The 60,948-nt window shown below is 47.5% G+C and overlaps 2 protein-coding genes across 4 annotated transcripts; one reads left to right on the top strand and one right to left on the bottom strand.

Annotated features, from left to right (window-relative positions):
- Positions 1-4,965: 4,965 nt before the first annotated feature.
- Positions 4,966-9,587, bottom strand: PPP1R11 (protein phosphatase 1 regulatory inhibitor subunit 11). The gene is made up of 3 exons (XM_066581361.1): positions 9,235-9,587; positions 8,914-9,022; positions 4,966-7,224 (listed from the first exon to the last, which is right to left on the bottom strand). Exons 1-3 carry the CDS (start codon positions 9,310-9,312, stop codon positions 7,049-7,051), a joined length of 363 nt encoding a protein of 120 aa, XP_066437458.1. The 5' UTR covers positions 9,313-9,587; the 3' UTR covers positions 4,966-7,048.
- A 381-nt stretch (positions 9,588-9,968) lies between these two features.
- Positions 9,969-45,024, top strand: MGAT1 (alpha-1,3-mannosyl-glycoprotein 2-beta-N-acetylglucosaminyltransferase). Of its 3 annotated transcripts, none has more exons than XM_066581359.1 (4): positions 9,969-10,109; positions 27,867-27,931; positions 38,456-39,339; positions 43,684-45,024. In XM_066581359.1, exons 3-4 carry the CDS (start codon positions 38,746-38,748, stop codon positions 44,434-44,436), a joined length of 1,347 nt encoding a protein of 448 aa, XP_066437456.1. In that variant the 5' UTR covers positions 9,969-10,109; positions 27,867-27,931; positions 38,456-38,745; the 3' UTR covers positions 44,437-45,024. The 3 variants fall into 3 exon arrangements, with proteins under 3 accessions (XP_066437456.1, XP_066437457.1, XP_066437455.1); XM_066581360.1 differs by having other exon boundaries at positions 27,867-27,935; XM_066581358.1 differs by lacking the exons at positions 9,969-10,109; positions 27,867-27,931 and adding an exon at positions 31,997-32,158.
- Positions 45,025-60,948: the final 15,924 nt, after the last annotated feature.

Here is a 60,948-nt window from a genome sequence, read left to right as displayed (position 1 = left end):
TAAAGTGGATATTGTCTGTGTACAAGAGACCCATTTTGCCCACGACAAGATCCCTAAATTTTCTCAAGCTAGATACCCCAAGGTATACCTAGCTAATGCTACAAAAAAGATAGCGGGAGTAATGGTGGCTATTAAAGAGCCAGTAGACGTCCAACTAATAGAAGAAATAGTGGATACTGAAGGAAGATATCTCATACTAGTCTGCAAAATCGAAGGTCTCCTCATAACCTTAGTTAATCTGCATGCTCCAAATATGAAGCAAATTACATTTTTGAATAAAGTGGCGAGGATAATTAAAAAGGTCCAACAAGGAGACCTCCTCATAACGCTAGATCAGACACTACCCTGGATTCCAGCTCATCAAGTAGAGAAAAAGGCCTGACTTTATCCGCTTGGATGCATGGAGCTGATTTGTTTGAGTCATTTAGATGTTTAAATGTAAATTCTAGAGAATATACCTTTCATTCATTTCGCCACAAATCCTTTTCTAGAATCGACATGTTTCTGGTAGACTTTCCGATCCTCAAAAGAGTGCAAGAAGCCAAAATAGGAACGACTTCATGGTTAGACCATGCTCAAATTGACGATGGGCCCTCAGATCTCGACTTGTGGAACCTGGAGGAATAACATATTCTTAATGAAGGAGCCAAATTTCCAAAAGAAAATCGCAGAAGCTATGAAAGAATATTTTAACGTTAATGATTCTCCAGAAACGTGTCGATTCACCCTCTTGAACGCACACAAATCTGTGATCAGGGGAGTAATGATTCAGCAGGGCTCCATTCACAAACAAAATAAAGATAAACTACTTAAGACTACTTTAATACGTCTGGCAGATATAGAAAAAGAATTACAGGCTAAACCAACTATCCCATTACAAAACACACTTACAGAAAATAAGAATGAAAGCGCGAAACATATACTTATAGAGAACCACGAGAAAAACCTAAAAAGCCTGAAATTCTTGCTTTACACAAGCAACAATAAGTTCAGTTGGTTGATGGCGAACAGGGTAAAACAAAAAAGGAAAAATCAAAAAACCCCATATATAGTTGACCCAGTTTCCCACAGGAAAACTTCCAACCTATTAGAAATCGCTGAAACATTAGGGAATTTCAATGAAACCCTATAAAACAAGGGCACCTCTATTCCGCAGCCTACAGAGACAGAGATGAATAACTTTTTGTCCTCAATTCAGCTCCCCAAACTAAACAAAATTCAGTTAAACAAATTGAACGTCCAAATCTCCCTACAAGAAACCCTAAAAGTTATCAATAAAACTTTAAAAGAGACAAGGCTCCAGGTTTCAGACGGATTCACTAATGAATATTATAAAACCTTTAAATCTCATTTAGCACTTCACATGACAGCAGTATTTAATCAAGCTAGAGCAATAGGCCGTCTCCCTCCAGAAATGTTACAAGCAAATATCGTCACATTGCCTAAACCAGGAAAGGACACCTCCCCCGGCCAACTTCAGACCGATATCATTATTTAACAATGATACTAAATATTACGGCACTCCCCCTTTTTAGAGATAACATCTGATCTCATACATAGTGATCAGGCGGGCTTCGTCAAAGGGAGACAGACGGCCGACGCTACTAGAAGGCTGCTGATCGCATTGGAGAAGATGGAGTTCTCTCGGGCCCCTTCTCTGGTCCTAACTTTGGACGCGGAGAAGGCGTTCGATAGGATTCATTGGGGTTACGCCTTTGCAGTTCTGAGAAAGATGGGCTTTGAGGGGGCAATCCAGGCGCTGTATGGTTCTCCTTCCGCAAAAATTTTAATAAATGGAGTGGCCTCCTCTCCCTTTGAAATTACAAATGGGACTAGGCAGGGCTGCCCCTTTACTCCCACACTATTCATCTTAACCATGGAGCCCCTAGCTGAGACTATTCGAATGAATACCGAGGTTAGGGGAGTGCCTTTATGATCCAGACAACACAAAATTGGTCTTTTTGCGGGCGGTGTAATTTTAATGTTAACCTCCCCCCTGGGTTCTCTTTGAGTGGCATCTGAAATCATATCCAATCTTAGCAGGATATCATATTATAAAATTAACCAAGCAAAATCAAAAAATTTAGCGATAAACATCACAGATAAGCATCAATCCCAAATCAAAAAAAGAATTCCCATACAATTGGGAACCTTTGAAAATCCAATACTTGGTAATAACCATTACATTCTCCTCAGATAATACAATGATTCAAAATATGGAATCTCTGTTAGATAGAGAGAAATGTTTAGAAACTTACAATAAAGTCGAGTTTTCATGGCTTGGAAGAATAGTCATATATAAGAGGATGATCCTACCTAAAATATTATACAGATTTCGCAATATCGCAAGTCTATGCCAAACTAAAATAATCAGAAGATTACAAAAACAACTGATGTCATTTATCTGGAGGAATATGAAGCCACGAGTAGCCACATCCATAATGTACAGCTCGAGAGGTTCAGGAGGCATGGGAGTCCCCAACATAGAAGCTTACTACAGAGCTAACATACCATATATACTCGAGTACAAGCCTAGTTTTTCAGCACATTTTTTTCCCCGGAGGTGCGGCAAGCTGCTTGAGAATTCTCCCCGCTGTCATCTCCCTGTTCAGCTTTGAATTCCCCCGCCGCCAGCGCTGTGTAGGATCGAGCGCCAGCCAATCACAGCCGCGCTCGATCATTCACAGCCATTCAGTGGATGATATCACTGAATGGCTGGGATTGGTTTATCGAGCGCCGGATGTGATTGGCTGGCGTTAGATCTAATTACAGCATTTACTTACACAGCGCTGGCAGCGGGAGAATTCAAACCTGAGCAGGGAAATTACAGCGGGGAGAATTCTCAAGCAGCTTGTCGCACCGTCGGGAAGATCATCGCGCCGGGGACACAGCCCCCGGCTGGGAGGGGAGTATTTTTTCTTTACCTAGTAAAAATTCGAGTATAGCTCGGCTAATACTCGAGTCAATAAAGTTTTACCAGTTTTTTGTTGTAAAAGTTATTGACTCGGCTTATACTCGGGTCGGCTAATACGGTAATTAAACAGATTAGGGCATGGTGTGTCCCGCAAACGGGAATCAGTTGGCCCAACATGGAGCAAAGCTCCTCGGGCAAAAAAAAAAAAATTAAAAAAAAAAAAAAAAAATCACTAAGAAATTTACTTCTGGCATCCAGCATAGACTCTAAAGTTGAGCTCCCAAGGAACTAATAATAAAGGCAGCAATCACCATATGGAGACTTCTCCTCCAGATATCCAAACACCACCAACCTAGGAGATAGGTCTCCATTCCTATAGAAACTTTAGAACTCTGGACCACGAACCTAAATACGCATCACTGGATAGTTAAAGGTATAAAATTCTTCTCAGACCTAGCAATAGAAGAACTAAAATACTGTGAGCGTTTATGTTTAGAATACAACCTTTCGGACAGAGACTTCTTTAAATATAAACAAATCTCAAGTATTTGGGCCTCTCTCCAAATTTATACAAATCACCCCCCCCCCCCCCCCCTTCTACAATCAGTATGGAAAGAATTCTTCCTTCTCCTAGAAAACATAATTGGGCTACAAAATTCCTTTTTCATTGGATCTGACGATTTTCCTATTGGACATTGAGACAATCCCAATAATCCATAGAAGGTGGTTTTCTCACAGGCTTCTTGTTGTTAAATTGTTGATAGTAAGGAAATGGAGGACGAATCAAATTCCCACAGTATCGGATATAACATATCTACTCTCCGAACACTGCATATACGAAAAAATATTCGCTTCTAGGAATGATAAAATTACACAATTTTTGGAGACATGGGTGCCCTGGTAGAAGTATTCCCAACTTGACTATTAAAATATGGCCTAAGCAGGGTGTGTAGATCCAAGAATAAACACCTTTATTTTTAATTCCTTATCACTAGAGGTTCTCAACTGTGTCACTGGATGCAAATGAATGTACTATACTGGATCCTATAATTCTGTAGCAAACACCTCTTGCCCCCTTTTTACCTTTTCCCTTTCCCTCACCCCCCCCCTCTTTTCCCTCCCTCACCCCTCCAATTCTGTTACACTCTCAATAGGTTTGCTAGTTTATAACACAAGAAATGCGTGTAAGAACAATTTGCAGCATATTCTATTGTTGATGCACGTATTCAAGAATGAGGCATGTTGCGCCATTTCACCTGGAAACCGCCGGAGGGACCCCACTAGGTAATGGGGTCCATATGGTATTCCAGTTTTCTGCTCCCATGAGGCGCAGGAAAACGGAATGGTTAACGGTGATGTGAACTTGGCCTTTATAAACAACATTATGTGCAAAGTTGCTAAGCATGTGACAGGTCACTTTAAAGGGCCACTGGGGTGAAAACGCATTTTTCATCCCCCCCCCCCCCCCCCCTTGATTTCTCCCTGCTCACTTTCTCTATGCTCTGCTAACATTCCCATGATTCATCAGCACAGCATCACATGACCAGCTAGAGCTAGAACCATGTCTGCCTGCTGAGAGGATATTACCATTACATTCCGTATTCACCTAAATAAACTACAATCCATGAGTATACAGTCAGGAGGATGAGCTGTGATCTTCATTATAAGTGTGAGACCAGAACCTATATAATCAGCAGTAACTGTGATAGGAGTTTGTTTGACCCTATGAAGAGCTTGTATGGAGCTAGAGTCCATCCAATATCATAACACTGGAATTATGCGGACTAAAAAACTGACTCCTGGAAAGAACGTAAAGCCAAGTAATCCTCAGGTTGTCAGAAAGTGATCACATGACCCACCCGAAGATGACGACATCACGAAGTTATAGATAGAAAGAAATAACTCCCCAATGTAACATGCTGACATACATAATTGGGGCTAGTTACATAATGAATCAAAGGAAATTTCACCCGAATGGCCCTTTAAATTGCAATATAGCATAAAATAACAGGATACTTTGGGGGGTGAAACAAATAAACTCAGGACAAAGATACCAAACAAAAATCATTTAATTCCAAGAAGAAAAAAAAAAAGTGAAAAAGAAAGTTTCCACAATATACAGATTTCTATAAAGAGAAAGCAGAACAATAATATCGAGGGGACCCATGCTAACGGGGTCACTAAGGTCATCGAAGCCCAACTTCATAGCTGTGTGCATCTCAATAAACCCGACCAATCAGAAATGTGCGGTGAGAAGAGAGAGAAGCGGTCGTATCATGAAGGTAATGACGCAGGAGGAAGGACGATGACGGCCAGAAGCCGGTTGTTGTCACCCCGCGTGCGGTAAGGCGGAAGCACTACGTGGGCGGAAGCAGTCTAGGGCTGACTTATGATTGGCTGCAGTGGGGGTCTTGGCACAAACCCTTGTTTATCGCATCACTAAAAGGGCATTTTCCCCTTAGAATCAATAAGGAAGGGAAAGTCTCCAAGTCGTCTCTTTTGATCATAAAATAAGAGAATATTTCAAGATGAGGCTGTATTTACGGGCGAGTTTCCCGTGTTGTGAGACGCACGGAGATGGGCCTCGTTGTCAATGCAGTGATTTTTGCTATTCAAAAAATATGCTATTTCCCCCAAGTGAGAATCACATGTTTAGTGCAAGTCGAGCCGGAAGCAGATCAAGACTCGGAACAAAAATCATTTGTTGACTGCAGTTTGGAGAGGGAATTTCCGCTTACAACGAATAAGAAAATAGAAGTCTGCCTGGGAATCGGTTATGTCTCCTCAGAGGGTCCGACAGAGTCGGGTGATCGCGGTTCAGGAATCTGGGGAAAGCGTGTGACAACTAATATCGTCACCATTAAAGAGTTCCCATTTGGACAACCCCCTTCTTAAGAATGAAGTCCTGCTGGTGATTAGCTGATCCGCTGTGATCGCAGGGAGAAGCTGAAGGAGGTCACTCATCTCTCCTGCAGTGGCCTCTGCAGGACAAATCTGGCATTACAAGCTCACAGTGCGGATCTCTTGGAATAGGACAACCCTGTTAAAGTCGCCTTTAAAGTGGCTGTGCCAAGACTGACATATCGTCCTTCAACTGCCCCCCCCCCCCCCCACACACACACACTGATCCTGAGAACAAGGGTCCTGTGTCCCACTTACTGCACCACAAGCAGTGAGAAGATTGGAGCAGCAGTCACATATGTGCAGTGCTGCTCCATTCATCTTCAATGGCACTGCCGGAGATAGCCGAGGGCTTGTAATGTCATTTTCTGTCAACGTCATTGAAGTGAATGGAGTGGTGCTGTGCAGGAATGACCCCTGCTCCATTTAATCACTACAGGTGGATGCAGTGAGCCTGGAAAGATGAGAAGGGGATACGGAACCCCCATTCTCAGGATCGTGGGGGTTTCAGCAGTGAGACCCCCATCTACCAGACATATACCACCTACCCTGTGGATAGGTTGGCACAACCTCTTTAAGAGACTAGTGGAGGGCAAACCTACGTACTTAGTTCTATATAGCCATATGACTGCATAACTAAGCAGTTCTATGACTCAGGAGTTGAGAAACGGCTGATGACCCTTTCATGGTGGCGCTAGCGGCCATATTGGTTGTCAGCCAGCTCTCCTAGAGACCAATATAATTGGCAGAAAAGAACTAATAGACTAAAGAACTTTGACAGGAATTTAAGGGGTAGATGTTCTTTACTAACACTTTCCTCTTTATAATAAGTTATTTGGTTACATTTCATGTAGTTTCTCTGGGTAGAATTTAGAGAAGGCCGATCCATCTCAATAAATACATTCAGCAGGATATATTATGGTATACTGGCCTAAGCTGCATCGGAGGAAGGGGAGGAGCCATGCATGTACATTCAATGACTTAGAGGCGGGCAAATGAGCCATGATGTTAACAGGGACAAGAATGACAGAGCACATGCGAGAACGGCCCCTGACCTGCTAAATAACGGGGTCTTGTCAATGAGCCCCCCCCCCAGCCGAGCTGTCAACCAGCCGCTGCATCTCTATACAAAGACACTAATAGACTGCGCTCTCTGCCCTGGTGACTGTCCGAGTCGTGGGAACAGCCATGTTTATGATGCCCCCGTCACTCTCCCCCCCCCCCCCCGAGGTCTCAGTGCTGCATGCTGCTGGCACTGTCGTGGCTGGCCGGAGGGGTTTCTTGGCCCCCAGGTGTTCTCTTTTTGTGTCCCCGAATACAGTGAGCACTTTCGCAGCAGTCGTCGTCGTCATCTTCGCTCTCGGTTGAGCTTTCTCCGAATGCCCTCGGCTTCTCGTAGATGCAGCAGCCTGAAAAAGAAAGAATTTATCACGAGGCGGTAAGAGACATGTAGTTCTGTGCAAGAACATTTCCTGGGGACACCGGCTTATTCCTGCGGGCTCAACACATACCCAATGGGCACACCACTAACTGGTAAAGGCAGCACCACCTCTACTTATCCCGTGTCCGTCCCAGGGACAGACACAGAGGTGGTATCGTCCGTCCTGGCATCACTCCCGGGGAGAGACATCGAGGCGGTACTGTCCGTCCTGGTAATAATCTTTATTTATATAGCGCCAACATATTCCGCAGCGCTTGCAAAAACATGGGGAATACAGAAAGGCAAAAGTACAAAAATTTAAGACAAAAGTACAAATTTAACAGGACTCTAGCATGAAAATGAAATTTCCAACCATGTGTAACCCCTGCGGTGCCCTCCACACCCCCAGGGTCACGCGCTGTGCGCTGGTCTGGACAGATTTGGTCTTCGGCCTGGGACCTCTTACACGGAATGGTTATCTTCCAGATCCTTTCTGAATCGTGTGAGTCTAAGCCATATCCGTTGATGAGAGCGCGTCTGGCGACTGAACGACAAACGGTGATCTGTTCGCTTATCCTCAGTCTCTGCAGACGATCGTCCGTGTAAACAGGCCATTATTCTTCTACAAACGGCGGCCTGTTTACTGTGACTGGAGGCGGTGGCCGGATGGGATCTGTGGCGCGCTCCGTCACAGTGATCATGTGTTCCCAGCACTGGGTGAGAACGCCATGTGGGTGAAGGTTGTCACTCCCATCAGTGGGCGGAGCTAGCGCACGACTACGGCTTCAACTTTCACGAAAAATAATTTGGCGGTCGAGACCAACGCTGGTTACAGATTGTGGGATGATGGGGGAGGGGAGCCTCTCAGGACAGGAAGAGACTCACGTCACTTGGCACCTGAGAGTCATCGCTCTTCTCCGTAGTGTCGCAGACAAATCAGCCGTTACCATGGTAACTTGACGAAGACTTTCCACAAACGCCCACCGTCAGATGTCACCGAGCGCCATGAAAACGCTGACGTTCCTAAATTAGCCAGCAAAATGAGTCATGGAGATGCGGGAGGCGGATGTGAGGAGTGAGCCGGCATGCTAACAGCTCTGGATGTATATAGGGGGATGTGTTGTCATGGTAACTAAAGACCCCGCGCTTCCAGAAGTCAACCGAGATGAGAGAAAATGCACAGATAAGTGACATCCATGAAAAAAAAGCAGCGTTGAAACCTCAAAACGGCGGCTGTAACATATTAACATCCGGGGCGACCAGCTGCCACCCGTATCTTGTGCGCGACCTCCAGCCGGCGGGGACTATAACCCCCAACATACCATGTCAGTATGGTGGGTGTTGGAGAGCCGCGGGCCAACGCCCTACACAAGGAGGAGCTGACCAACTAGATGACTGTCCCCAACGGTCGAGGGGTGAGGCTGGACCGGCACAGTCGTCCCTAATATCCCCACCTGCTCGTACTCAGGAGGCGCCAAGTAACACGGCGGGTGAGGAGGGGCAGCTGCGGCCGCACCATTGTGTTAGCGTCCGTTATGGTGTAGGACTACCTCTAGCGGGCCCATGATCCGTGGTTATCGGCAGGGGGGGGCGGGGTCATCTGATTAAGGGGAACCTTAAGCAGCAGACCTCCCGCAGCTCCCAGCTTTCTTTGGCTGCAGGCACGGCGCTGACTCACATTTGGAGGAGCGCCTCCCCAGGTTCTCGTTGTCCACCGTGTCGCAGGTCCACTCCACCTTCTTGTCCGGCTTCCTCTTCCTCAGCTTTATAGTCAGCGAGCGCGGCTCCTGTGGAAAGATGGCGACAGTCAGTCATTACCTAGTGCAACCCGCGGCAACCGTCTCTACAGGGCCTGCTATGGCAGTTGTGATGGCTATGATGCTGCCATGACTGCAGGCAGTGCCCCCGTCTAATGGCGATGCCTCCTCTGTCAGCCGCTCTCTACATCACCCTGTCATGATGTCACTATCTATCATGGAGCCTTATTGACGTCACTCACCGGCTGCGCCTCGTTCTCGGTGGTCACAGTGCTGGACGCGGCTCCTCCCCCCACCGCCGTCCCAGAAGACTCCGCCATGTCACTATAAAGCAGCGTCGCCCAAGGCGCCAATAACAGGAGGAAGATTCAGCCTGTCGCCCGCAGGTGGACAGAACGTCTAACTTCTCCCACTTCCGGCGCTTTCTCCGCCCACTTCCGCTCTTCTTGTTGGTACTGGGAGCCGCTTCCAGTCCTGGTTGATGTTTCTACGGTTATACGAGGGACGTTCCGCGCGGTTGGGGTTGTCGATCATCTAGTGGACCGCGCGCACCGCATGCCGTCATCATTCCCGATCATATTCGCCATTAGTCGTTATCGGTAAACGCATTTCCGCCCGATACCAAAATGGCCGACACGTTTGTTTACTATTTCGTCTCCTATATTCTGCGGGCAGTTGATGTCTGGACGCCATTTTCTCGGAGACAAAATCAACTTCAACAATGTTACATGTCGTCAGGAAAATGTCTGGCTGTTCGAGCAGATTGCACGTCATTCATTCCTACAACCAATAGCAGTTTCTGATTCTGCACACGTGACTCCTGCCGTCGTAAACTGACCAATAGCAAATCTCTCCCTTTTCGGTATACCATTTTAAGATACATCCGCGCTTAGCCGACTAGCTCACCCCATATCCCTCCTCCGAACCCCTCGCACTCAGCCCCTGGTCGCCGTCTTGTGAGAGGGACGCGAAGCGCCTGTTGCCATAGTGATAGCGTCCTAGTAGCAGCTTCCGGCGGAAGTGGAAACGACAAGGGGGAGGAGGAGGTGGGGTAGAAAGAAGGCAGCAGAGAGGCACAAGGAACCTGAGGCGAAGGAAGACACCACATGACCCCGGGGTAGGTGATGCTGTCGTCATACTATAATGACGCCATCCCCGACTTTGTGGTGTGCTCGTTGACGTCATCAGCCTCATCTGTGTTTATGTCGGTGTTTGCTCAGTGTCTCTTGTGTGTGCTGCACCCCAAACACATCAGCTGTGACTCCTACCCCCAGCTACACTCCGTTGTACTACTAGTCCCAGCTGTCCATGTAGTACAAGGAGGCTGGGTCCTTCAGTTCCAGCACAGCAGGGAAGATGCCCCCTGCGTTTATGTATAAGTGTATCCGGGATGGGGGGGCATGTAGAAGTGCCCCCCACAACACTGCCCCCTGGAGGACCAGCAAGCGTGTTGTTTGTTTTGAAGCGATTCAGCCCCTGTGCCAGCGGATGCAGTGGCGGTCTCGTTTGCTTTCAGGCCCCTCATGCATTGGCTGATACTGCCTGCAGCTCTGCAGTGGCGGTCCTGCTTGCTTCTAGACCCCTTCATGTGTTGGCTGTTACTGCCTGCAGCTCTATAGCGGAGGTCCAGCTTGCTTCTAGACACCTTCACGTGTTGGCTGATACTGCTAGCAGCGCAGTCCCGCTTACTTCTAGCACCCTTGAGTGTTGGCTGATACTGCCAGCAGCTCTGTAGTGGTGGTCCCACTCCCTTGTACACCCCGTTGTGCGTTGTAAAGCACACCCCATTGTGTGCTGCTAGCAGCTCTGTATCGGTGGTTCTACTCACTTCTAGAGCCCTCACCTGTTGGCTGATACATTCTGCAGCGGCAGTCCTGCTCGCTTCTAGACCCCTTGCATATTGGCTGATACTGTCCACAGCTCTGTAGCAGCGGGCACACTTGCTTCCAGGTCCCTTGTGTGTTGGCTAAAACTGCCTGCAGTTCTGCAGCGGCAGTTCCGCTCGCATCTAGACCCCTTTGTGTGTTGCCTGATCCCACCAGCAGCTCTGCAGTGTGTGTTGGCTTATGCTTCTTTACAGCTCTGCAGCGGCTGTCCCACTCACTTTTAGACCCCTTGCTTGTTGGCTGATACTGTCCGAAGCACTGCAGTGGCGGTCCCGCACACTTCCAGGTCCCTCGTGTGTTGGCTGATACTGGCAGCAGCTCTGTAGTGGCGTTCTGCTCACTTCTACATCCCTTCGTGTGTTGGCTGATACTGCTAGCAGCTCTGTAGTGGTGGTCTTACTCCCTTGTACACCCTGTTGTGTGTTGTAAAGCACACCCCATTGTGTGCTGCTAGCAGCTCTGTATCGGTGGTCCCACTCACTTCTAGACCCCTTGCTTGTTGGCTGATACTGTCCGAAGCTCTGCAGCAGCAGTCCCGCACGCTTCCAGGCCCCTCGTGTGTTGGCTGATACTGCAAGCAGCTCTGTAGTGGCGTTCCGCTCACTTCTACATCCCTTCGTGTGTTGGCTGATACTGCTAGCAGCTCTGCAGTCCCTCTCACTTTTAGACCCCTCGCGTGTTGGCTTATACTGTCTGCAACAGTCCCGCTTGTGTGTTTGATATTGTCCGAAGCTCTGCAGTGACGGTCCTGCTCGCTTCTAGACCTCTTCATGTGTTTGATAATGCTCTGCAGCTACGGTCCCATTCACTTCTAGACCTCTTACGTGTTGGCTGATACTGCCCGCAGCTCTGCAGCGGCAGTTCCGCTTGCTTCCAGACCCCTTTGTGCGTTGTCTGATCCTGCCAGCACCTCTGTAGCGGCAGTCACGCTTGTTTTTAGCCTTCTTGTGTGTTGGTTTATACTGCTGGCAGCTTTGCAGCGGCGGTCCCACTTGCTTCTAAACCCCTCACGTGTTGGCTGATACTGTCTGCTCGCTTCTAGATCCCTTGCGTGTTGGCTGATACTGCCCACAGCCCTGCAGCGCTGATCTTGCGGATGATGTTCGTGAGGAGCTCTGTGAGGTCAGCCAGGGTTTGCAGATGATTGCCGCGCACCTTATACTTTCAATTTTCCCCATAGATAAGTTCTCATGTGGACACGTGTGCAGAACGTGGTGGCTGTAACCCCTTGCTCACTCGCCCTTACATCGTTTGTGACACACTGACTTGCTACTAAGCGGCGCCGCTGCCGGGCGGTTGATGTGAAAGTGAGTGTATCACTTGTCCGGCAGCCACAGCGATCGGTAGTAGTTGCTGTGTGAGGGGCGCTGCAGAGCGGGTGGCTGACTGCGAGGTCAGAGGAGCGGCAGGACAAAATCTACTGCGGATCTGCAGCTGATTTCGAGTCAAAATGTGGATTTTGACTCTGTTTTTGATGCAGAGATGCAGCAGAAAGTCTATAGGATTTCCACTACCGTCAAACGCCTCCGTTTGCCGCTATCATAAGAGTCTGCTCCAGGGATATTTCATGCTCCTCTGTATATTGTATCCAAATACCATCGGTAAAAAAAGCGGGATCTCTGCATTGTCTCCAGAACCCGTCCCAGTAACCTGGGGGCGCCTGCCGCCCGCAAGCCGTTACCTCCTGAACATCTCATCCCAGAAGCCCCGAAAGGCTGTTACACACGATGATTTGTTTCATTTTCATTGTTTCTTGCTTAAAGATACTTTTCTGTCACTTTTTGCTGTCTTGTGATCCCTCTTAATGCTGCTAGAAGCAAAATCAGTCTCCCTTCCCCTCTGGCAGCTGACAATATAGGCTGAGATTTATTAGGACACACGTTCCTACGCAGAAGAGGTTTCAGAGACTCGGATATCATTTCCAGCCTCTGCATAGGACTACAGTATCAGATTGGTGGGATGTGACTGCCCGCTGATCAGCTGTATGAGGGGCTGCAGTGCTTCTGTAGTGCTGCAGCCTCTATAGCCTATAGCAGCGGCGCCCCTTGTGTAGTGGAGAAGCCCGGTAGTGCAGCTCAATCCCTTTTACTTGAACGTGACCTTATAACTCAAAGAAGAAGCTGCAGTGCTTCCCTGTGCGCCACAATGGGAGGTCCAACGTCCACCGATCCAAAGCCTGGAATACCACTGTAATTGGGTGGTGACAGAACATGCAAACCAGCCATACTCCCCTCACCTGGTCCCCGGCTGCCGTCCCTGCACGGCCGCTGCTGTCCCGCTACCACCAGTTATGTTACCCATTCGCCCCTGCACCACTGCTGCTGGTCCCCCGTCACTCTCTGTTTCCTGCAGCAGTGATGACATCACTGACAGCAGAGACATGTGCAGCCAATCACAGGACTTGCTTTGTATAATGAAAATTTTTCTACATTTCTAATATACATTGTAACAAATCCTCCGCATTTTCAATAACCCTGCTTACTGTCAGTAAATGGAAACATTGTTTACGTTCCGGGGTCCTGACCTCATATTTCTCACAGCTGAGGGTTTGTTACATCTGCATTTGGTGTAGATAATTCTCAATGATGTAAACTTTCTGCAGTCTGGATTGATACAATTTACCTGCACTGATACATTGTAGCAGAATATCAGGGCCGCGATGAGTAAAGGACACACATGGCGGCCATGAATATGTGTTAGGGCTCTCTGGAGCAGAGAGATGGAATTAATGGCGCAGAATAAACATATGGACACATATGGTTTTTTTCCCCCAATTATTTCATTGGGTTTAAAAAAAGCAGAAGTGAAAGCTTTCAGCGCTTCTGTTCTGGTTTCTGTTTTCTTAACGTATAAAGCACTGAGGCAGAGGGATACAGAAGAGTATCGCAATTTATTCACTGTGTGGATCCCTTAAAATATAACTTTTATTAAATAATTTCTAAAAATGTAATGCCTCACAGACACAACAAGGAACAAAAGGACAAAAAAGAGGACAAGATTAAATGAAGACAAAAAACTAAAGCCCACTAAGTGGCAGCCCCTAGCCCGACTGGGGGAGCGAAACAAGGGGTATTGAGTTACAGAATTCTCCTGACCACCAAAATCTTTAAGGTCACCGTAATGGATGTATGTTACACTTTTGGAGACCGAGTGGGGGGAGAAATTGCAATATATACCCTTAAAGGAGATGTCCCGCGCCGAAACGGGGTTTTTTTTTTTTAAACCCCCCCCCCGTTCGGCGCGAGACAACCCCGATGCAGGGGTTAAAAAAACCACCCGCACAGCGCTTACCTGAATCCCGGCGGTCCGGCGTCTTCATACTCACCTGCTGAAGATGGCCGCCGGGATCCTCTGTCTTCATGGACCGCAGGGCTTCTGTGCGGTCCATTGCCGATTCCAGCCTCCTGATTGGCTGGAATCGGCACGTGACGGGGCGGAGCTACACGGAGCTACACGGAGCCCCATAGAGAAGAGGAGAAGACCCGGACTGCGCAAGCGCGGCTTATTTGGCCATCGGAGGGCGAAAATTAGTCGGCACCATGGAGACGAGGACGCTAGCAACGGAGCAGGTAAGTATAAAACTTTTTATAACTTCTGTATGGCTCATAATTAATGCACAATGTACATTACAAAGTGCATTATTATGGCCATACAGAAGTGTATAGACCCACTTGCTGCCTCGGGACATCTCCTTTAATTATGCGGTTCAGGGTTTGTGACCCAATAATGGTCACCTAAAGGGGCTAATTCACAACAATGACTGACTTGTAGTTAGTCGGTTGGGGCTTTAGTGTTAAGTTCAATTACAGTTAGTACCCAGACCGTAAAAATATGAATGGTTCGCTGACTAGTATGCTGTTGGTCAGTAAGAACTGATCAACAACCTGACTGTTCAATCAAAGTAGGTTCAGTTGGTTCATCGCGTTTCTCAAATATTGACTCATCAGGAACCCAGATACAAAGTGACTGTCCTCTAATAAATTCGGTAAAAACACCGTAGATAGGCATGTGGCTGTTACACGTCAGCTTAAAGGGGTTGTCCCGCGCCGAAACGGGTTTTTTTTTTTTTCAACCCCCCCCCCGTTCGGCGCGAGACAACCCCGATGCAGGGAGGTAAAGAAAGCTCACCGGAGCGCTTACCTTAATCCCCGCGCTCCGGTGACTTCTCTACTCACCGCTGAAGATGGCCTCTTCCTCCGTGGACCGCAGCTCTTCTGTGCGGTCCACTGCCGATTCCAGCCTCCTGATTGGCTGGAATCGGCACGTGACGGGGCGGAGCTACACGGAGCTACACGGAGCCCCATAGAAGACTGCAGAAGACCCGGACTGCGCAAGCGCGGCTAATTTGGCCATCGGAGGCCAAAAATTAGTCGGCTCCATGGAGACGAGGACGCCAGCAACGGAGCAGGTAAGTATAAAACTTTTTATAACTTCTGTATGGCTCATAATTAATGCACAATGTACATTACAAAGTGCATTATTATGGCCATACAGAAGTGTATAGACCCACTTGCTGCCTCGGGACATCTCCTTTAAAGGTGCCCTTCAGTATCGATATAGATGCGTCCCAGACAACAGATATTTATGAGTTGGTCGCCTATAACTGAGACCCCTTATAAGCAACTTAAAGGTCCCCTTTAATATCGGTATAAAAGCGCCCCAAATAACCAATGTTTTGAATTGATCGCCTTTAACTAAGAAACCTCATATATGACCTCCAAGGTGCGATTCTAGCCTCAAGATACAAACTTGCTGGCTATAGAAATAGTATCAGACCTGGAAGGGTCCCAAGCTACACTAAGGCAATACCCAGATAGAGCCAATGGTAAATGCTAGGCTAACTAATAGGGATGAGCCCCGGTTAGACCCTAACTCATTCTAGCTTGTTGGGAGAGAGAAGATGAGACAGCCTCTCCAGTCTGGATGGTAGACTGGAGACTAAACTAAAATATGGTCTCTGATTTGTCAGCTGACCACTGCAGCCAGACATACCAGTAGCTGCTCAGCTCTTCCGTGGAGGCTGATAACGAGCGAGTAGTGTCCATTTTCTTTAGTTTATGCCAGGCACCACCGCAAAAATCCTTTTTACAGTAAAAACCCTGTTATATGGCTCAGGTTTTTCCCCCAATGATTTCATTGGGTTTAAAAAAAGCAGAAGTGAAAGCTTTCAGCGCTTCTGTTCTGTTTGGTTTCTGTTTTCTTAACGCAACACTTAGAGCTTCAGACCGCACTACTCGGTCTGTATAAAAAAAAATGGAAATCAATGGAAAGCTTTCACTTCCAATTTTTTTTAAACCCAATAAAATCCATGGGACAAATGGAAATGTTTAATTCCGTTTGTCTAATCTGGAGACTTTGTAAGGTGTCGTCTTACTGACAAGTGGCGTCGTCTTAGTGATCCTTTCACATCTTCAGGACTGCATGCGGATTCTGCGTCCTCCAAGCTGCTAACATTCTGCATCCGCTGCAAGTGAATGTAGGGGCGTCCTCTGACACCCATGGAAGATCCTCCTGGAAATGCTCTTTGGGTGACAGGTGCTGATGGTTTCCTGAGAGAACCGCCTGTTTAGTAATGTAGGGTGTAAGTGGCTCCTCCTCCTCATGTGGACAGCTTACAATGCTCCTGGGCTGCGGCCTGGCGGCTCCGTCCTGTGGATTGTTGCCCGCCACGGCCTGGCTAGTGAGGCTTGCTGTGGTCTGATCAGACGTGGGCGGTCTTCTGTCGGGTTTGGATGTCGCTATGTGGTCAGCAGACATTCCATGTGACAGACTGGCGCAGCACATACTCGCCAACCCCAGCAGTGGTCAGTTATCCTAGTAGGGCTCACATGACTGCGGTTAATAGACCTTTCCTGGTCTACTCTTAAAGGGAACCTGGCAGGTCCTGAGGATAGTTCAGTAGTGGACAACCCCTTTAAGGGGTGCTGAGTCGTTGCGGATGTGATTTTTCTACTTCCCTTCCTCCCTGTTCCCTTCTTGAGCACCTGCAGAGCCGCCATTAGTTGCGTGTAGCAGAGTCCTTGGGGGTGTACATATAATGAGGAGGAGTGCGCCCAAGGACTCTGCTACACGCAATCAGTGGCGGCTCAGAGCCCCTTCATCCATCAGCCCATAATTATTTTATGGGGCTCAAGGGAACCAACGGGTTCCTTTTATGAGGACGGTCCAGGCAAGACAAGAGAAAGACTTGGGGTTTTCTCGGCAATTTCTATTGATGACCTCTCCTCCACAGGATAAGTCTGTAGTAGTTGATTGGCCGGGGTCCGCGCTCAGGATCAGCTGTTCCAGCGCCTGTTTTCACCAGCAAAACACAGGGAGACTGCTCCACGTCGTCGTGTAGTGGCTGGCTCTGGTAATTGCAGGTAAAGCTCCCATTAAAATCGATAGCTTGCAATTACCACTACACAGGAGTTGGAGCAGTTGTCTTCTGCTCCATACCCTGTGTGTTTTTCCACTCCTAAGCCGCAGACCCCAGCCAATCAACCATCGATGACCTATCCTGAGAGGAGATCTTCAATACAAATAACCTGGAAAACCCCTTCAAGCATCCGTCTCATTATGTACCAACCTCCTGTCCTGATCCCTTCACTAACCTTACATCCAAGAGACAATGCAGCGACACTGATTGGGGAGGACCTGTCGGTAGTAAGCTTGTAGAGGGTTAGAAACAGGTAGACAAATCGGCTGACCCCTTAGAGGGAGAGAGAAGTAGAAAAAGGGGTTGGCTGGGCCTTTTACTGTTTAATGACCTGTCCTGCTAAGGATAGGCCATCGATTTTGACAAGTGTTCAGCATATGATTGGCAGGGGTCCGCTACTTGGGATCACCATTGGTCAGCTGATTCCTGGTGCCTCTTATAATGGGCAGCACAGGAAGTAGAGTGAGGTTGGTATAATGTCCCTGCAGCACCCCCTACTTGAAGGTGGCTTTCCTATAAACCTTGTACTATCTGCCACTTGCGTACCAGATTTCCCCCGAGGGGAATTGCGTGGCTATATGTCTCCTTGTGCCTCCTTGGCGCTCTGCACTCACCGGGGGCTGTAAGCTTCAGGAACCTACCGCAGTGAGTCTGCCTGTGGGCCGGGCCTCGGGGATTGTGGTTCAGCTATTTTCCCGGTGGCAGTCGGCTGTAATGTGACTGTGAAGGGTGTGTTCAGTGGGTTTGCAGAGTTGGTACACTTCTGGCTGTCCCAGTGTGACCCCGCGAAGACGGCAGTAATGGGCAGCGGTGTCTCTGATCCTGGATGTGCTCTGATCAATCTTTCATGCCGCGGGCTGAATTCCACAGAGGAGAGCGTTCACGCCGCCTCCGTTCTGCTCTCGCTTTGAAGCAGACTATTAAATGTTTAATCTTTCCACGCTCTCCGTGTTCTGCAGCGCAAATCTTGTTAGCTCTGAGGAGCATTTTCACAACAGGATAGTAGCCGTCGACTTCACTGCCGGTGGGTGCCATGCTGTTTCATCTGGTACTCGTAGATTGGCGTTGTACCCCGCTGCTGCCTGGAAAACTGCTCTAACTTGACTGATAACTTTCTGTGCCAAATTACCTTAACCCTTTAGTGACAAGCCTATTTTTCTATTCCCTTGAGGGCCAAGTGATCTTCATGGTCGCATCACAAGAGCCACAACTGGTTGACGTCGCCGTATGAGGACTTGTGTTTTATGGGACCAGTTGTAGTTTTGGAATGGCCGCACTCTGGCGTCCATATAATATATAACATTAATTACACTTTTATTTTTTACAGTGTTCACCATTCAATAAAAATAATCTGATTCTGGATCCACACGATTACTGCAATACCAGGATCATGTTGGGTATTTTAATTTGTTTATTTATTTATTTTTACTGCTTTTGCGCAATGAAAAAGAAAACCCTCTTTGAAGCGAGAAAACTGATTGCGCCTGGCCGCGGTCTAACCTGTAGCGTATGTACTCTCCCGGCAGCGGAGCTCTGGGGGGCTTGTTGCTTGCAGGGAAAGGGGCCGCTCTGAGTCATGTGACTTCTGGACGGCTGTTTAGTTTCAGCAAGATTTTATTCAATATCACCACAGAATTAAATGGCATTTTAAGGTCTTAGACCCAATGTCCACGGGCGGATTTTAATTATAAAATCCGTGGCAGATCCGCAACACTAGGTGCCCATAGGGATGCATTAGCATCTGTAAAACAATTCAGATCATGCAGATGTAATATATATAATTTATTTTTTTTAATCACGTGTGGATCGCACGCACAAGAAAAAAATCGCATCATGCTCTATTTTCCTAGGGGACGGCTCTAGAGATGAGCGAGCGTACTCGTTAAGGCAAAATACTCGAGCGAGTATTGCCATTTTCGAATACATGCCCGCTCATGCCAAAAGACTCGGGGGCCGGTGGGTGAGAGTGGGGAGGAACGGGGGAGATCTCCCCCCGCCCCCCCCCCCCCCCACCATGCTTACTCCCACAACTCACCACTCACCCCTGCCGGCCCCCGAATCTTTTTTCACGAGCGGGCATGTACTCGAAAATGGCAATACTCGCTCGAGTATTTTGCCTTAACGAGCACGCTCGCTCATCTCTAGACGGCTCCGATTGAAGTCAGTGGAAGCTGTCTGATCCGCGGACCGCCCGCAGATGTCACTGTGATCGTGCCATGGATCTGCGGAAAAGCAAAAGTTAAAAAAAAAATGAAAATTGCACTGCGCATGCGTCTGACACATCACTGGGGCATCTGGGTGCATCCGCTGTGCTGAAAAAAGATCTGTCCGGCATGGAGGAGACCTGCGCTGGAGCTGGACAGGTAAGAAATGTATTGGCGGCCATGTGGATTCTTGCGGCCATACAAATATACGGTATAAGTTTACGGACTCTAACCCTAATACATAGCGGGCGATCTCCTAGTTGGAAGACCGAAGGACACTTTGATATTGGACCTACGAACATGTCGTTTAGTAAGCAACTGACCCGTGCCCACAGCCCATCCACTACTGGGCAGGACCAACGGGTGTGGAGCACGCTCCCACTTCTTGGCAACCACGTAAACATAGCTGTTAATGGGAACGTTCTATGTAGAATCTTAATGGAGGTTTCCATAAGGTAGACCTTTACATATCGTTGTGCAGCCATGTTGCCATCTTTCTGGCGTCATTTCTATCCCCAAGTCCTCCTCCCATTTTATCATGAAAGGAAATTTCTCTTCATTAGTGGGTTGGTTTAGCTTACTGTAAATATAAGAGAGTGCACCTCCCTGGGAGGGGTCATTGGCGCATAAATGTTCAAAAGAGGTAAGGAGGGCAGGGTGTACTGTTGTATCTTGATGCCACCGGAATTGGTGGGTGGAAAGAAGTGTTAGGCTGCTTGACAGCCAGGTGACTCTCCCAGTGCCTGATTGGCTGCACTCGCCCCTCCGGCTCCAGGGGACAGTGACCGGCTGCCCTGCCATGGAACTGCTTTATAGCTTAGTCACCCTGTCTCAGAAAAATAGGCGATCAAAAAGTCATATGTATTCCAAAATGGTACCGACGCAAACTACAGGTCATCCCGCAAAAAACGAGCCCTCGCACAACTATGTTGACAGAAAAATAAAAAAGTTATTGCGCGCAGAAGATGGCGGCAGAAAATAATTTTAAAAAAATTAAATATCTTTGAAAAAAAATACAAGTAGTACAGCAAAAAAAACTATACAAGTTTGGTATCGTAGTATTCGTACCAGCCCATAGAATGAAGTTATGTCATTTTTGTTGCAGTTTGTGTGCCATAGAAACAAGACGCATCGAAAGTTTGCGGAATTTAATTTTTTTTCAATTTCTCTCCACTTAGAATTTTTAAAAAGTTTTTCAATACGTTAAATAGTACCATTGAAAAATACAGTTCATTCTGCAAAGAACAATCCTCAGACAGCTACAGCAATGGAGTTTGGATTAGGCAACCTGCAGTCAGGCTGGGACACGTAAATGGTCCCGGAATACGCTTGTGTGTCACCGGCCTAACATGTAACATAGATGATGGTCCTACACTACTATCTTTCTCTACCCAGGTCCATGTTGGCCCCTGTCATTTGGGAATGAGCTGTAATTTTTCATGGCTATTGGTCACCAGTCTTTTGGAACGTGCACAGCCTCCTCTTTAATCGTTTGTAAACTTGTCTCGTGTTAACGCAACAGAATGCAGTCCTAAGCTCTCGCTCACGACCTGAAGGTTGTGGGTTCAATCCCCACAGGGTTCAGGTAGTTGACTTAAGGTTGATTCAGCTTTCCATCCTTCCGAGGTCGGTAAAATGAGTACCCAGCTTGCTAGGAGGTAAAAGATGAATGGGAAAGGCAATGGCAAACCGCCGGCAAAAACAGTCTGGTGAGAAAATGTCCCCGTGTGACGTCCCCCTAGGAGTCCGTTATGACTCGGTGCTTGTAGCAGGGGACGTTACCTTTACACAGGAATTAAAAAAAACATAGTTCCATGATTTGGGCCGCAAACTTTCCTATTCACTTCTTTATCGAGTCTCCGGTCCTGCTGCTCCTGTTGTCAGCGGCAGATACCACATCTTTTTTTGACCCAAGCAGTCTGTCGCTGCCACCCTTAATGCATGTAGGCACACAGCCTGCTTTGTCAATGGCCAACCAGCACACCCAGCTTAGTAGTCCACGGTCAATCCTGTTAGGTCCTGGGGTAGTTAGCCGCACCTCTCCTACTGGGGGGGCACCTGAGGTGCCCGTTCCACTCCACTTTCTCGTCATCTCCACTCCTGACAGCTTGTTTACAGGCATGCTTACTCTGTCTACTGCTTGCCTGTTTCTCTGTTACGCAAGTATTCTAGCTGTCCTGACCTTGGCTCTGGTCACCGGTCCCATCTCTGCCTACACCCTTTGGTACTGCGTTATGGTAAATCTGACCAGTTTATGTCAGTCCCAGTTAAGCTGCCTCTTAACTGGGACTGTTTCTGGGTTAGCTGCCCCCAGATCTAGTCCTAAGCCACACGGGTTTGTAGTAAACTGGATACACATCCACTGCCTTGACAAATGGCTGACATTCATGTAACCTGAGAACCCCATCCTGGAATGGAACGGTATTATTTGTCTTATTTCGCCACCGGAAGTTAGGTGTAGCGACGTAATACAGCACCGTAAAAAAAAGTTAACACCCCCAGCTAGTGATTGGCTATGAAACACATCCCCAGCCAAAGTGCTGTCCTCAGGACTGCGGCACCAGGAGTCTCGGCAGCAGCATATCGGCAGCAGGTGTGAGCAGGGTAGCCGGCGTCGGAGAGCACCGAGGCGGCGCCCACAATGGAGCAGACTGCGGCTGGGCAGCACGCAGCACTGAGGCGGCGGAGGGTTGAGCGGGCTACTGGGCGTCGGACAGCACTGAGGCAGCGACCGCATGACAACAAAGAGCCGGCGGATGGGACACAGCTGTGATCCGGCAGACTGCTAGGAGCCCTAACACAGAAGTGCCGCCAGGCGGAGCACAACAACGCGGCAAGGGGTGAGAAGCAGTGAGACGCTGGACTGGAGCTCCAGGGACAGTGAGAGCTGCAGCGTGCGCATTCATTGTTGCCGGAACAGGAAGCTAAGGGTGAGAGTTAGTTTTGTTCTTAGGCTTAGATTATTGCGTGTAAATGCTGGCATGCTACTGCTGGAACATGCCAGCATTTACATGGCATAATGTAAGCCTAAGAACAAAACTAATTCTCACTCTAAGCTTCCTGGTTTGGCAACAATGAATGCACACAACGCTGCTAGCACCTTGCAGCCTTGACCCTATCGGAAGCTAGGGATGTGACAGGGGCGTTCCTCCTGTCACTCCTTGCTTCCGGTGGGGACAAGAAACAATAATACCGAGTGGAACTAGGATGGGTTGAATACATTTGTAGAATGGAAGCAGTAGGGGGCGTAACGCCACACCATTGGGTTTCCTATTCGGCCTGGATGATGTTGGGTGTTAGGAAAATTGTAGATCAATGTATCAGTTAATTGTTTTTGCTATTAGATTGTAGACTAGAAAGATATAGCATCCTGCTAGTATAAGTAGTGAAGGGGTTAAACGAAACCTTTTCTATATACCAGTGAATGGTATGGAATAAAGACAGACAGAAGATTAGACAGTCTCCCAGACCCCCCCCCCCCCCCCTGCATACCTTCTCACTGAAATCATAAGGGTTTCTTTGTAAGTTATAGTTACACCTTAAAAGGTGTAACTTAAAAGGTATAACTTAGGCTGAAACTAAAATGTTTAACATATCTTGTATTCTTATTAATCTTGGAGGTATATACTTTTCTTGTGATGTCATTTATGGTATATAAACCACATACACCTTAGAATAAATTAGACATTTTTTGATACCACAACAAGGCTGGTGTGATTTGTATTTCTCCTAGGGGCCCAGACTGCTACACGAGATCTGGGATTGTCTTCTCCTTGGTAATCGCATAAATTCTCCTTACATTGGGCTCCTCTAATGTTTCTCGGAAAAATCTCTTGTGACTGACCAACAAAAACCTGCTGACGACGATGGATCCATCTGTTCTGATAGCGGTTTTCCATCAGGTCACTCTGAGTCGGGGAAGAGGTCCAGAAGGAAGCGCATCTGGAGAGACACGAGGCGTCCCGTTGTCTCAGAACATACGGTGTGCAAATTTAACAAAATCCGGACCTTCTTATTCCTGCCACAATCCTCAGTAATACTTGTGAGGGTCCACCAGGCGCCTTGTGGGAGGTCATCTAACCACTCTCCGTCTTGAGTCCTCTCTCACCTTAGGATGGTTTCACAAGGAGTCTTGGAGGCTTCATGAGTCTTACTGTAGAATGGTGGCAGCAGAATGTTTGTTGGGGCTACTTATATCATTGATGGGACGCAGCTCCACACTTCCCTGGGACAGCCAGACTTTTCAGGTCAAGTCAAAGCCGGCCCGCCGTGTATCGAGCTCGCTTTATATAGTGACACCCAACAGCTGGTGTAAATGTAGGCTGGATGTCAGGGGTTAATATACCTCTGTAGTGCAACATATTGGCTTAAGGCTTTAAATAAGTGAAATGTTGCACCATAGACATGAACCGGAGGTCCTGATGTCCAGTGGTGCCGTATCCGGACGATGTCATGGCCGGCAGTCAACCAGATTATCTGGTGCATTCTGGGCCTGCAGCCAACGAAGGCCTCATTCAGCCGGTTCTTTGCGAGTTGTGTCTGAGACTTGTCTGGACAGCATGCGGACACAGTTCGACCTTCAAGGACGGTGGACGTGGCACGTCCTGTTCTCTCCTCCGATATAGAGCAGGATAGGACGTGCAGCCATGGTTTTACCACACAGATCATCGGTGCTGATGTGGAGGGCTTCACGGGCTATGATGGGTCAGTGTGCTGTCTGTGAAATACCGGACAGCACATGAGCAAAATATTCTGTTCTCTGAACGAGGCCTACGGGATCTGGTGACGTTCAATAACGTGCCGCAATAATCCGGCTGTCAGGGGGACGCGGTTTAGCTTGTGGAATGTGGCGCACAATTCTGTGTCTACTTGACTCCAAGTGACATCTTCTGAAATCGCGTCGGTAATCGTCAACAATTGTTCCTTTCTCTTTTTCTCTTTTTTTTTGCTTTCATTTATACCGGTAGTTTTTTTTTTTTAAATGACTATTTTCTAAAATGGTGAAAATGGGCAATTCAGGCAACTTTAGTCTCTTTAGGCCGGGGTCACACAATCTTAAGCGTAAACCGCTGTTGGGGGGGAGATAATGCAGTGTTATACAGCTCAGGAGCCGAATGGTGACTATACGGGTCGCCGATACACAACGTAGTTCTGTCCGGGCCTGTGTATACACGCGCCCATAGAGAATAGTATATACCTGGCAAAAGAGAACATCCTGCGTTGTTTTTTTTTGCACTCCTGTATTACGCAATAATTCCGACGCGCTAATGTGATTGGAACTATGTAAGGCGATGTAATTAGATGTGTGTTATACAGGCGTAGAGCGCATGCGTAATATGTAATAATCATACACCCATGTGCGCCCGGCCTTAATCTTCTTTGTGGGAAGCTTCATAGAGTTGCATAGACTGTGCTGCCTGTAGCGGGGGCCGCCATGAGAACGTGGTGTCCTTTCTATTTTGTAACATTGCAGCCAATAGATGATGCACCCGTATACACATGGTCATTGGTTGAAGGTTTTGTCTGCAAATACGCCCAACGTACATGTGTGATGAAAGGTGCAGGTGGAGACGATCCGGTGCAAATCGCACAAGAATTCTTTTCAATAGCGAGACGGACGATAATAACAGTTTTTAGATGCTCAGGAAGCAAAATCCTTGCTTGCGCCGTATTCGCATCTACGGCGCAACAAATTATGAGTGATGCCGTCCTACGGCTAACTTCACGAGGGCGGTATGGGGCCATGAATCACGTTCGGCTATCGGCTTCGCCATCCATGGGAATTCCCCTGAGGATGAAAGGCGGTTTTGTGTGAAAACCACCTCGCGTCACTTCGGGGTTGCAGTGACCTCCCACCGCGGCTGAGGTTTGCGCACCGGCCCCTGAGGACACGCAGAAAGACATGACATGCTGCGATTTGAGTCCCGCTTCGCATCGCAGTGCCCTGCAGGACAACCTTGCTCATGTGTGACCCGTTCAGAAGAATGGGGGTTCATATCTGTCTCGCAATACACAATTCTTGCCCTGTGAAGCCGGCCCTACAGATTGTAAGGTCTTAAAAAATTAACCTCCATTTAAAAAATGATGCCAACATGGCGCTCCGTGGAATATATACGCCTTATGTAAATGAGGAGCGCGTGGTACATCAGATCTGTCATTTTGTGATTCGTAGAAGAATGCAGATTTTTCCAGGTTTTCTCTAAATGTTGGATTGTTTAAATAAATACAAAACATATTGATCAAAATGTGGCAGTAGCAGAAGTACAGCGCGTCACGAGAACCGGAGTCACTGGAGAAGTAAAGGACCTCTTAAGGGGAGGGATGGGCTGCGACTCCGAGCGGTTGAAGTATTTTGGCGCAGCAGCGGCACGCATGGAAGTCTTCACTGAAGAATCACCCAGAATGGAGAGTCGTCTCGCTCCCTAGAAGGCGCCGACCTGCGGTCCCCGCATCACCTCTTAGCGGTTTGGTCTTTGTACTCCCTACATTCGGGTTGGCTGCGGCCATGTCGCCCCTAACTCAGCTGAGTCGTACCGCCTCCATGCAGATGACTGAGGGTGACCCACAGACTAACAGCCCTAGCGCACGTCCAACAACTATCACTTTCCCCGCGCCCCATACATGTGAATGTGTCCTCTGCCCAACACTCGTGTGGAGGGAGATAAGCCGTCGTCGGACAGCTCTGGTGGCTGCTTATCCCCTGTGGAATAATAGGATCAGGTGATAAAATTCAACTTTTGCAATACATTCCCCCCAACATCTTCCGTCGGGGGTATTCTAACGCCCCCGTACACAACGGAGAGTCGCCAGCTAGTTAAGACTACTGAACACAAATGTGCAGCGGCACCTTAAAGGGGCGTTCAGGACTTTTACTATTCTCAGGATAGGTTCTCAGTAGTTGGACGGCGGGGGTCTGCTGTTCAGCTGATCCCCAGTATGGACAGCACTGGAAGCAGATAGCACCGTCTGTATTGCAGACGCAGCTCCCATTTAGTTTGATGTAGTAGCAAAGGGGGTCGCTGTAGTGTTGACGCATCTGACTGACGGCACGCGCGGTAATCAGCTGATCGGTGGACGCCTGCCGCTCTGCTACTGAGGATACGTCACCAGCTCCTGTAGCGTCACCCGGGGGCTCGCTGTGACATGAAATCATAAACATGATGTCCAGAAGAAAGTTCTGCCTGTCGCCAAGCTTCACTTGCAGAAGTCAAACTTGGTACAAGCATTTACTCCAGTCACATCCAAAGCTGCATTCAGACTCTTGCTGGCTGTAGGAGCGCAGGTCGTTCTTGCGCAGTAATGGCTGAGATGTTTGGGACATCTGACTGTTCCTGAATGCTGCTCTGGGTATGACTGGAGTAAGGACGAGCCCTTCTCCCTTCCGACAGTACTTGCTTGCGGTGTTGGCAGACAGCTGGGATCCGGCACGCTGCGTGCGTATGAAAGTGCCTGTAGCAGGCGGGACCTCCATCTTACACAGATGTACCAAGGATCTGGCCTGAAGCCGCTGGAGGAACTTTATGTCCTACTGACCTGAAGTCACACCCAGAGCAGCATTTACAATAGAGCACAGTCAGATGGGCTCCCATGATGCACTGTAAGTCTCTGGCTGCAGCTTCGGCTGTGATTGGAGTATTACTGGTGTAGTAATGTAGGATTATTACATGACGGGCTGCTGAACCTTGGCTGTAGCTTTCAGACACGGGCTCATTTAACCCGTTGCTCTCCGTTGATGTGGTGCAAGGTGATCATGACTGATGTGGTGCAAGAGTTGAACCCACGCCACATGCGGTGCAGCCCTACCAGCCTTCCTGCCACGCGGGCACAATCTACGTCTGAGATTTCCAGTGCACTTTCACACAAACTAACTTGTTACTTCACGCAGAAACGCGCCAGTTCTGCGCGTGCATTTTGCGCATTGACTGCATAAATCCGTTTGTGGCTCCGCGACAGAATAGCTGCAGATTCTGCTCCGTGTTTTCAGCCGGAATCTGTGCGGTTGAGCTCTGCCGCATGGATGCGCGCTGCAGCAAGTAACGCCAATCCGGGAGCTCTCCGCAGTAAGACGAAGGGCGCTTACTCTGCAATGCGATAGGCCCCCGGCTGCCATCTGCTAACGATGCGTTATATAGTGCCATTAACCCCTTAAGACCCGGCCATCCTTCCTTTTCACCTTTCAAGCACCATAGGGGTTTCAGTTTTCCTCGTCACAGCCGTACGGCGGCGTCTGCGATATCAGTCTGAACGGCTGACCGTTTTCTGTATTAATACAATCTTCCTGTGTTCGCTATATATGTTTTTTCGATTTAATATTTTTTTTTCATGCAAGTATTTCACTGATTTGCATTTTCTGGTTATGTCTTCAGGTGCAGCTATGACTGGAAGATGAAGACAAGCGGATGGAGACGCCGATGTGGAGATGGCGCTCTGGGCAAGTGAGGCATCCGGTCTTATACTGATTGTCAGATTCTGCAGATAGTCGGGGGCGGATGTACCACCCCTGTCTGGCAGCTGCTCTAGTCTCACTTTATACCACCTACTAGTTGGTTTGCCTTACACTAAAAAGTGGTGCACAATGTTACATTTAGAACACGCCTCCTTTTCCACAAGGGAACACCCCTTTGTCAGATGAGTTGTAAAATGTGTCTAAAAAAGTCTAAGTTAGTAAATCTGGCACAAAAACGATCGCCGCATTGCAGACCACTAGTGCTTATATTATGGCAATGTAATAACTAGTAGAAGGTTACCCTAAATGACAGTTTTTGTCCCCCTGTTGTCACGTGACGTCCCTACCTATGTGAGGGCGAGTGAATCGTTCAGATCCCCGCATGCAGCGACTAAGGTGTCATCCCGTGTGAGCAGGCGGTGTCACTTATGAAGGACAGCCAGCTGACTGTAGGGGGCGGTGACTAATCCCTGGACGCTCTGTCTCCATTCATTAGCGGTGTAATGCGCTGGGACAATTATCGACGGGCGAGTTGCGGGGCATCTGCGTCCGACAGTGGCCCCATGCAGAAGGGCCCTATGGGCTTCACTCAGGACAAGGATCAGATAAAAAGTCAATCAAAATAATCGCAAAAGCACAAAATCTGCTTGTTTCTGCATTTTTACACGTTGTTAAATTTCATGATTGCTGATCGAACGGCTGGGAGGATTAAAGCTCCATTAGACGTAACGATTATCGCTCACCTTCAACACTTTTAACTGATTTTAGGCGATAATCGTTGTGTCTAAATGGGCCTTAATTCGCACGAGATATCACTCGTCTGTCAGTCGCGGGGTGGGAGGCTCTCTGGTGGGCGTGTTCTTGTAATTGCCCCCAGTCCCAAACACACTGATTGTTTACGGAGTCCACTGAACGCACATAAGTACAAGCAGGCGGTCTCGGAATGAACCCCACGGGCCGCCAAACCAGCGGTGTCTGTGAGGGGCAGCGGGAGCTGTAGGGGCCGTGTTTGTGAGCGTTTGGCGGGGGCGCCAAATCAGCGGTGTACGTGAGGGGCAGCGGGGTCCGGAGGGGCCGTGTTTGTGAGCACTTGGGGGGGTGGGGGGGCGCCAAACCAGCGGTGTCCATGATAAGCAGCGGGGGCCGGAGGGGCCGTGTTTGTGAGCACTTGGCAGGGGGTGCACCTCCCTGCAAAGTCATTGAAAGGCAACCATTACCTGATTACACCTGGCGATGACTAGTCAGCCAGCGACTATTTTTCGGTAGGCTGAACCATAACGGCTGGTGAAGTTCTGGCTGGTGGCTGTGTTACCACAGAACTGTCAGTTCACTGCTCAGTGCCTATCGGTGTTAAGCTGCCTTCCCGGGTCCTACGGGGTCATCGCTGCACATTGCCTCTCCATACATAGGCTGACACCCCCCGCCCCCCCCAATAATCACATAGTCAGGTACATCCACCCTGTTGCGCACTAACCTCTGTGGAAAAGACTTATAGCTGGTTATCCTGAGCCTCCTGGTTCATGAATAGAATGCTAGGACTGCAGTGAGAACTGATACTTTCACTATTGCAGTCCAGCATTTTGGAGAGCCGAGTGCCCCCCTGACGGAAGGGTTATGCGCTGCCTTGGAACATGTCTGCCTCCAGTACCCCCGACGGCCTTACCTGTCCATCATCATCATCATCAGTGACATTGCTGAAAAGCTTCTGGATTGGGGCCAAGCCAGCCGTAGCAGACGGAGGGGGTCGCTGGGCACTCAGGATTTGCGCTCCCGGCGGGCTGAGCGGGCGCTGGGTAACTTTTTGTTTGGCTGGAGGGCACACGCTGTACTCTGCCCTTTTTCCAGGAAAGGCCGCAGGTACATAGGGGGAAGGGGGACATAAACTGTCCACAGGCCAAGTCCGGAGGAGGCCATCCTGGTGGCTGCTGGTCTGTCAGAACCACCTGCTGGAGTTCCTACATTCTCCCGCTCCTGCCCCCCGAACATTATACTGGGGACCTCGCAGGCAGCGCTGGGGCTCAGTGTTGCTTCCCCATAGTCGACCTGGACATCTGGATTTTCTTGACCCACCGCAAAAACCTGTTATTCCAGTTCGGTGACAAAATGTGGCGTCCCTTGTTCCTCCTGTCCGAGGCTGTGAGATTACGGTGTGACCCGTATGGGGGGTTTGAGGCTGTGAGGTTTCCCGTGTGACCCCTGTGGGGGGGGGGGGTCTGAGGCTGTGAGGTTACTGTGTGACACCTATGGGGGTCCGAGGCTGTGAGGTTACTGTGTGACCCCTGTGTGGGGGTACGAGGCTGTGAGGTTGCCGTGTGACACCTGTGGGGGGGGTCCGAGGCTGTGAGGTTACTGTGTGACCCCTGTGTGGGGGTACGAGGCTGTGAGGTTGCCGTGTGACACCTGTGGGGGGGGGGGGGGGGGTCCAAGGCTGTGAGCTTACTGTGTGACCCCTGTGTGGGGGTACGAGGCTGTGAGGTTGCCGTGTGACACCTGTGTGGGGGGGGGGGGGGGGGGGGGGGTCCGAGGCTGTGAGGTTACTGTGTGACCCCTGTGGGAGGGTCCGAGGCTGTCAGGTTACTGTGTAACCCCTGTGGGGGGGTCCAAGGCCTTGAGGTTACCATGTGACCCCCGTGGTTTCTTTCTCTGATGCTCTGCAGAGGCTTTAGTGTTTCTGTTGTGGAACTTCGAGTTCCAGTAGAAGTCGCTCGGATTCTGCAGCGGGGTCCCGTATTAACAGCGGTTCATGCCTCAGTGTAGGCCACACGGATTCTCCTGCCCACGGACTAGACATCCACATGTGGGGATGAAGCGAGTGACCTCTCACCTCTTCTAGGGGTTGTACCAGAACTAGAAGTTATTGCCAACCCAAAGGATGGAGGATACCTTGTTGATCTTGGGGGACCTCAGGTGTCCCTGCCGAGGGGGAGGAGATGGAATGGCGCGGCGGTCATGCAAGCGCGCTGACGCTTTTTTTTTTTTTTTTTTTTTATATCAAAAAGTCACATGTGCTCCAAAATGGTACCAATAGAATCGCGGGTCGTCCCGCAAACAACGGGTGTCACAGTTGCATCCGGGACCTTACTTAATCTCACATTGCGCCCAAGAAGCCGACCGGCGGAGCAGCGGAATATGCCGTAGACGTGGATCTGACCCCATGATTAATGCAGACGTGGCCTAAACCGGTTAGCTGACGGCTGGACAAGAGGGTGCGCTACATGCTGTGCAGCTGCTTGTGCCCCTTTAGAGGGCTTGTGTGCTTTTTGGACAACATTCCCCGATGGCACCCCCGTGCACTTACTCATGGTCCCGGCATGGCTGATGATGTAGCTGAGCGCTGCAGGGTCACCGTCTGTTCTCCCGACATTGGCGCCCACATCCTGGATGCAATGATGCCAGGGGTTTGGAACGGTGACCCTGCAGCCTTCGGGTGGTTCTCAGTGACTTCACCTGCACAACAGAGGAGCCCCCGCGGGGTGGTGACCCTGAGTCGTGGCGGCAAATGGGATTAAGTACGCTCGCTCCGAGCACAGAGGGCACTATAGGGGCAATGTTGTTTGGTAAACAGATGACTGCAGACAAGGATCACCGCACGGCGAAGTTACAAAGTAGTCGAACTCAATGCTTTCGTGTTGCAATTTATAATTTACTGCAATTAACAAAAAATTCCACAAGATTGGATTTCTTGCAGCAACTTGTCGCACTGTGATTGCATTAAGTTCCACTAGATCGGGGGATCTCGGGGGCCGCCTGTTCTGCGGCCAAAGTCGCCCTTCGGTCGTAAAGTTACGTTTGTATTCTTCTTGGAACCCACAGGTGTATTTCCTGGAGGATCTCAGGTATCTAATCCCATGGGTGCGCAGGGCCAGCTCTGCTATGTGCTACTTTATACATGGTGAGACGTTCTCAGCACCAAAATATAAGCCAGGTCGTGTAGTGGTGTTCTGCGTGTGACCGCTGCCTGTACGTGTCTGTCTTGGAGTGGGTGATAATGAGAGAACCGCCTTCTTGGGGCTGTCTCTTTCACGTGTGACTGTAATCTAATGCTTTTTCAGCTGACTTCCTGGAGAGAGCAGGAAGAAGCCAGACAGTCGCTGACAGAGCGACAGCAGTAGAGCTCAGGGAAGGAGGAGAGGGAGAAGGCGAGACGCAGAGGAGAAAAAGTTTGGAAAGTTGTGGAGAGTTTCCTCGGTGGAGCAGTCGCTAGATCTACAGGTCTGATTATGTTGTACACTTTATATTATATTCGTCTTTTGTAATTGCACGACAGTCTCTTCCTCTCGGTCACCGAAAGGCTCTGTCTCATAGTTAAACTTCTTGTAGTTGTGAGTTCCCTCTTTTTACTCGTTGGCACCATCTGTCAGTCCCGTCATGTATAATCCTCTACGGTGAGCTGGAAGTACAAGGATTTAAGTCTGTTGGGTGTGCTGCAACCTTTGGCAATACCCGGCTCTGCCCTTGGAGAAGGATAGCGCTGTTTTTGGGAGGATCACATATACTTAGTAGAATGGTGACCCCCCTTCCTATGCCACCACTCTCGTAGTTTGTTACAAAGTGCCCCCCCGTACTGCGGTTGTAAGTGGCCCCTCCTGTGCTGTGCGTGGGCACCCCCCACTGCGCGTGTAGTTACCCCCCCCCCCCCCCCTCGTACTGCAGAAACCTTCCCTGATGCTTACATGTGAACCTGCATCCTGTTTTTGCTGTAATGGGGGCTGTTTCACGTGATGACGTTCCATCGTGGACAAATCCACACCAGAATTCCCATGTCTTACATGCTAAGTATCCGCCGCGTCCTATAGAGGCACGGCGAAGTATCCGCCGCGTCCTATAGAGGCACGGCGAAGTATCCGCCGCGTCCTATAGAGGCACGGCGAAGTATCCGCCGCGTCCTATAGAGGCACGGCGAAGTATCCGCCGCGTCCTATAGAGGCACGGCGAAGTATCCGCCGCGTCCTATAGAGGCACGGCGAAGTATCCGCCGCGTCCTATAGAGGCACGGCGAAGTATCCGCCGCGTCCTATAGAGGCACGGCGAAGTATCCGCCGCGTCCTATAGAGGCACGGCGAAGTATCCGCCGCGTCCTATAGAGGCACGGCGAAGCATCCGCCGCGTCCTATAGAGGCACGGCGAAGCATCCGCCGCGTCCTATAGAGGCACGGCTAAGTAGGCAGCTGTCAAGCTCTGGGGTTTTCTATCAACTTAATGTCAAGAAACGTTTTATACTTTGAGAGGTCTCAAATAGGACTGTTATTCCCCATGTAATAGGACATACTGGGCATTGTAGTCGGTAAGTCCTTGTGGACAGTCACGCTCTTCAACGCTTTCCCAGCTGTTCTTCCCTTGCTGACTGCGCAGTTATTTGCTTCCTCTCCATCTCTACTGGTTTCACGTGTCCATTTGGTGGAGGTGCTTACTTATAGGTCACATGATTCCCAAGAACTATGTGCCCCCGCCCCCAGCTGTCAATTTACTCTTCTTATATTAATCTGGTTAACTGGCTATTTAAAACCCTTAATTCCTCATTAGAAGAGGTTAATCTGAGGTGGGGGAGGGGAGTAAGGAAATGGGTCCCTGAAAACAACAATGTCAGGAAGCCGCAGGTGGTGCGATAACGAATGTCGCGGGTCAGTTCACCCCGCAGGGCGAGCAAAGTTCAGTTTAGTTTCGTAAAACATGAGGATTTTTTGTATAACAAAGTAGAAAAACCAGCTTGCTTGGGCCGTGTCCGTAATTAGAGGGCGTTGTGTTGGGACTCATTGTCATGCTCTTCCTTTCCTATGCAATAAACCTCATCGTTGCCTTATGGGTGAGGTGCGTTCTACCAGTTTGTAGAGGACTCTGCTGAGTTTGGCGGTCTTCCAGACCGTTGATGCAGCATGGCAGTTTCTGGAAAGCACCTCATAGATCTCCTCAGTCTGATGATGTTCTGCATAGAGGGGAAGCAAAAAGGTGAATTAACTCCTCGCATGAATAGCATTGACCACCGAACCTTCTCTACATGGAGCCTCTTTCCTCTGGATCGTACTCGAAGATCCTTGAGTACTTTACCCCCTAGATGGAGGCCAATTAACGAAATCTACCTGGTCTGTCAGACCCACCTGCTGGAGTTCCTACTTGCACCCTGTTTACATTATCACTCGGAAAATCGTTCAAACAAACAATAATCATTCAGTTTAAACGATGAGTGAGAATCGTGATGCTCTCGTTCGTCATTTAGTTTGTCAGCACCAAAACCATTGTTGGCTTGGGTACTCATCGTGCCAATCCAACGCTTATCGTTCACATAGGTGGGTGAAAAACTGAACAATAAGTGAACGAGGACTGAGCGATGCTCAACGAGAATCGTGCAGTCTAGACAGGCTGCCCAAATGCGAACAAGCTAATGATGTCATCAGCTGGTTCCGTCAGGCACACAAGAATCATGCAGTGTAGGCAGGCTGCCCAAACGCAGACGAGCTGGTGATGACGTCATCAGCTGGTTCCATCGGGCGCACGAGGATCATGCAGTCTAGATGGGCTGCCCGAGGTTGTGATGACGTCATCAGCTGGTTCCGTCGGGCACACGAGGATCTGGAGATTCTCGGCCTGTGTAAAAGGACCATAACACAGCGGATTCAGACTCTTCCCAGGGAGCAAGCGATCTTTCCCCAGGGGCTGCACATCTCTGTGTACATAGGAATAACCAACAACTGAGCAGCGAGCATTATTATCCATGCGTAAATGAGCTAATAAAGGAGCCTTGACTCATTGGTTGAGTGCTCGTTTTCACTTTTACATAGCCCGTTGATCAGGCAGAGGAACGATCCGATGAGCGTTCTTGCCCAATTATAGGACCATGTAGAAGACCCTATTCCATCAATGATGAGCAGCGAGCATGGCGCTAGTCTCCTGGGGCCTCCCAGGTTCTATCAGGTTAAAATCAAGCATTCCTACAATCATTCATCCCCCATAAAGCTTCATCATTGTCAGCCGCGTGTCCCAGATGGGCCTCCAACAATGATAATCATTTGGCAGACGCATCACCCAACGAATGTATGTTTCCTCGTTTGTCAGCTCATCATTTGCTGTTTTACACGGTCTGATGATTAGGAAAAAGAATGTGAAGGTTTTTGATCATCACACTATGTTAAAGGCACTATCGATTTCCGGCAATGACAAGATTGGCGCTCATCTGCTGGGCTTTCACACAGCCCAATTCAGCCTCTTGTTAGGAGCAAATGATGGCTCATTCCCCTTAGAGCTTCATAAGTGTCACCTCCACATCCCGGTTCACTCTGTGACATACCACTGACCACAGTAATTGTTGGTGTCAAGTAGAAGATGCGATCGCCCGACTAATGAGCATCTGCTGGGTTGTTGGGTAATCAGTTGCACCTTCATACGGTCCACTGATTGGCCAACAAAATATTCCTGCTGTATAAAAGACACGTAATCCTATTTGTTGCAGAGGTCAGTGTTGGCTAACTCTCGAAATTTGCTCTTTCAGCTGAGGATCTACATGTTCTGAATCCTCGCCGTGTCCATCGGTCATTGCATACAGTGCGGCGCCCCCTCCTCCCGCCTGGCGGGTCTTCTGTCGCTGTTTGCATCATCTCCAGTAATCGCTCATTACAATTATCTGAATGTTATGTCAGAAGGTCAGACAACCAGGGGTTGTTGACTGCAGATGCCGGCCAATTACTGCGAGCGGCATTAATCTCTTTACTCCGTTCCATGTTGTGTAATTCAGGACTGTGTTGGCAAGATAACATTACCGCGACGTGGCGGCGTATCGTCAGTTTACATAGCGTTATCTCGCAGGCTTGGTAAACCAGACCCAATGTACAGTGCGGTGGATTACGCAGCCTTCAGACCTGCTAGGAGGCAGAAAGTGCACCTAACCCCCCTTCCGCACCTCACTTAGTTACTGCGCTCATTTACACCAGTAATCTGTGTTTATGCTATTTTAATCCCCTAAAATCGCATGTGTTTTCCATGTTAAAGTCCGAGCACTGAGCTGATTTCTGTTGGAAGCAGGCAGCACTGCTACTACTGCTGTGGTGATGCTTGGTATTGCAGGCAAAGTTCCCATTAAAGTGAATGGCTGCAATACCAAGTCTGGCCACTGCAGAGAGAACAGAGCTATCCGCTTCCTGTAGAAATCGTCTCAGTGCATGAGCACACTAGCCTCGCTAACTGATCAGTGAGTGTCCCATGTGGTAGACCTCTGCTGGGTACTGGTGTAACTTGACGCTACCGAAAGCTAGGGGTTTGACAGGAGGAACGCCCCTGTCACACCCCCAGCTCCCGATTGACTGCGGATCCAGCAGTGGTTTGAGGAGGCAGAGAGCAGCGTGCCTTGATTTCTGGTTAGGGTGACGGGTAAGTATAACAATTAGCCTTACTTTTATAATATAAGCCTAACTGTTACACTTAGCCCTGAATCTAACCCTCCATCCCTGCCACAAATTGCCACACGGTGATTTTCCCCCGCCAGACTGCTCCTCCGCTAATGGTATGTTCCCCCCCCCCCCATCACGCTGCTGCGGAACACTGTAGGTTTGCGCACCGTTTCCCCTCCGCTGCTGACATGGGGCTCCCGGCCACCCACGGTCCTCACACTGCGCCTCAGGGCCCCTTCCCCTTACAGGCAGCTGACCATCTTCCCCTGCCAACCCTGTCCTGCCCATGTGCCCCCGCACTGTGCTCTCGACACTCCTTTCTCCCTGCGGCCGCCTGCCTATGTGCCCCGCCGACGCTGGCCTAAACTTGCTGCCGTGGCCAACGAGCTTCACATTGCTGCCCTTTTGCTGTATGGTTCCGCAGTGCTGCCGGTGTTGCTGATGCGGGCGCTCCCAATGCTGCCCTTCTATTTATGTGTTCGGCTGGCCCCGGTACTTCTGCTGCTTCCGCTGCCGCCATCTTCAGTTGTTCAGGTGTACCGCCGGGCCAGATGTTGCCAATGTCAGCACGCCTCCAGCCAATCACAAAATGGGAGTGTGAAACATTTCTGACAACTGCTGTCTTATGTCACTACCCCTTACTTCCGGTGGCGACATAATACACCAGTATCCCTCCGCTGATCTACTATTGCTGGACCATCCTAAGGTTAGGCCATCAGTAGTTTACAACTGGACAACTCCTTTCACCTTAGTATATGGGTCAAGTACATCTATACGAAGAAGTTTTCTTAGATGTTAGTACTGTCCCACAAAAAAACATTTTTTTGAGCAAAAGGTTTTTTCTAAATGTCGCTGTTTTCTGAGAGAGCCAGCTATTTTTCCATCACTGTAGCCGCATGAGGGCTTATGTTTTGTGGAACGTTTTGTACTTTTTTGGTACTGCTTTGGGGTTCATTTTATGTATTGTTTAATTGCTCTATTTTTTTGGGAGGGGGTGTGGAGAAAAAAACTGCAGTTTCACCATAGCTCCATTTTTTTAAACTATTTCATGTAATGGACAAATTCTTATAGCACGGAACCTACAAAACACTTCCAATATACATACATGGGTATCCCAAACCTGCTGGAATAACCCGCACAAGGGTAGAAAATCCAAACTAATCTTTATGAAAAGTAAATATTAAGATAAACACTAAAATGCAATATAAAAGGAGATAATGGAGCAAACCAGATCCCCTCGGCCGTAGAGGCAGAGTACAGGTGACTCCCAGTAGATGGAAAGAACCTACGGCTGTGTAACATACAAATATACAGAAAATACTCAAAGTAAATAGATAATAAAGTAACCATCATACACCAAAACACTGGTAATGGCAACTGATAATAAGCATAGAAAACCATATGTAATACACACCCTTCGACGTGGTGTTCACCACGAGGATGCATGGGAAAAAGCCTCAACACGCGTTACACTGCGTCGGCAACTTCTTCAGGACGCTTGTGGCTTATAGCAAATTTTGGGAGTCTTTGTTACACCCCTCGCTGCCATACTAAATCAATGAGCCCCGCAGTTGTGTTGTAGGAGCCGATGGGAGCCCCCTCCCTCGGTCTAAGTTCCTTATATCCCACAGTCAGAAACCAACTTTATTGGTCTCCAATCGGAACCTCTTATCTGATCTGATTTCCAACCACAAAACTATCAGAACCATCAGATATGCCGCTTGCCGGACTCAAATGGCTCCAAACTGACCCAATTGGCTGTACTGAGCTCCGTCCAACATGTGACTGAAAAGTTTCCCAGACAGAATAATGCAGCATACTGCAGTACTTTGTGCTGGATCGGGGTAAGACGTTCGGAGTTGAGCCTCCAGGGCAGATGTGAATGGGGCTTTAGGGTCTTAGTAAGAGCACCAGGAGTGAAGCACGTCTAGCACCACGCTCTTCTTCTGGAGAACCCTGGTTAGAAAGCAGTATCTTGAACAGCCATCGTAAAAACACTCTAGGGCGGTCATTTAAGGGGTTAGTGTGGCGGGCGTGCTTTGTACATACGGAACTACACTCACATGAATGTCTTGCTTGTCTGTTTAGCAACTAGTAGAAAATGTCCTGATCTCTTCCCGTTTCTCTACAGGTCGTTGGATTTGAGATTGCTTTGTCTGAAGAAGGTCAATCAGACTTGGAACCGGGAGTGTTATGTTTGTGGCGATCTCTCCGTGTAGGATCATCGTGCGGACAGTATTAGTCACCTGTAGACGCCGCACATTTCCTGTTTGACGCTTGTGCTTGGCTGTATAGATCCAAAGTACCATGAACTAAAGGTGGTTCAAACAGCAAATCATCAACCTTTTCTGATTTGAACCCTGCCAGTCCATAGTTTCAAGAGCTCACCCATCTAAGTACATATCGGGACCCCCCAGGGGAATGCCGCGCAAAGTTAGCGTGGCGGCCTGGGGGGCGGCCCTGTTTATCTCCTGGAATGCCATCCTTCTCCTCTACCTCATGAGCCGCCCAAAGGCTCCTGATGCTTCAGACCTTACAGAACATGTCATCCGGCTGGCTGAAGAAGCAGAAGCTGAGCTAGAGAAACAAAAGGAGCTTCTGCAACAAATCCACCACTATAGTGGACTGCTTCATCGTAGACCTGCTCCACCCAATGCTGCACGTGGACCTGAGCTGCCGCAGCGGCTGTCCAATGTGTCTCTACCATCGCCGACGCCTGTGGCCTCCGATGCACAGTCAGCAGTCATTCCAGTTCTCGTCGTAGCATGTGATCGGCCATCAGTCAGGAAGTGCCTGGACTCCCTGCTTAAGTACCGGCCTTCGGCGGAGCAGTTTCCCATCATTGTAAGCCAGGACTGTGGCCATGCAGAAACGGCAAGAGTTATTGACTCCTATGGGGATGCTATCACTCACATCAATCAGCCTGACCTCTCCGAGGTGCCAGCTCCCCCCGAACATAGAAAGTTTCAGGGCTATTATAAAATATCCAGGCACTATAAATGGGCACTTAACCAGGTAAGTCTGCCTGTTCTAATTAATCGGATTGTTCTTTCCAGGACTTGCCTTCTTTAATGTGAAAACCCTCCTAAGCACAACGTGCTCCATCCATGTAGAGCAGTGGGGTCTGCGAGAGTCCAGAGCTGCCTTGCAATGTAACATTTGAAAGGAAAGGTGTCTGTCAGAGTTAGTGTTTAACTTTTTAATGGGAAGGTGTCATCAGAAAATGTAAAGAATTTTTGTTGATTTTTTTTATTTTCTTTTAAAATTTTGATGTCACGATCTATTTTTTTTTTAAAAAATCCTGAAATCCGTTTTCACACTGACTACAGAGTCTAAGAAAAGTCTGACACTTCCTGTTCTGTAGAGAAAGCTTCGACTTCTCAGTCATCTCATTATCATCACAGGCAGGATTACACTGAAAGTAGTTCAATCCCCGCGTGGCTCAGGTAGCCGTCTCAAGGTTGACTCAGCCTTCCGTGCTTTCAATGTCGGTAAAATAAGCACTCAGCTTAGGGGGGGGTAATAAATAAAAAATTATCTGAAAGAGCTGCGGAGTAAGTTGGCGCTATACAAATAACAAGATTTATAATTTATTCTTTAAGTTGAAGAGGAGTAAAACGTGTTAATATTGGCTATTTTTACCAAAGTAATAAAGCAGGATCGGGTACTTCCCTCATTCCAATTTTTTTGGGTAGAAGTGTTGCGCCTTTAATCCACATAGTTTAGCTTGAAGAGGATTAAAATAACAACACTCTCCCATAGAAGTCAATGTGTTTTCTCTTGTGATACCAACATCTCTTTCACCAACATCAGCGATCCGCCAACCTGACTCTAGCATCTGGTTATACGTACAGGCTTATAAGCGTTGTCCCACCCTGAAGTATCTTCTAGTAGATCACCCAGAACAGAACATTTTTTAGAACTGGAATATTTAGAGAAAGATTGCCCTCTGAGTAGATTTCACTTTTATGTACTTGTTATGGTACCTCCTGCTAATCTTTTGGTCCTCTTAGAGTACTCAACGAATGTGTTGGGTGGCAGCGAGAAACCGCTACTGAAGTACGATCACTGGCGCTGGACACTGTAGGTCGATGTTCTGGGAGGGAATCGGAGAACCCTCAGTATGTAATGGCGGGATCGGCACACTGGAACATCGCTCTTAATTATTACAATTGCAGAATTGTTAGACTTTGTGTGATCCTCAGTAAATTCATATTTGTTCACAGGACATCCAAGTTATAGAGAAAACTTCTATTTCAGTTTGCAGCAAGTCATGGAGATAACCCCCGTGGGGCTCATTAAAATTCATGTGTTTGCGGTTCACCCTGCCCCCTGCCTCTGAGAGACAGGTGAATATGAATATTAATGAGCTGCATCAGATGCATCTCTGTCTTTCACTGGATGAGTCCACAGAATTGATATAATCAGTATGATCCAACCACTGGGACCCTGAGTGATCATGACAGCAGTGGTCCCAAGTCCCCCATGTGAATGAAGCAGTGGTCACGGATGAGCACTTGCACTGCATTTGCCTTCGGCGGGATTGAATATGATAGCTGAGCACTTTAATGTTTGTGGAGCAACACCTTCAAGTACCTAAAGAATACTGATATTTCAGTTTTCAAGAATTGTGAATGCAGCTCTGAATTTCAACCCCAATTTGAAAAAAAGTTGGAGTGTTGTGTAAAATGTAAATAAACGTGAAGAAGGTAAGAATACAGTGACTTTGAAATCTCATCTAACCATATTTTATTCCTAGTAGAACCTAGAACACATAGCGGAAGGGGGAAGGGAGACAGTTAATTTTTTTTAATGAAATTGAACAATCATATCATTTTAAGAAATTGATGGCAGCAACACATCTCACAAGAGTTGGGTGGGACTGTGTCTACCGTTGTGTTGCATCCCCTCTTCTGGAAGTAAGGAGACCAATTGCTGGAGTTTTTGGAGAAGAATGTTGTCTCATTTTTGTCTGATGGACGATTCTCGCTGCTCCACAGTCCGGGTCGTCTTTGCTAGATTTTTCATTTCATAATGCGCCAAATGTTTTCTATGGATGAAAGGTCCGAACTGCAGGCAGCCGTATCACCCCGGACTCTTCTCCTGTAAAGTCATGCTGTTGTGATGGATGCAGTATATGGTGGAAGGTCCGGACTGCAGGCGGCCGGTTCGCCCCCGGACTCTTCTCATGGGAAACCATGCAGTTGTGCTGGATGCAGTATGTGGTGGAAGGCCAGGACTGCAGGCGGCTGGTTTACCCCTGGACTCTTCTGTAGAGCCATGCTGTTGTGATGGATGCAGTATGTGGTTTAGCGTAGTCTTGCTGATAAATCCAAGGTCTTCCCTGAAATAGACCTTGTCTGGATGGAGTATATGTTCTACCTCTATATACCGCTCAGCATTGATAGTGCCTGTCAGGATGTATAAGCTGCCCATGCCATAGGCACTAATGCACTCCCATAGCATTAGAGATGCAGAACTGTGTGCTGATAACAAGCTGGATAATTCTTCTCCTCTTGAGTCCGCAGGACACGGCATCCATGGCTTACGAAAATAATTTTTAATCTGCCATTTCCATTTTAAATGAGCTTTGGCCCAGAGAAGACGCCGTCGTTCCTAGATTGTGTTGTTATAGGATACAGCTTTAGCTTACATTTGTGGATTACACTGCAAGCTGTGTTCAGACATAGATTTCTGGAAGTATTCCTGAGCCCATGCAGTGATTGGCATTACAGAGTCATGCCTGTCTTTAATGTAGTGACGCCTGAGGGCCTGTAGATCTCGAGCATCCCATACTGACCATCGGCCTTGTCCCTTGTGCATATGAATTCCTCCAGATTCTCTGACTCTTTTGATATTATTATCTACTGTACATGGTGGGATATTCAGACATAGTTTTTCACAGATTGGTGAACCTCTGACCATCTTTGTTTCTGAGAGACTCGGCCTCTCTAACGTGCTCTTTTATACATAGTCATGTGAGTAGAGAATTGACCCTCCAGCTGTTTTCACTAGGACCACTTACTCATCCAGCCTTTTGTTACCCCGTCCCAGCTTGTGTGAGATGTGTTGCTGCCAGTAATCTCTAAATGAGCTAATTTTTTTTAATGAAGTTAAACAATGTCGTCCCTCCTTCCACCTCTGTTCTGTGGTTAGATGAGATTTCCAAATCATTGCATTCTTTATTTCTTTACAATTTAAAGCAATAAAGTAATGTACTGTAGTTTACATACAAGGTGACTTTAATTTTTAAGCAGATTATTGTGTTCACCGCACCTTTACATCTTGATAACTCTCTCTTTTGGCATTTTGGTCAGTTCTCTTTCCTTTATGGTATCAAAGTTAAAGGAGTTGTATCGCAACAAGTTTTACACCTCGGCCACGGCTGATTCTGAAGTGTATTGTAGTAGGTGGTCCCCGATGCACACCACTTCTCTGGCCATCCCATTGAAGTGAGTCAAGCGGTGGTTAGCGTGTGCGATGACCCGCTGCCATACACTTTGGGACGAGCCACAGCTGGGGTGTCTGCATGACAGACAAAACCTGCAATGAGACAACCACTTTAAAACTGTGTTCCAGTAATATCACATTATCCTCTATCCAAAGGATAGGGTTTAACTACCTGATTGGTGGAGTCTGACTGCTGGAACCCCCACTGACTGCTAGAATGGAGGTCCCGTGTCCCCCTTTGTGACTGGCAATGAGTAGAGCAGCAGGGTGCATGCTCAGCCACCTCTCCATTCATTTCTGTGGGACTGTCAGAAGTAGCTGAGTGCTTGGGATATCACCTGCAGTTCCATTGAAATGGGTGGACCAGTGCCCGAGCATCCGCACTGCTGCTCAACTGATTGCCAGTCACACAGGGGGGCACGGGACTTGCCTTCTGGCAATCTGTGGGGGTCCCAGCAGTCAGATCCCCACTGATCAGGTAGTTAAACCCTGTCCTATGGATAGGGGATAACTTGATATTACTAGAGTACCTCATTAAATGATAATGTCAACCTTTCCTAAGACCAGTTTCAGATGAAAGCTTTTCAGACAGAGTTTTGCACCCATAATATGAGCGTCCCGCCCAACTGCCAGGATACTGACTTGAACTAATACCATCATTGGTCTACTGCCCTATTCCAAGTTTACAGAGGCATCCTGCAAATGAAACTTATAGTGTGTGGTATGTTTTTTAATATGGGAGCCTATGCCTAATGTATGGCTATAGAGTGGCAGATGTTGGAGGCATGTATGGTGATAGATATCGGGAAATTCTCCTAACTTACGTTTCTGAAATATATTGTAAACATAGTGTCGTAAAAGCACATGGTAAATCTGAACTGCCTGTAACAACGCAGATTTACTTTTCAGATCTTCAAGGTGATGGGTTACAAGTCTGCGATCGTAGTGGAAGACGACCTGGAAGTGGCTCCAGACTTCTATGAATACTTCCTAAGTGCGTATTATCTCCTACGTAAGGATCCCACTCTGTGGTGCATCTCTGCCTGGAATGACAATGGAAAGGAGGCGCTGGTGGAAGCCAAGGGCAGCGCCATACTTCACCGTTCTGACTTTTTCCCAGGTCTTGGGTGGCTGCTACTTCGGGAGCTATGGGAAGAACTTGAGCCAAAGTGGCCAGCAGCCTTCTGGGATGACTGGGTTAGAAGGCCTGAGCAGAGACTTGAGAGGGCATGCTTGAGACCAGAGCTGCCTCGCACTAGAACATTTGGGAGGAAAGGTGTCAGCCAGGGTCAGTTTTTTGACCAGCATCTCAGATTCATCAAACTGAACCAGGACCCTGTGGCCTTCACAAAAATAGACCTTTCGTACCTCTTAAAAGAAAAATATGACCCCTGGTTTGTGGAGCAAGTTTATGGAGCACCCAAAGTTCGGGCAGAAGAGGTTCTTCAAGGGCAAGTGCCCGGTGGGAGGACGGTAAGGGTGGAATACACAACTAAAGACACTTTCAAGGCCATGGCCAGGGCCTTTGGTGTAATGGATGACCTGAAGTCAGGCGTGGCCCGTGTGGCTTACATGGGAGTTGTGTCTTTTACTCATAGGGGTAGAAGGGTGTTTTTGGCACCTCCTCAAAACTGGGGAGGGTATGATCCATCATGGACATAAGGTGGTCTCCTTTCTCCACATTTAGGTAAATACTCGCCAAAAAAGCGAGCCAGGGAGTAAAAAAAAAAATTTATTTTTCTCTGTGAGAGGTTCAGAGGGTCCAATATGTTTAGGTGCTATTTACTGTGTCTGCACCTTTAAGAAGCTCACTTGTTTGTAAGAGGTGGTGGAACGTCGTACACCACCCATGTGAGCCTCTCGAATCGCGGTGCAGAAGCTATATGAAGGAATTCATAAACCACTTTGAACCGTCATGAAGTTGACCAGCAGCAGTTTGCGGACCTCGGGCATACTGGTGAGACAGAGCTACACTTACACACTCAGGAAGAGATCATCTCCGCCAACCAAGGTTCCTGGCATCGAGGGAGAACTTGTCTTCTCAAGTTTCCTTCCCTTTTGTTAATTCACCTCAGTAAAGTGACCTTTATAGCCAAATGAGTCTGAGTCCTAGAGGCAAACTACAACATGGATGTCTTTGCACATATACAGTGTGTATGTCTTTTTGCATATAAAAAAATTTTTTGAATGTACAAATTGAAGCGTCTTAACCGTGTGTATATATATATATATATTTTTTTTAACCTTGTATTCTGATCTTTCATCTTGCCTGAACACGTTGGTTATTGTACAATGAATGCAGACTTCAATGGGCTTAAAGGGAACCTGTCACCACCGTCCCAACCCTAAAATTGACTTTACAAAATTTTAGACTATGGGGATCTCCAGACACACAGCTTGATCTGAATTTGGCAGAAGGGAGGGACAGGTGAGAAAAATCAAGTACAGGTAATATAACCCCTTCACTCTTTGGTCTAGGGCCCAAATTTTGTCCTATATCTGGAAGGTTGCTTTAAATGGAACTTGTCACCATCACCTAAAACTGACTTACCTTTAGCCCCAGCTGTACGTATACCTGAATTACTGAAGAAGAGCCCTTGTGCCTCAAAGCTCGTTTTGTTGCTGATTTATATTACAGTTGGGTATATATCGTCTTGCCTTTATGCTTTCATTATTGGAAGGTTGTGCCATGTTCCAGTTTCTTAGCCTAATATTTAGTGTCGTTCCATGCCAACGTTCATTGCAGCATCCACCTAGAAAGGTCCTCCATACAGTTTTGTCACGTCACATCCTCTCCTCCATGGCCCTCCTGTTGGCCTGGCATCATGACTGAGTTGCTTCACCATTTCTTTTGCCTCCTTGTACCAGTTTCTTGGCTGTGAGGGGATGAAAATTCTGTCACTTCTAAGGCTTCTCTCACATCTACGAGTATGTCAAGCCCAAGGAGCCTCTGTGGAAGATTTCCACAAAACTCTCAGATAAGTCGTTCTTTGCGCATCTCTATTTTGTTTGTGAAAATGCCAGAGGGCATGATGGCAGCCGGATGGAACCGTTGTAGTCCGTTAACGGCTGAGATAACCACACCCTCTTTCTATTGATAGGCTGCTTGTTGCATCCCATTACACGGAAAATCCTGCCTATCAAGAGAAGGCGTGTAGTTGCCTCGGCAGCTCAAGAATCAGCCTGACTCTTCTTGGCCAGATGACTCTTCTCTCTTCATTTGCATACGGTGCAGGATAACTTTGGAACCTAATTGCGGAGGTACATGAGCTCACTAGGAAAGAGAAATATTACAAGTAATTGATTTTTCATTCCCTGCTGCCCAGTGAAGTCAGTTGTAGGTGATAATGACAGGTTCCCTTTAAAGCAACCTTCCAGTTGCAGGACAAAATTTTGTCCCTGGACCAAAGAGTGAAGGAGTTATATTACCAGTACTTGATTTTTCTCACCTATCCCTCCCTTCTGCCAATTCCAGTTTTTGAGCAGCCAAGATTGCCGCTACCATCTTTAGACTACCTGATCACCTATAGTGCATTGGTAGGGTTGGGACTACCTATACACTATACTTGCAGTGTGATTGGTCAGCATAGCACATATGGTCAGCACTAGCCAATCACAGAGCAGTGCATAGTATTGTTAGAAAATTGCAGTAGTCATTTTCGCTGGCTGAAAAGATCCCAGGAAGTGGCGGAATGGAAGGACGACTGAGCTGATCAAATTCAGGTAAAGTACGTCTTCCGGTCCCGGCATTGAAGGCCTACAACATGAGGACTCTAGATGGTTGCATGAAGTGGTGATTATTACAGATCCAGAGACGAGGGCGGAGCTCGATGAAAAGTCATTATTTAAATCCTCTAGTATATATAACAGATAAAGCTGCAGTCTTCAGTGTTCACCTGTCCATCATTATAGTAAATGGTCAAACCTCCACCCCATCTAATCCATATATCATATGCGAAGTGTAAAATCTCCGCCCCCTTGTCTTATGACCATGTAATATTCTGTTGCTGTGGAGTGAAGTCAGTTGCCTACAAGAAGCCTGTGTCCATGGGGAAGCAGTCTCTTGTGCAGCACCGTACGTAGGACCTGCTGGAAGTATTGTAGTAGCCACATGTAATCAAATGGTGGCCACCCTGAAGGGAGCTCTAGTGGCTGATAGGCTACCGTCAGTGCAGCGTCTTGGAGGAGGAGCTACTGAGATAACTCTGCAAAGGTTTGTGGTACGAATGACGGTACAGTGACGTAAAAGGTGACTCAAAGATGGCTGCACAGCTTCTCTGACTGCCTGATGCACACTGGTAGTCTAAGACCGCTTTCACACGCGCAAGATTTGTGTTATGCGAGACGCAGAGATCTCGCACAAATATGAACCCCATTCTGTTAATTGGGGTTACATACATGAGCAATTAATTTCCTGAATCGCGGGGTGGGACAAAAATCACAGCATGTCCGGTCTTTATGCGTTTAGGCGTTTATGATGCAAAAATGCCTCACATTTGCGGAGACATCATATACACAAGCGCCGTATCCTGCTCGGCCGCATGTAGGAAGCCCAAGGCCTCTCGCATAAGCAGTTTTTACAACAATGAACGCCTCATTAATCATGGTATAACACTCCCATTGAAGTCAATGGGGCCTGGCAGACATGCACCCTATCGCAGTGTTTTCCATCACCGCTATTTTCAAGTGGAGTCTGTTATTTTTTGCACTTAGCGCACCTCATCAATGATGAGGTGTATTAACGCGGCTGTCAGCCGCAGGGAGCTGCAGCCAAAAGAAAGTAAAATAGTGGTGCTTCATCGCGTCTGTGTGTGAGAGTGGCCTCACGAAGTCCACACGGCTAACGTCAGGGTCCTGCCGGTACTTCCACAGCAAAATCCGCAGTTAGTTGGAATTCTGGGCCAGCATATTCTGTAACACTGTTGTGGAATATTCCGTCCCGCGTGTAAGGTCTCGGGGTCTTATTCACGGGACGACAGCCAGCGCAGCGACAATCGTGCCGCTACTTACACACAGGACAGACGATCGTTCAGTAAATGGAGTGTACCGGAGACCGCCCCAGCCTCCTGCCTCCATTCCGAGTAAATGGGTCGTCCATACGTGAATGACTGCCTGATTACACGGGACGACCGACGTTTGATTTTTATGCCTGCAGAAACTGAATGAACGAATTATCATTCGCCGTTCAGTCACTGCCAACATTTACACTGAAGGACGACCGCTCAGATTCAGGATCTGTAGGATTAGCATCAGTGTAACAAGGTCCGAAGACCACTCGTGCGGCTCTGACCAGCCAACATACACCCTCAGCTTCATCAACGCTAATCATACATACGGCGTGTTCATGATTACACTCTGAGCATGCTCGGATCATGGAACACACAACCAGTCTGGTAGTACTCTGACCCTCCCACTCCTGGCTGCTGCATTTGTCTCTCCAGTCCTGGCTTCTGTGTTTTGCACACTCTGTGCATGCTATACGCATACAGTGTGCATCCGTAGTAGAGAATCTAGTGCGGCCATCTTTGTTTGTCCTGGCCCAGAGGGTTACTTGAAGAGGTTAAGGGGGTTGCAGGAGATTAGTTAAAGGGGTGGCTTGGGGAAAGAAAATTAACTTGAAATCTGCTCAGTCCTGTATAAAAGTATTAAATAGTCCTACTTGCCTCAGCCCATTCCCCGCAGCTTCTCTTCTGACGGCCGGTCCTCCACTGCACTCCCTTCTGGCTCCAGCGCAGTCCTCCGGTCTCAGCCACATGACCGCTGCAGCCAATTACCAGCTGTGTGTAACTCAGGATTAGCTAGTAATTGGCTGTAGCAGTCACATGATCCTGTGATGGGCTGTTATCCCCGGTAAAAAGTGCAATGTGGGAGCCGAGTCAATCAGAACAGGAGCTGTGAAGGATCCGGTAAGGCAAGTAGGACTTTAATGTATTTATACAGCGCAGAGTGGGTTTGAATTTAGTATTTTCTCCCTGGACCACCCCTTTAAACATAGGGTGACTTATAAGACCAGGCAGTTCATGTCCAGCAGTGGCGCTGCTTCTGGAGGAAAAGCTCTTCATACATCTTTAAAGGGGTTCTCCAGCACACGTCATCAGTACATGATCGCGGGGCTCTGCTGCTTGGGGTTTCCACCATCAGCTGTCACTGTGGACAACGCTGGCAGCAGATGGCGTTGTCTGTATTGCTGCAGCCCAAGTTGGTACTGCTGACACATCCCATAAACTAATATAATAAGTAAATTAAAGGGACAGCAATTTATATCCGCACACTCACTCCCTTCCCCCGCTGTACTTGTGCCCATAGTGGGGTCTTCGTACGCGTCATCATGCTGTGAACGGGGGAACAAGAGCGGTGTGAGGATACAGATTTGAGCTAAGTATCCTTTAAAACTATTGACTGGTTACTTTTGTTTATGGGGTCATCTGAGGGCGCGCAGCACTGCATTGCCATTAGCGCACCGTAACGTTCTGGGTCACCTACTTGGCGCTCCCTGGTGCCCCTACTCCACCCCACATCACAGGCCTCTCACCCAGCTAACTGGAAAACCACTGCTCCGCAGTGAGAGGTAAGAAGTTGGCAGCAGCTGGCCGGATGGGTATGTTGCATCATGCCACCTGCCACTTCCACAGAGCGTTTTATGCCACATGTTACGTGACAAGGCTCTCCCGACATGACCCTCTTGCCCCTCTCAGCGGATGCGAAATCTCAACATCCGTGGCAGCATTATACCTGTGTGACAATGGAAAGAATTAGTGATCCCCTCGCCTGTTCTGTGATGTGGACCCCGTGAGATCAGAAGCTGCCACTGACTGCGGCCTCCACTCTTCTCCTTTCAACTTGTGAGATTCTACTTAGACTTTTTAATGGGGACCGGATTAACCATCGCCTTACCAGCTAGGAGTTCGGTCCGACGTGGGCAGACATTTTTAACGGTTTTGCACATGTGGTGTTTTAACAGCATTAACTTTCACGTTTTTTTTATTCTGTCACAAGGCAGTTTTTTTAGTTCTATTAGATACCAAGTTTATAGATAATAATATAATAATAATCTTTATTTGTATAGCAGCCAACTTATTCCGCAGCGCTTTCAGGCATGGATAAATGCAAAACAATACAACAATTGCAACAATTACAATGTGAGATACATTGGGTTAGATGCAAATGGGTTGGGGGTGGTACAGGAGGTGCAGGGGGTGGGGAACGCAGGCAATAGGAAATTTTATGTACAGATCATTTATATGAAGGCAAACAGGGTGGGGCACCATAGGGAGGGGCGAGGGACTAGGTCAGGAGATTTGGTATGCTTCCCTGAAGAGGTGCGTTTTTAAGGCACGTCTGAAATTTTGTGCATCGGGAATTGTCCGGATGCCTTGGGGTAGAGCATTCCAGAGGATGGGTGCTGCTCTGGTGAAGTCCTGTAGGCGAGCATGAGAGGTTCGTATTACAGGGGTGTTTAGTCTGAGTGTGTTAGCTGATCGGAGTGAGCGCGCTGGGTGGTATACTGGACAGTAGGGAGGCGATGTATGGTGGCGCAGCGCCATGCAGAGCTTTGTGAGTGAGGTAGAGGAGTTTAAATTTAGTTCTGCAGTGGATGGGCAGCCAAGATCACTTGTTCAGTATGTATGGGAAGGAGTCTTATCAAGGGCTTTGCAATAGTTTTCCGTCGTCGACAGTCACAACATTTTGCGCAGCTAGGATTTTGTTCAAAAAGTTGCATCTTTTACAGTTTCACATTTTTTCCTTTTTCAAAGTGGGAAGGAAGATAGGCAGGATGTGAGTGTCTGGGATGATTTAGTGATCCTGCACTGAGCAGGGGGTTGGACCCGATGACCCTGGAGGTCCCTTCCAACTCTATGGAGGTCCCTTCCAACCAGTCTATGCTTCTATGAGCGTTCTAGACAGACTGAAGAATTGTAGCCTTATAAAATGTCACAAAATTTGTTGCAATCTCACTCCAGTGGGCAGATGGTATAAAAATGAGATGACGGCTCAGAAGTTTTCTCTACAGAACAGGAAGTGTCAGACTATTATTAGACCAAAAGTTTTAAAAAAATCAAAAAATTTTATAAAATCTGCTTAGCATGAAAATGTGATTTATATAATAGGCTATTTTCTAAAGACACATTCCCTTTAACCCTTATAACTCCAGGCCATACATTTACATCATGAAGGTAAGGGGTTTGTATGGAGTGGGTTCAGGGGTCCATCCCGCTCCATACAATGCAGGTGCCGGCTCTTTCTCACAGCCAACATTCGCCCACAACAGCTCCGATAAGCGGTGCTCCTCATCTGAGCTGTTAACCCTTTAAATGCTGCTGTGAATTCTGACAGCAGCATTTAATTGCCCCATCGATGTTCAGGATTCCCAAATGGCCCCAACGCAATGAGATTGCGGGTTGCTGTTCTGTTGCCATGGCAACCAGGGACTTCTGAAAGTCTCCAGGTTTACCATTGCAGATTGCCTATCACGCCATGCCCATGGGGTGGCTTGATAGATTGCCTGTCAGATCGTGGTATAATATAATATTATGACATTAGATCATACTGCAGGAGCGATCAAATCATCGCAATTTCTTGTCCCATACAGGGACTAAAAAGTGAACGTAAAAATTATTTTTTTTAAATTTATTATTTAAAAAAATAAAAGGTAATAAAAGTTTAACATCCCTCTATTACCATATTTGTAATAAAAGAATCTAGATAAAAATATAAAAAAACACGTTTGGTATTCCTGCATCTGTAAAAGTGTGATCTATCCAAGTAACGGATTATTTACCACATCTCCAAAAAAAAAAAACGTAATAGAAAGCAATCAAAAAGTTGCATGTACTCTGAAATGGTAACAATAAAAACTACAAGCCGACCAACAAAAAAACGAACCTCACACAACAATCTCAACTGAGAAATAAAAAAGTTATGGGGGTCAGAAAAAATTAAAATAAAATATCTTTGGAAAAAGTTAAGTTGGTGGAACAAAAAAAAAAACATGTTGATGGATAAATAAGAGTTATGAGTTTTTAAAAGAGGGGAAGAAAAACCAAAAATGGAAAAAAAGGGCTGTGTCCTTAGAGGGATAAAGATGTGATAAAGGGATAATTTATGTGGGATAAATTTGTTGCTAATAGCAGCGTGGCCTCCAGCAAAACTGACTTTAGAAAAACCCTCCTAAAATTCTTCCAGAGTTATGTAAATTTGTAAATTCACATAAAAATGCATTCCTTATTTTGTTTCTGTTGTTTTGATACATAACGGGGCAGATTTACTGTTCAAAAGGCGCCTGAAACGCAGCCGGACAACAGAAGAACGGTTCTCTACTTTTAGTGCAGTAATTCAGATTTTTACCACCAGAGGTCATACAAAGACTTTGCCCTGTTCAATATGCCATGTGCATACAAAGGAATTTCATACAAAGACTCCTACTATGTTGTTGGGTGTAAATAATTTATCACATAAAAGTCTTCATGTTTATAGAACCAACTTACGACGGGTTTTCATCATCAGTCCATACAATAGGCAAATCCAGGTGTCCATTCCATTTAAGATTTCAAATTTAGGAAATAGGTTTACCAAATTCGTTGCAATGATCGTCAAAAAAATTACTAATGCATCTGTGATTTGTTTTCTTTTCTTCTCGTAAAGCTGGGTGACAACCAGTACGACTGTCATTACATCCTCCATGGGGGTTTTCACCCGAGTTTCATTGACTGCAGCCACATGGACACATTCTGCTGTGCAATAGAGTTACAACTGAAGACAAAGAAATACTTTCAACACATATTTAAAGGGCCACTCCAGGGATTAAAAAAATAAATAAAATTATTATTATTATTCCGCTATTCCCCCAGTATATATAAGTCGGCTGGAGTTACCCGGGTTAGTTATCTTTCTCTCTATATGAAACTCCTGGCCTCTTTTTTTCTTAGATGGTCACTCAGAATTGACTGCTTGTATAGAGGTAAAGGTCTCACAATAATGAAGTAGCGGCGCTGGTTCTAACTTGCTTTTTGTCCCAAAAAGGGGCCTTACAAGAACAAAAGGTGTGTAAGAAGTCGGCCTTTGCTTCACCACATCTCCAACAGAGGGCGTCGGCTGTGGGGAGAAGCACATGCAGATGAGTAGGGACCCTGTACATCACAGTAAGATGTTGTAGTTGGCCTTTTGAAATCAGGATCAGCTGGACACTTTGTGGGCGAGCCGGATATAGGGACAGACCCAGGTCCATTTCTCTGTGGAACATAAGGGGGGCGCCTGGTTGGGCGGAGAAAGCAGTAGGGGATAAGAGAGGAATAGGGCATGACAGGAAGGTTCAGAGCCCTCGCAAAGCTCTTCAAAGGCTGTTGGATCCCTCAAATGGGAAAACCTGGGGGGGAGAGATCGGATAAAGTGGCATAGTTGGGAACTTCTCCAGGCCGCTAGTGTGGGAAGCTCAAGCAAAGAGGCCACAGAAAAGAGGGCTAATGTGGGTAATCCCCAAAGTGCAGGACTCTAAAACAGTTGGCTGCCAGCCATGAGCGAAACACGGGGAAACTGGGGTTGCCAAGTATAGGATAAGGAGGAGATGTCAATGGGAGCGCACAAGTACGTAGCAACACCTGCGCACAACAAGAACGTGTAGCTCTTATAGTGGGATGGTCTCTGAGAGAATGTAATTGCCAGGCAAAGCCAGGGGATAGCGCCAAAGATTAATTCTAAATATCGCACATTGGCCAAACCATGTAAAGATGTCCTTGGCCCATCTATTACAGTAATTACTTGGTAGTCACAGGAAGGGTCACATGGTAGGAATGTACCCATATATTTAATGACCAACATGGCCTATTGGAAAGCAAAGGAGGCTTGTAAAGTCTGTTGCATACCATGGTAGGGCGCAATATTCAGGGTTTCTGACTTACTAAAGTAAATTTTAAAATTAGAAACTTGAGAAAACGGATGAAATTCATGCAACAGCTTGGGAAGAATATCCACTCCTCCAAAAGGACAACATTCACCTGGACTCTAGCAGGGGGCCCTTTGTTAAGGGCAGTGATCCAATTCAGCATATAAGGCTTCCTCTCTGGAAGTCCAGTTGACTTTATCGAAGGCCTTTTCGACATTGGTAGATAAAAGCATGGCAAGAATTCCAGCCAAATCTTATATATCAAGTTGAGCACTTTGGAAGGACTGTCATGAGCTTCATGACCTATTGTAAATCCCACCTGATCCAGGTGTATGATACCTGACAGAAGAGGGGCAAGAGGCAAGGATTTTCGCAAGAAGCTTAACGTCTATGTTGAGCAATGAAATTAGCAGATAGCTGGGACAGAGGGAGGGTCTTTACCCGGTTGGTGTATAACAGAGATATGGACATGTAAGGCATCTCATTCAAATATAGTAGGTTACCAACAGCATCACTTAACTCCACATTAGTGTCAGGACTTACAGGTTGCATGAGCCGTTTAGGCATCTGAACATGTTCCCAAAATATAATCCAGAAGATAACAAGGAACGGCAGCATCCAGGTTTGCAGTATAGAAAATGTCCTTTATTCACCCACTAGCTTACCCGTCGCGCGTTGCTGCGAAGACAGACATACATACATACATTTGTTTTGATATATCTAGATAACAACCAATCACAGCACAGCTTTAATGTTACCTCAGCCGTATAATATATAGCAACCAATCACAGCACAGCTTTCATGTTACCTCAGCAGTATCAGAAATAGCAACCAATCACAGCACAGATTTCATTTTACCTCAGGATTCTCAATATCCAGCAATTGTCTTGCGAAACGTTCGGCGGATGCATCATTTTGTAGATGAACATGCATCCTGTTGCTCGTAAATGCCTTTTGCTTTCGTGCTTGAGATGGAAATCAAATGATCTTTGTCTGGGGGGCACAACTGTCGACGATGCTCGCACGTGCCCCACCTATCGTAGGATAGTTGTACTATGCCACTAATCTTCCCAGGAGTGTACTCAACAACTTCCCAAAGTTTCATGGTGATTGGATGAATGGTGTAGTAATGCATAAAGAACAGACAGACAGTCATTCATTTGCATATATATAGATGACATCAGGAAGTGAGAGAATTAGATTCCATACGTAAAATTTGGACGCTAATTGTTTAGCGCTTAGAATTGAATAATCGAGTTGGGACCCACTAACTTTTCCTATTTATGACATAATCAATGCTCGTGCCAAATTTCATGTTTCTATGACATCGGGAAGTGAGAAAATTAGATTCCGTACGTAAAATTTGGACGCTAATTGTTTGGGGCTTAGAATTGAATAATCGAGTTGGACCCATTAGCTTTTCCTATTTAGGCATAATGAATGCTCGTGCCAAATTTCAAGTTTCTATTACATTGGGAAGTGAGAGAATTAGATTTTGTACGTAAAATTTGGCCGCAAATTTTTTTGCGCTTAGAATTGAATAATCGAGTTGGGACCCATTAACTTTTCCTATTTATGACATAATCAATGCTCGTGCCAAATTTCAAGTCTCTATGACATTTGGAAGTGAGAGAATTAGATTCCGTATGTAAAATTTGGACGCTAATTCTTTGGCGCTTAGAATTGAATAATCGGATTGGGACCCATTAACTTTTCCTATTTATGACATAGTCAATGCTCGTGCCAAATTTCATGTTTCTACGACATCGGGAAGTGAGAGAATTAGGGGCAATGATGGAAATCGAACAATCTACGTGGGGGGGGGCGTAACTGTCGACGACACTCGCACGCGCGCCATTTATCATAGGATAGTTGTACTATGCCTATAATCTTCCCAGGAGTGTACTCAACAACTTCCCAAAGTTTCATGGCGATTGGATGAATGGTGTAGTAGCGCATAAAGGACAAACAGACAGACAGACACACACACACAGACATTCAATTTTATATATATAGATGACAAGTAAATTTGACAGCAACGTTTCGACCTAGTGGTCTTTGTCAAGCTATCATAAAATGCAATAACCCCCTCTTTAAAAGGTACAGCGGGGCAGGCATCACCAATCCAGTGAAAGGTTGCCACCCCCTCCTTCAAACAAACAATAACGTCTAATTAAAGCATTAAAAACATATGTGTGCACAATAATGCAATACATACATCCATATGTTACTAACACCATGCTGACCACTCCACGCTCCATGTCCAATGTACGGCTCCATACCGCCAGCGTCCCGTTGTTTGTACTGCGCATGCGCAGGACTAGTATTCAGATCTTATGATCCCGCACCATTTTGAGTGGGGCACGGCAGCCTGCATAGTACCACTGCGCAGGCGCGGACCGCACCATCTTGTAGGTGGCACCGTCAGCCCTTTCCTCAATTGTTCACAAACGGCATAATATATATTGACTATATGGCAAGCCAGTAAGTCGAGACACAAGGTATGAGCACGCAAAGAAAATCTCAGAGCAACGGGACAGAAAAAGAAAAGGCAAACAAAGAACAAAGGAGAAAAAAAGGGGGAAAAATGTTAAGGGAGAAAGAGAGAAAACAATGTAAAGAGAAAAAAGGAAAAAGGAAACAAAAAATAAATAAAAATGAAAAAAGAAAAATAAACAATAAAAATATGAAAAAAACAAAATAAAAACGACAATAACAGTCGGAGCTAGCCACGCAGGAGAGAGGCGGCACACTTCTGGGGCTCCTCAGAAAGCCCAGATAAAGAGGGGATTCCAACCTCTCCCGCACCTCCGAGAACCCGCGGACCTATACCGCTACAACCCTCAGCACAAGAGGATTAAAAAGAGCCCTCACCCAACTGCTCCGAGAGAGCCGCGGATCGGGGCCTACTTCCGCCGCCGCATCCTCGGCCTAAATTTTGGGACGCCACAAGCCGGCGCGAGCGGAAGGACCAACCGGAGCGCAGCAGGAGACAGGGGAGCCACCGGACCCACCAGCGGAGACACCGGGGAACCCGGCGCTACCACCGGGCCCCCTCCCTCGGCAGCAGAGTCAGACACAGCGGGAGGGCACAGCGCGGACGTGGTGCCCCCCCCCCACTACCACCGGCACCCACCGAACACAGAACGGCAGAAAAGGTCAGCAGAAGGTGAGGAGAAGGAGCGAGGGACTCACTGGGATTCCCCCTGGACATCCTCATACCGGTAGCCTGTAGTAGTACTCCAGCCCTGTGGTGTGGGGAGATCCAGGCACCGGGGGGAGGGGAAATAAGACTGCTGAAAAGCAAACAACAAGACCCCAAGCCAGAGGGAGACCACTTAGTTGCGGCAAGACTGCTGGAATGCAAGCGTTCAGAGTAGCTGCCCATATAGCCACAATAATACAGGCCCACTAAAAAGAGGCAACTGAGCCCGCACGTTACCACCGTACCTAAAAAGCGGGATCGCATAACAAGCTGATCACTCAAGCTGCAACAGACGTGGCCCCACAACTCCAGAAGCATATACGCCATAAAGCCATACCACCAACTCTCAAATCCTGCAAACGCACTCAGTTACCCTGAAGAAAGGTACCCAACACTGCAAATTGCCACGAGTACCTCCCTAGGGTGCTGGACCATGCCGGCCCCCCACATCTAAGGTGTGACACACGGGTGGCCTGAGAAAGACGTGCTGATGTCTCCCTAGGCCACAACAGGGCTGGACCTATGCACATCACAAGCAAAGTCCCACATTTAGCACAGCGGAACCTGAACTAAATCCAAGATGACCAAAACGAAAGGAAAGACCTCTCGAGAATCGCAGCCTACACCTCGGGGTACCCTTAAAGAATTATTTGCATCTCAAACCCAGGCCGATCTATACTCTGGGTCAGCGCCCCCAAGCCCGGCAACCTCTGAACAACTAGCCGATGTAGCGATGTCACAAGATAACCAAGATACAGAGGCCCAGGCACTTACGGGCCCCCAGATGGCGCTCCTAAACCAGATGAAATCCATCTTCAAAACGGAATTATCCCTAGCAGTAAAAGACTTCACTGACCAAATAAGAGACCTCGGACAGAGAACAGACAAACTGGAGCGAATTACATAGGACATTGTAGATACTCTGGAAGAAGACAAACAACGCCTTGAAGATGTTGAATCCAGACTAAGCCTTATGGAAGCCAAATGCGAAGACCTGGAAAACAGGTCCAGGCGAGCCAACATCCGGATTCGAGGCCTCCCCGAATCAACAACAGCTCTGACAGAAACAGCTACTGCCCTCTTTTCCGCGCTCTTACCTAACACAGATTTACAGCAACTGAAAATTGATAGAATACACTGGGCCTCGACTTGTCCTCCCAATCCGGAGCTACCCCGAGATGTAATTCTGAAAATGCACCACAGTGAAATACGAGAGCAAATCCTGACAACAGCCAGACAACTCTCCCACCTCCCAGGACTACCAGCCTCAGTCCAACTGTACGCTGATATAGCCCCGATTACACTAGCAAAACGCAGGTCACTACGGCCTGTGACCCAAGCATTACAAGCAGCTAACATAAAATACAAATGGGGCTTCCCCTTTGCCCTTGTATTCCAACACCAAGGGAGATCATACACAGTAAGAACCCTACAAGAAGCCTACCAAGCTGCGGAGACAGCTCACATACCAGTCACGGATACAGCTCCCCCGAGAGGTCTACCACAATGTCCCAGGCGAAATTGGACTACCACAGGACCGACCAGAAGACCACCCAGACCAACCTCTACCCCCCCAGCCAGGCCAAGACCGACTCAAGACATGTGAGCATGAACCATTTGAGGGGTCACCCTCGGATGGCTAAGGACTATGGACATACCTGACACTAACACTATAGTAGACGATAGTCTAATTAGGTAGAACCATAAGTCTACATAAGCCTTAAACCAAGAGTATTCCATAATAGTTAGTCTAGTTTAACATAGACACATTATATGTTATTTTCTGGTTTTGATCTAATCAGTTTATCTAAGCTCCGCGACCTGCGGCTTCCCTCCCCCCTGCCCGGAAAAACACTGGGCTGGGGACAGGGATCCCGTGGACACGTCTTAATGATAAGGGATGTTGAACTTTTTATTTGGTTTGATTAGTTGACAAAAAGTGCGGGTCCGGCCTTGCTTTCCGTGTTGCCCCACAAAAAGATGACTGCCGAACACCCACGAATGGGGAACGTATTCAGTCATCCCCGATGGAGTCTTAGGACCCTTTCCCCAGTTCACCAGTTTATGTTAACCCCAAAACTGAGAAGTTTGTTAACACTCAGCCCCCCCCCTCCCTAGGTCGTCAGGTAAACACAAATTCCCTACATGCTCTAACACCCAACCAGAGAAACTAAATCCACAAAAAAAGTCAAAAGCGATTGAATTACCTCCCTCATGGTACAAGTAATTTCTCACAACGTTAGGGGCTTCAACTCCCCTCAGAAGCGTAAACAGGCTTTCCTCTGCTATAAAAAACATCGCCCAGAAGTGATCTGTATCCAAGAAACCCATTTCTCCCAAACCTCTACCCCTAAATTTTTCCACCCACAATATTCTAGATTTTATACTTCTTCTGCCCCCACAAAACGTAGAGGGGTCTTAACTCTCTTTCACAACTCCCTTCCTCTGAACATAAAACAGGTGGAAACAGATAAGGAAGGGCGTTTCTGTATAGTATTAGGCACACTTTATGACCAACAGGTAGCATTCGTAAATGTATACGCTCTGGCAGAAAACCCTCTCCCTACGCTTCTGCTACTCAGCAAGAAACTAAAACAGTACCCACTAGCAAAACTGATATGGGCAGGGGACTTTAATCTCCCATTTTCCCCGAAATTAGATAGGACGGCGACCAACCCTGATAGGTTCTCTGGAATACAACGAAAGAGGTGGGAGGACTCTGTCATCGCTCTCAATAGTCGACTGCTGGAGAGAATCGCATGGCCCTAAAAGGGGATACACGTATTACTCTCCGACAGCGCATCTATATTCCAGACTAGATTACATTTTAGTCTCAACGTCCCTCCTACCGACATTAGCACAGATTAGACACAGCCTTTGCTCATGGTCGGACCACGATGTAGTATTATCCTCCATGATTTGGACAGCAAGTGCCCACACAAAAACTAGATGGCGACTAAATGAGTCAATATTGAGAGACCCAAATATGCTCACCCAATTTACAAAAGACATCACAGAATATTTTGAATTAAACACCGAGCACAATTCATCCCCCATGTGGATTTAGGGGCCACCTAATTAAACTAGCATCCAGAAGAAAGAGAGAGAGAGGGGTCAAGCACTCCTTGACCTAGAAAAAAAACTTCTCCTCCTACAGGCATTGAACCAACGACACCCCTCCCTGGCAACAACGAAATCAATCAAAGATATTAAACTGCAAATAAACATACTTCTGTCACAACAGGTAGAAAAAGCCCTCCAGTGGACTGGGGCGACGTACTACAAACTCGTCAACAAACCGGACCGACTCCTAGCCACTAGCCTGAGAAACAGAGCTAGAGTCAACAATGTCTTCAAAATAAGTACACCCCAAGGAAAAGTAACCTCCAATCCAAACCTAATATATGACACATTCCAAAACTACTACGATAAACTCTATAGGGCCCAACCAAATAAAGCCCCACCTCCAATGACATCACTTCTAAATGCTCTGAAACTTCCCTCCCTCTCAAGTTCCCAACTGGCCCAATTAAATACTGAAATATCAGGAGAGGAAATAGCCGCAGCTGTAAAAAATCTCAAATTAAGAAAAGCGCCCGGTCCCGACGGATTTACTGCCCTCTATTACAAAAAATTCAAAGATATCTTCATACAACCTTTAGAAAAAATCTTCCGGAATCTTATGAAAGGGGAAAACCCACCTAATGAATTCCTTGACTCTCAACTAACGGTAATCCCAAAAGAAAATAAGGACCACTTATCACCTAAAAACTATAGACCCATCTCATTGCTCAATCTAGATTATAAACTATTTACATCCATTCTCGCCACGCGGTTAAATCACTTTCTCCCCTCTCCAGTCCATAAAGACCAAGTCGGATTCATACCATCGAGACAAGCTTCTGACAACATACACAAGGTACTAAATGTTATAGATCACGTCTCAAAATTAAATACCCAAATGACATTACTGGCACTAGACCTAGAAAAGGCCTTTGACACTTTATCATGGAACTATCTTTTCTGGGTCATCCAGCGCAATGGGATCAAGGGACCATTTCTATCCGCTATTAGGGCACTATACTCAACA

Source organism: Eleutherodactylus coqui, chromosome 10 (genome assembly GCF_035609145.1).
Source record: "Eleutherodactylus coqui strain aEleCoq1 chromosome 10, aEleCoq1.hap1, whole genome shotgun sequence".
NCBI lineage: Eukaryota > Metazoa > Chordata > Amphibia > Anura > Eleutherodactylidae > Eleutherodactylus > Eleutherodactylus coqui.
The sequence above is the reverse complement of the archived record's forward strand: the minus strand, read 5'-3'. Positions and strand labels throughout refer to the sequence as shown.

Coding starts and splice junctions, on each gene's coding strand:
- PPP1R11 (XM_066581361.1), bottom strand. CDS start 9,312: ATGGCGGAGTCTTCTGGGACGGCGGTGGGGGGAGGAGCCGCGTCCAGC. Junction 9,023..9,234: donor CCGAGAACGAGGCGCAGCCG/GTGAGTGACGTC, acceptor ATCTTTCCACAG/GAGCCGCGCTCGCTGACTAT. Junction 7,225..8,913: donor GGGGAGGCGCTCCTCCAAAT/GTGAGTCAGCGC, acceptor TTTCTTTTTCAG/GCTGCTGCATCTACGAGAAG.
- MGAT1 (XM_066581359.1), top strand. CDS start 38,746: ATGCCGCGCAAAGTTAGCGTGGCGGCCTGGGGGGCGGCCCTGTTTATC. Junction 39,340..43,683: donor ATAAATGGGCACTTAACCAG/GTAAGTCTGCCT, acceptor TTTACTTTTCAG/ATCTTCAAGGTGATGGGTTA.